Source organism: Chlorocebus sabaeus, chromosome 17 (assembly GCF_047675955.1).
Source record: "Chlorocebus sabaeus isolate Y175 chromosome 17, mChlSab1.0.hap1, whole genome shotgun sequence".
NCBI lineage: Eukaryota > Metazoa > Chordata > Mammalia > Primates > Cercopithecidae > Chlorocebus > Chlorocebus sabaeus.
This window is the reverse complement of record NC_132920.1, coordinates 4,155,550-4,227,638: the sequence shown is the minus strand read 5'-3', so window position 1 is coordinate 4,227,638 and position 72,089 is coordinate 4,155,550. Positions and strand designations below refer to the sequence as shown.

The 72,089-nt window shown below is 41.7% G+C and overlaps 1 pseudogene; it reads left to right on the top strand.

The window, feature by feature from the left end:
- Positions 1–29,796: 29,796 nt before the first annotated feature.
- LOC103222255 (large ribosomal subunit protein uL16-like) lies at positions 29,797–30,533 on the top strand (annotated as a pseudogene).
- Positions 30,534–72,089: the final 41,556 nt, after the last annotated feature.

Below are 72,089 nucleotides of genomic sequence, written 5' to 3'. Positions count from 1 at the left end.
GACAGGTCCCAGAGCCTCTCCAGCCTCTGTGGGAAGAAGGATCATCTGATGCCTCTGTAATAAAGTTGCTGAAGGAGTGGAGGCAGCTTTGACGTTATCAGTGGAACCCACCAGTGCAGACTGCTTCATCCAAGGGCACCTGAGGCAGCAGATCTGAGGCTTAGGGACGTCAGGAGCTGAAGCCTGGCTGGAGAGATGGTGCGCACAAGGCACCCCTACATTCCCCAACAGGAGCCTGAAAAAGGTAAGCGGCAGTCAACATAGGTTTCACAGCCAAAAGTGGAGGATTTTATGCAGCAGGCCAGTTCTCTGAAAGCCCACTTGTGAAAGAATACGTTCTTAGATACCCACTCTACCTACTTATGAAAAGCCTGTTTGAAGGAAGAGGCTTTCTGGCCATACTCGGTGAATTTAAATATATTTGCCAGACCGGGCGCAGAGGCTCAAGCCTGTAATCCCAGCACTTTGGGAGGCCGAGGTGGGCAGACCACAAGGTCATGAGATTGAAACCATCCTGGCTAACACGGTGAAACCCTGTCTCTACTAAAAATAAAAAAATTAGCCAGGCATGGTAGTGCATGCCTGTAGTCCCAGCTACTCAGGAGGCTGAGCAGGAGAATCGTTTGAACCCAGGAGGCAGAGGTGCAGTAAGCTGAGATTGCTGTACTGCACTCCAGCCTGGGTGACACAGCAAGACTCAGTCTCAAAACATAAATAAAATAAAATAAAATATAAATAAATATATATATCCACCTTGTGCAATATTTCAATGCTTAGCATGGGAAGTTTTTAATTTTTAACTGATTTCTTTCTAGTCCTTGGTAAAACCATTTTCTGTCTTGCCTACATTTTCGCTTTTTAAAACCCTTTCTCCAGTTTTACTAAAGTGACTGATTTAACCCCCAAAAAAGTTTGTTTTTGTTTTTTATAAAATTCCTAGCAATAGATTTGGAATGGCAGAGGGAAGGGAAGACTAAGAGACAGAGGAGGAGGAGTCTGAGGGTCAAAGAGGGGCAGTTTGGTCACCAGCCTCCAATGAGTTCTACCTTTGGATTTCCCCTTCCTTGTGTCATCCTCTTCCATGCTGGATAGGAATGACTTGTGTAACCAAGAGGCCAATGCAGAAATAACACAGCAGTTTCCCCCTTGCTCTCTCTTGGACCACTTGCACTGGGATAGCAAGACGCCATGTTGGGAGGACACTCAAGCAGTCCTAGGGAGAGGAGCACACGGCAAGGAGCTGAGGCCTCCTGCCCACAGCCAATGAGTAGCCATATGGGGGGTAGACGTTCCAGCTCCAGTCTCAAATGACAAATCACCTTAACTGTGACCTTATAAGAGACTTCAAGCCAGAACCATCCAACTAATCTGCCCCTGAACTCCTGACCCACAGAAATCATGGGAGGTAATAAATATGTATTGTTCTTTCAAGCCATTAAATTTGGGGATAATTGGTTCTGTAGGCAGACAGAGGAGGACTCTGAAAAGCAAAGGAGGATTTGAGAGACCCAAATCCCTGTAGTCCTGACTTTCCATGGCTCTCTTGGGCCCTGCCTATGCATCTGAATGAATTGCTATAAGTTTTATAAGCAGCTGGAAGGAATACATATTTTATAAGTTGGAAAATTTGATGAATTGGTCATTATGGAAATAGATCCTTAGATGAATTGACTTTCAGTGAATTAGTTTTCTGTGAGTAACCTACAGCTGGAATGTCTAGAGTGTTTTTATATTTTTGAATCATAAAGCCAGGGTTTTAGAAAGCATTTCAATTGAGAGAGGTTAAGGTCAGGTTGATGTGAATAAGTATCAAAGTAGTAGTAGCTGAGACAGAGGTTTGGGAGACATAATGTCATCTGTCCCCTCTGTCTCATTCTCATTACATTTATCTGGATCATTGTAAGGCAAATGTAATAAATTCCCTATCCATGGATGACAATACTTATACTTTTTTATTTTTGGTAATCTGTGATTATGTTTGGGAATAAATTTGCCTCTACAGGATGATGATAAGAATGTAATTTGCAGATAGAATAAAAAGAGAAATTGGATTCATAAATAATGTCTCCACAGATGCTTAAAAGATGAAAATTCTACTACTTTCACCAACATGTGGAAGCCCGTTTTCTTTTGCAGATACCCTGTGATTTCCAGCAAGCAAACCAGCTGCAATTGTGGTTTCCATGAAGCACAGCTGGAAAACTGCTGCCCCCACAGAGGAAGAGGAAGATGGGAAGATGGTGGTTACTGCACACCAGGCACCAGCCTCGGGGCTATGAGCTGTACAAACACTACCCACTTGATCCTCATGACCATTTTCTGAGGAGGCTGTCAATGATCTCACTTTAGACATGAGGAAATTCATGCAGACAGAGGCTGACTAAATTGCCATGGTCACACAGCTAGTAGGAACTGGAGCTGTAACTGGAACCCAGGTCTCTTGTTTCTGTGGCTCCTGGTAGCGCATGCTGGGCTTGAAGTGAGATCCGGAGTATGTTGGAAGCAACACTCTCCCTGTCCTGAAAGTCCTTATGATACCAGTGCAGAGTTGGCAGCCAGGAGCAGGGGCTTCCAGAAGCATGGCTGACCCTTGTTGGGATCTTGCTCCTGTGAGCCTTGGAATGTCTAAGGAGAAAGAGCAGCCAAATGTAGAGCTGCAGGAGCTTTGAGATACAGCTCAGTCATCATCTCTGGGAAGTCTTTCCTGGAACCACAGCCTGGGCCCTGTACCTGATTCCCAGCCCCTGTGGCTCTTTTTGCATTTGCTGCCTCCTTTCACAATTCTGTCTCCTTATGTCTTCCACTCCACACCCAAGCCCCTTGAGGGAAGGGCCGTGACTCAGTCATCCTGTGTCCTAGCCCCCAGCCTGGGTCTGCATCTGGAAGGAGCTCACTAAGTGATTATTGAGCCAAACTGAACTGTAGCAGGAGTGAGCAAAGCTAAATCATGGGTGCAGAATGGGAGCACAGAGCTGCCAGAATCCAGAGACAGCTGTAACTGTCCCAGCACAGGGGGCTTCAGGCCACGGTGAGAGCCACTGAAGGCAAGAGCCAGGTGGTGGCTCAGTTCACACTGAGTCCTGCTGAAGAAATAGGCACACCGTGTGTGTTAAAATCAGCACCCCACACACCTGTAGGAAGAGACTGAGGCACCCTGGAGGCCCGTCCCAATAATTAAAAGGCCCCCTGGGGCCTGTGGGAGCCCTAGCTGATGAAATCATGCAGGCCTCAGCCTTTAAAGTGTTTCCAGTAAAATGCTACCAGGATTTTCCTCCCTTGAATCTGGATGAAAGGGCTGTCTGTGCTACAAAACGCACAGCTGGCGTCAATATGCAGTCTCTTGCTGCCTGTTAACCAACCCACTAGCCAACAAGTGCTGCCCACTGCCAGGTGCAAGGACTTATAAAAAATAGTGCCTCCCTCCCAAGGGCTTATGACCTGGTTAAGTGGAAAGGACAGACTGAAAGAAAAGGCAATCGCGGGATAGTATTCAGTTAATTCTTCTCTCTCTCTTGTTCCCTCTCTCTCTTCCTCCCTCCTTTCTATGACTTGTCCTCTCCACACAACTCCTTTTCCATTTTCCCTCCCCTGCCTCCCCACCTTCTTTCTTGACTTCCCATCTTGCTCCCTTTCTTCCTGCCTGTCCATCTGCTTTCCTTTCTCATCTCTGGTACAAATTCTGCATATAGTCGCTCTCCCCATTTCATGACATGCTGTCTTCATCAGTTTCTGAGTTCTTTTGTTATTTGATAATATATTTTACATGCCGTCCTCATATAATCCCCTCCCCCAGAAAAGGCCCATTCAAAAGCACTTACTATACATCCTTTGGCAGGCAATGATCTCTGAAATACATATAGGCTTGTTCTATAGGTAAGTATTTTTGTAAGTACACTTTTCTTTCATTACATATACAGATCTTAATTGTACAGTTTGATGTGTTTTGACCAAGGTATATACTAGTATAACCACCACTCCAACCAAGGTACAGAACACTTTCATCTCTCCGGAAAGTCCCCCTGTGCCACCTTCCAGTCAACTCCCAGCCTCCAGAGGCACCCACTGTTCAGATTTCCACATGCATTTTGCCTGATGCTGAACTCGAACCTTACAGCCTTTTACATCTCGCTTCTTTCACTTAAGATACTGTTTTTAAGTCACCCATGTAGCTCATTCTTTTTTGTCGCAGAGCAGTATTCCGCTGTGTGAATGAACGTACTTTATCCATCAACAGTTGATGAAGTTGGGTTGGCGGTACTTTTTGGCTATCATGGGTAATGCTGCTCTGGATGTTTCTGCACAAGTCTTTATTGTGGATATGCATTTCCATTTCTTTTGGGTAAATGCCCAGGAATGGAATTGCTGATTCATTAGGAAGTCATATGTTTAACTTCATAAGAAACTGGAGAACTGCACTCCACAGTGTTCATGCTATTTCACATTGCCCCCAGTGCCATGTGAATGTTTCGTTCTTGAGGTCTAGAATATCTTACTGCAGTTTTAATTGGAAGTTCTCTGATGACTTTTGATATTGAGTATCTTTTCATATGCTTATTGGTTATTATTTCTTCTTTAAAGAAGAGTCTAGATCCTTTTCCCATTTAAAATTGCATTGATTCTGTGTTTACTGTTGATTCTTAGAAGTTCTTTACATAATTTAGATTTGTGTACAGTAAATATTTTCTCCCAGTCCATGTCTTGCCTTTACCTTTTCTTGACGGTGTCTTTTGATAAGCCAGACATTTTACATTTTCACAAAGCCTATTGTATCGGGGGGTGTTTTTGTTTGTTCATTTACGGTTAGTACTTTTTTTTGGTACTAGTCAGGAAATCTTTGCCTACGTTCTCCTAAGCTCATGAATATATTTTTCTATATTTGTTTCTAGGAGATTTATAATTCAAACTTTACGTTTAAGCCTATCACCCATGTATAACTATGTATAGTACAAATAAGGATTGAAGTTCATTTTTCTTTACATATACTTACCCAGTTATTCCAGCACCATTTGTTGAAAACACTTTCCTTCCCTCATTGAATTTCCTTGAAGCTTGTGCTCATAACTTACATAACAAGTATTGTGTTACAATTTTCATTATATTTCTTAATTTTTCACTTAACACAATGTTTATATGATCTCTCTGCAATGCTATATTCAGTCATTTGAATTCACTCATTCATTTTATCATTCCATAAATCTGCAGTGGTGAAGAAAACAGAACACGGCTTTGTTCTCATGAAATTTATAATCTAGTGAGAGATATTGGCCAAAAAATTATATACACACACCCAGGTAATGATAAGAGCTATAAAGAGAAATAAAGCAAGACAAACAGAAAGAGATTTAACGGGAGGCGCTATTTAAATAGGGCAATGGGTCAGGAAACCTTGCTCCTGGTCCTGACATTGGAGCAGAGAGCCATGGGCTCATTCAGTCTTGAGTTGAGCAATTGCTTCCAGAAGAGTTAAAAGGGCAGAGAGCCCAAAGGATGGCAGATGAAGGGGTGAAGGGCAAGAAATGAGATCAAAGACCACATCATGTACAACCCGAGAGGCCAAGGTAAGGACGCTGGATTTTGTTTTAAGAATGCTGGGAATCCACTGGAGAGTTTTGAGTGGGAGAGTGACATGATATCATTTGTGTACTTCAAGTATTTGGAAACAGAGAAGAAGGGGGTGAGGAGAATGGACATGGAAGGGCAAGTAAGGCAGGAATTGCCATGAGCAAGGTGATACAACGTGGCCTGGGCCAGGGTGAGAGTAGTGGATACATACAGAAGTGGTCACATCCTGATAGACTTTGAAAGTAGAGCTGATGGATTAAATATGAAGTGGAGGGGGAAGATGAGGACTCAAGGGTAACAATAATAAAATGTGGCACATTCAGGAAGGGACAGGTTTGAGGGAGGAATAACAAGTTTGATTTTAAAGAGTTTGAGTTTGGGAGGCCTGCTGGTGATAGAAATGGAGATGTTTAAGAGGCGATTGTATGTAGAAGCCTGGAATCCAGCGGGGAGGCTGTGCAGAATCAGAAGTTTGGGAGTCATTAGTGTGCAGATAATATTTGTGAAATCACAGAACTAAGACATCACTTACAAAGTGAGTGACCCTGGAGGAAGAGTCTGCGGACGCTGCACCGGGAAGGCTTCACTATTCTGAGGTTCGAAGCATGGGAGGACGACCCAGCCAAGGAAGTTGAGGATATAAAGGAAAAGCCAAGAGGCGGTGGGATTCCATGAGCCAGGTGGAGGGAGTGTCTGCATAGAAGCGCCTGCCCCATCGTGCTGGAAGCTCTTACCAGGTGGAGGTAAATCAGGGCAGAGAATTGCCCTTGAGATTTGTCCCTGTGGGAACATTGCTGACCTTCAAGATGTCAGGCTTGAGGAAGTGGCAGGACAGGAGATTATTTGGAGTGTGTACTGGAAAGAAAACAAATGATGAGGAAAGACTGACGGTAAATAGGTTGAGCATCTCTAGTCCAAAAATCTGAAATCTGAAATGATCCAAACTCTGAAACTTTTTGAGCACCAACATGATACCATAAGTGAAAAATTCTACGCCCGACCTCATGTGATGGGTCACAGTTGAAATGCAGACACACGACACCCAGTTTATTCCGTGTCCCCAAGGGAAAAAAGATCTTCCAGGCCCCTTCAGCTGCCAGCTATCTTTTTGGCAGACACCCGGATTCCCCACACAAGCACACTCGCAAACAGTAATAAAATAGCACTGATCCAGGCCAAACACGCTGAATGCAGGTTCCCCTCAATGCTTCACAGGAGGCCAAGACCTCTGTGCATTACTTACTCTGTGTGTGTGTGTGTATTCTCTACTCTGTCGGATAAAGATACTGTTGAAAATGTCAAAAAGGCCTGCAGATAACCCTATGGGTAACAGTGATAAGTAAAAGAGAAAGTATTTATGTTTATAGCACAGGAAGTCAAGCTGTTGGAGAAACTGGACAATGGTGCGTGAAACATCTTACAGAGGAGTACAGTGTTGGAACGACTACAATATGTGATCTGAAGAAACAGAAGGATAAAGCTAGTGCCATTCTATGCTAAAAGTGATAAGCAGAAGTTAATGAAAAGTAGAAAAACACTGGGTAAAGCTGAACATGAAGGTCTTGATCACGTATTGAAAGAGTTGATCTGTCAGCATTCCAGTGAACACATGCCAGTTAATGGTATGCTGAGTATGAAACAAGCCAAGATCTATCACAATGAACTGAAAATTGAAGGGAAGTGTGAATATTCAACAGGCTGGCTACAGAAATTTAAGAAAAGATGCGGCATTATATGTTTAAAGATCTGTGGTGATAAAGCATCTGCTGATCACAAAGTAGTAGAGAAATTCATTGACAAATTTGCCAGAATCATCACTGATGAAAATCTGATGCCAGAAACAGTCTATAACACTGACGAAACATCCTTGTTGTGGTGTTACTGCCCCAGAAAGACATTGACTCCAGCTGATAAGATAGGAATGAATGATGCCAAGGACAGAATAACAGGTCTGGGATGTGCTAATGCAGCAGGCATGCATAAGTGTAAACTTGCTGTGATGGGCAGACTTGCATTCATGCTCTTTTCAAGAAGTGAATTTCTTACGAGTCCAATTGTTATGCTAACAAAAATACATGGATCACCTGGGGCATAGTTTTTGATTCATTTCACAAACATTTTGTACCAGTGGCTTGTGCTCACTGCAGGGAAGCTGGACTGGATGATTGACTGCAAGATTTTGTTTTTCCTTCAACAACTGTTCTGCTCATCCTCCAGCTGAAATTCTCAACAAAATCACACTTATGCTGTGTCATTTCCTCCAAATGTGACATCATTAATTCAGCCATGTGACCAGAGAATCCTTAGATCAATCAAAAGTGACTACAAAAACACTTTCTTGAACAGCATGCTAGCAGCAGTGAATGGAGGCATGGTTGTGGAGGGTTTTCAAGAGGAGTGTAACATGAAGAATGCCATATATGCCATTGCCAGTGTGTGAAACACAGTGACTAAGACACAGTGGTGCATGCCTGGCACAATCTCTGATCTGTAACTATGTTTAATGATAAGAGTTAACAAGGTGGTGTCTTTGAAAGATTCTGTATGTCAAGTGAGAAAAAAAGATGTCTGACTTCCTTACATATGGTAAAAATATTCCTTCAGAGTCCATTAGTAAGCTGGAAGAAGTGGCTATCGAAGAAGATTCTAACATTGATAATGAGGCTCCAGTTATTCTTTCACTGACCAATGATGAAGTAGTAAAAATGGTTCTGAATCAAGATGATTGTGGTAATAGGGACAGTGAGGACGATGTTAATGCTGCAGAAAAAGTGCCTAGAGACAACATGGTGAAGTGGTGTGAGGGGCTTATTGAAGGACTAGGGCAGTATGCATTCATAATAGAACGTGAAGTCATGTCAGTTTATAAAATCAAAAAGAGATTTCTAAGACAAAACCCACAGATAATGAGGCAGATGACTCTGGAGGAAACATTTAGAAAAGCCACCCAGCAGAATGCCTCCTCATCCCTAGAGAACACTTCCTGGTCCCTCAATGCCTCTAATGTTTCCCTCATCTAAAAAAAAAAAATACAGTTACAGTAAACTTGTAATCCCAGCAAGGCATCATGGGTGGAGACTGAAAAGCTGCTTGCTGTTGCTGTTATTTAACAGTTATTCCAGGTGTCTGGCGATGCTACTGTGCTGCTTACACTTTATTCTCTCACTGTAATAATGGTATGTCAATAAGTGTAAGAGAATGATTGCTTATAGGCATTATATAAATTCAGAGTCAGGAATGAAGGTGATGCCAAACAACTACAGACTGTCCACAGAGATGGCCGAGATAGTCACGCCTTTGCTTTCTGATAGGTCAATGTAGACACACTTTGTTTTATGCACAAAATTATTTAAAATCATGCATAAAATTACTTTCAGGCTATAGGTACAATAAATATGCAAAATATATATGAATTTCATGTTTAAACTTGGATCCCATTCCCAATATATCATTATAAACAAATATTACAAAATTCAAAAAAAATTCAAAACCTGAAACTCATCTGGTCCCAAGCATTTTGGATAAGGCTACTCGACCTATATAAGTCTTCGAAGGAGTTTTGTGTCAAATCTACTCATTTTCCCCCTTAACGCTGGTACTTTTTAGATCTTATTTAAGAAATTTATACTTGCCTGAAAGTGACACAAGTTTTGTCTTACATTTTCTTGCACTAACTGTGAGAATGGTTTTCACAGCTAAACGTTTAATCCAGTTAATTTGTGTGTACGATATGAGGTAAGACATTTTTCCACTCATCTAGAAGATGTTTATACCTTCTGCTCTCTCCTCAAAACTTCCTCCCCCATTTCTTCCTCATACTGTGATTTCTACCTCACAGAGAAAAGGGAAGCAATATTGTGAGAATGTCCACAAACCGCAACACTGCATCCACCCGCCTACCTGCATCTGTGTCTGTCCTTGAACTCTCTCCTACTCACACAAGTGAGTTTTCCATGTTCCCACTAAGGGCAACCTCTCCAGCTGAGCCCTCAATCCCACCTTCCTTGTCTACCCAGTGCTCCCCCTCTCCTCCATTATCATTATCCATTATTTCCCTCTGCTAAATTTAACTCATTACCACAAGAACATTATCAGTTCTTCTTTAAAATCAGCAACAACCCATGTTGAGCCTCCTTCTCCCTCCTGGTACCTCACTTCTCTTCTTTTTCTGCATCAAAAGTTCTCCAAGCGTTGTCTATAGTCACTGTATCCAACTTCTATCCTTTCATTCTCCCTTGAATCATGGTTTTGCCCCAACCAAGTACACTTTGAAAGTAAAGCGGACAGAATTTGCTAATGTACATTGTTCCTTTTCAGTTCATCAATGACCTCCACATTCTTATATCCAATGGTCAATGTTCAGTCTTTATTTTCCTTAACCTGTCATTTAAAATGATTGTTCTCCCTCTCTTCCATGAAACACATTCATTCAATGTTTCACTCTCTCATTTTCCTCCCCACTCTCTGGCCATGTTGGAGAGTTCAAGGCACAATCCTTAGTTGCCTTTTCTGTCTGTATTCACTCCCTTTGGAAGGCCAGCCAGTCTCATGGGTCTAACACCATTTATTCACTCATGATTTTCTGGTATGCATCTCTAGCTTGTGCCTCTCTCCTGAATTCTAGGCTCATATATTACACTGCATTTTCACCTCATTTTGATGTTCAACAGATACCTCAAACTTAACATGTCCACAAGAAAACTTCCAATCTTTCCTTTCAAACTGGCTCTGCACAGTCTTCCCCCTAAAAGACAAGTGCGTTCTTTCTGTTGTTCAGAATAAAAATCTTGGATCCTTTCTTAACTCTTTTGTTGTTGTTGTTCTCTCAAGCTTCGCATCCTATCCATCAGGAAATTCTGTAGGCTCTACTGTCAAAATGTGTCCAGAATCGAACTACTTTTCAGTACCACCCAAGTCACAGCCATCATAATCTGTTGCCTGGATTTGCTGAAACTCTCTCTCTCAGTTTATAGGTCTTATAGCATGTTCTTTAATAAAGTTTAAAATATATTTTGCATAAAGTTTTTGTTTTACCTTCTTCTAGATTAATTCCTGGATATTTTATCATCTTGTTGCTATTGTAAATGTGTCTTGTTTCCTAGTAAATATTTTAGGTGATTATTTCTGATAAAGTGCATGTGTAAATTGACCTTGTATTCAGCTACCTTGTTGAACTCTCTAAATATGCTGATAGTTTGTTTATTGAGCCTGGTAGATTTTCTATAAAGATCATCTGGAAATAGTGATAGTTTTATCTCTTCCATTTTAATCCTCACATTTCTTTTTGGTTTTATCCTATTACATTTTCTAGTAGCAGCATTTGTTTTACATTAAAATGTAAAGCAGACAAGAAAACAAGAATTTCAGGTAAAATTAATTCTAATAATACATTTCATTTAATCCAATATATCCAAAACAATATGATTTTTCTAAGTTATTTACTCACCCTTTCTTTCTATATCTCATTGCTTCCTCATAGATTTATTTCTTTACTTTGCTGCAGTTCTTGTTTACAGAATACTTTCATTGTATGTTAAAATTATGAAGACTTGTGTAATTGAGAATATCTATTTCATCCTTATAGTAAAATTGTTTAGCTGCATATAAAATACTAAATTTGAAGTTCTTTGCCTTCATGTTTAGAATCTTTATTTGCTCCTTTCTCAAATCTATCTGACTATATGTAACTATTTTTTCTTGTTCATTTTTGATCTGATCTTTTATTTTTAATTAAATTATTCATAGTTATTTTCTACTTCATTTCAGATAATCCCAGGATCTGAAGCTTTTGGAGTCTAAATCTATTTTGGACTGTTCCCTCTGACTCTTATTCAGGGAAACCTGCTTCCTCATGATTTTTGTATACCTATATATTTTTAAATTTTGAGCTGTTATTTGGCTGAATTTATTCTGTAGGAGACCTGAAGGACCTGACTCTAGGAAGGTTTCCACCAAAGAGGATCTGTATTTGATTCTACTGGATGTCTTAGACTGGAATATTTTTAATTTAATTTTAGATTAATGTTTCTCTGACCATTCAGGAAGTATAAATTCAACACCAGATGGAAGAGGAAAGGCCCATGGTCGCAAATTCTCCGGGGATTATGACTTGGTTTTATCCCTTCTGGCTTCATGCTGGAGACAAATATGTTTCCTAAATGACTCTTTTGTCTCAGGCAAGTGGATTCTTTCATTTTTTTTAAAGCCAACAATTCACTAAGAACATGGACACTTTGAGAGATGGCTTCATAAGAAGAGGTGCAGTGGGCAGCTCCTACAACAGTTCCAAGTTCCCAGGCCTAGTTTCTACTCCCTCTTTGACAAGCTATTCAAACTCAAAGTTCTAAGATCTTGAATAACCATTTGCTCCAGGACATTCCTTCATTCACTCATCCATTCATTCAACATATATGTACTCAGCACTTACTCTGTCCCAGGCTTTGCTCCAGGGGCTGTGCTTTATCAGGAAATAAAATAATCAGAAATCCCTGCCTCACAGAGATTACATTCTAATGAGGGCAGCCTTCATTTCCAGCTTCATTGACTATACTTGTTTCAACTCTCTATTTGTTGAGGGAAACAGAAAGTACAGGCTAGACTGACTTACTTATGGATTCAGTATTATATTTTAAAACATTTAAAAATATATCAAGCATCTAGATGCTTTCTGCGGGGAGTTTTTCAGCATATCTGGTCTGAAATACTTTCAGAAACTGCCAAATTCTTTTTCCTCAAACCCAATAACTTCAGTTAGTTCTTCTCAAATTATTATTCTGCCTTCACGGTTTGAATATCCTTTCTTGGCTTCTTGAAGCTATGTAAAAGCTTATTTAATTGTTTTATCTTTTTGGTCAATTAATTCTTATTTGCCTGGTATAATTTGTTCAGTGTGTCATGTTTCTTTATGGTATTTGTGCTCTTCAAATGTGTCATTATCTTTTCCTCTGAGCTCATATTTCCTTGGTTCTGTCAAAGCTGGTAATTGCCCTCCTACCATAAATGATTAGAAAATTGGAAAACAAAATCTATTAAACAACTGTTTTCAGATATTGAACCACAGGCATCACAAGGCTATGACTCCAGTGAGAACAAAGACAAATGAAGTGAGCCCTGCAATTGTACCAGCTTACTACCTGGCAGCAGTTTCTGGACTACAGGGCAGGGAGGAAAACCCAGTAAATCCCAGCAGTCTTACCTAGTGAGGAGATAGAGATCAGAGCCTGAGAAAGCAGAAGCACCTAGAATTGGCTAGGTGGATAACTGGAGCAGAGGCAGGTACATGGAGTGAGGGCTTAAGAGAACAGAGGAGTCCCCTGGGGTCTTTGGCCAAATTGTGATCTGAGCATGCATGGAAGGAAAATCCATAACACCAGGGAAAGAATCACTGAGAAGCAATAGGTTGAAAAATTCCTGGAGTTCTCACAGGACTGGGGAGAGTTTGCAATCCCACCAATTATGAGCGACCTCATAATATAGAAGGCATTTAATAGAGAGAGTTCTTAGAAGGGCCACACCTTAGTAGTGAGACTATTAGCCTTAGAGTAAGGGCTGCTCTGGATCTACCCTTATAAGCCTAAAAAGCAAGCCTCAAAGGGATCAATCTGATCTGCAAGTAATGTAACTGCAGGAAGAACACAGTCCAACACTCTTTAAAGGAATACAACAAAATCCAGCATTCACCGACCTAAAATTCTTGCTGCTCAACATTTAAAATTTGTTTATAATTTGTATTAACTAATCTTTTCTGGAGTCATGTGATCTTGACTTAGGTCTTATTTAAATCTATTTACTAAGCCTGAATGTGATCAATATATAAGAAATTCAGAGAGATTAAGTGCTCAAATACGCAAAGTACTTGTATTCTTTTAGTATCATATATCCCAAGAGCTATGAACAACACTCAGACCAGTGTTTCCCCATGGTTTTTAAATTATTGCTCCCCTAAGGAGTATTTTAAACAATTTTTTAATAATTACTCCATTGTATAAGATTTTAATATGGCAGATATAATGTATACACTTTTATGTATTGGCTTATGTAAATGTATATCTATGCTTTAGACATTAAAAGAGTAAGATTTTTCCATCCCCTTGGGAACAATATTATTCCCATTGAAAATACATGCTCTAGACCCTCTGCAGTCAGTTATTTCAAACATTAAAAATGTCAGTCCTTTATGCTTATCTGCCTGCGTGTCCTATCTTCTAGCAACAAAAAATTAGAAGTCAAAATTTTCAAAATGCATTTCCAGTGGCATCCAAAACATGAGATATTTGACAAAAGAGGTCAAAAACCTGTACACTGAAAACTATGAAAAGTCACTGAAGAAATTAAATACCTAATTTAAATGGAGAGCTACACTGTGTTCATGCATTGGAAGACTTTAATGTTATGATATCAATTTCCCCCAAAATTGACCTACAGATTGAATATAATTTCTATCAAAATTTCAAATTTTATAAGATATAAATTAACAAACTGCTTCTAAAATTTATATGAAAGGTAAAAAATCTAGCTTGGATAGTCAAAGTGATTTTGAAAAAGAACAAAGTTGGGAGACTTACACTGCCTAATTTTAAGACTTAATACAAAGCTACAATAATCAAGACAATTTGGTCATTGTGTAAGGATAAACATATGGACTAGTGGAACAAAATAGAAAGTCTAGAAATAGACCATACGCAAAATTGCCAAGGTATTTCAATAGGGAAACAACAGGATTTTTTTTTTCAACAAATGGTGCTGTAATAACTAGCTATTCATTTACAAAAATATGAGCTTTGACACTTATCTCACACCATATAAAAATATTAATTCAAAATAGGTCAAATACCTAAATGTAAAATCTAAAACTATAAACTTTCTAGAAAAAAAATATAGGGGAAAATCTTTGTAACCTGAAGTTAGGCAGATATTTCTTAGATATGGCCCAAAAAAGTATAAACATAAAAGAAAAAACAGAAATTGAATTTCATCAAAATAAAAAACTTGAAAATGTTGAAAGATATTGTTAAGAAAATAAAAATGCATGCCACAGACTGGGAGAAAATATTTGAATAACATATACATTATGAGGTATTTATGTTTAGAATATAGAAATAATTATTGGAACTCAGAATAAGAAGACAAACAACCCAATTAAAAATATTAAAAAAAAATTTGAACAGGAATTTTACCAAATAAAATATGTGATGTCAAAAAAACACACAAAAAGATCCACAATATCATTAGTTATTAAAAAGAATGCAAGTTGAAACCATATGTTACTAATACATACTACCAAAATGTCTAAAGTTAAAAAATAAAATAAAACTGACCATACCAAGTGTTGACTAGGATATGGAGCAACTGGAACTCTCAAACATTGCTGTTGGGACTGCAAAGTGGTACAGTCACTTTAGAAAAACAGTTTAGCACTTTTTAATACAATTAAACCTATATTTTCCATATGACCCAGCAATCCTACTTCTAGGCATTTACCTAAGAAAAAGAAAATATTGTACATGAGTGTGTATAGCAGCTTTATTTGTAATAGCCAAAAACTATAAGCAGTTCTAGTGACCATCAACCGGTGAATGACTAAGCAATTTTTGGGATATTCATGGAATGTAATACCCCTCAGCAATATGAAGGAACAAACAACTGATACATTCAATGCAATGATAAATCTCAAATGCATCATACTTAGTGAAAGAAGCTAGACTACTTCTTTCACTACCATATGATTCTATTTATGTAAAATTGTAGTAAAGGCAAAACGATGGTGATAGAGAACAGATCTATCTTTCTGGGGAAAGGTACTAGGGTGGGGTATTGGTAGGGGAATTCTGTAAAGGGTCATTAGTGAACTTTCTGAACTGAAAAAATTGTTGTGTCTTGATTGTGATGGTAGTTATACTAATACACCCACTTGTCAAAACTCAACTGAACACTGAAAATAAGTAGATTTTATACACATTATAGCTCAATAAATCTGACTTTTTTTTTTTTTTTTTTTTTTTTTTTGAGACAGAGTTTCGCTCTTGTGGCCAAGGTTGGAGTGCAATGGCACGATCTCAGCTCACCACAAATTCTGCCTCCCAGGTTCAAGCGATTCTCCTGCCTCAGCCCCTTGAGTAGCTGGGATTACAGGCACCTGCCACCACACCCAGCTAATTTTTTGTATTTTTAGTAGAGATGAGGTTTCACTATGCTGGCCAGGCTGGTCTTGAACTCCTGACCTCAGGCGATCCACCTGCCTCAGCCTCCCAAAGTGCTGGGATTACAGGGATGAGCCACTGTGCCCAGCCCCTGATTTTTTTTAAAAAAAGCCATAGCCCTAAGTAAATACTTCTAATTCTAAATACATTCTGGATTTCAGAATGAGTAAAAGGGATGTGGACTTGGAAGGATCTTCTGGCTTTACAATCTGGGTTCAGCAACTCCTCCCCACTTATTTGCTACAGGTAAACCTGCTGCTAGGTAGATCTGTCTTCCAAGATCTGCTACACGGAATGCAACTGATAACACAGGAGAGGCATTCAGGATGAAGAAAAAAAGAATTCTCAGGATCCTCCTGATCCCGTCACTGTTGTTACTCTTTCACTCCTTACTCAGCCAGTCTCTGGGCCTTCCCTAATTTTTGCCTCTTGCCTTTGGCTGGCTCTAAGCTGCAGCTGCTGCTGTTTTCCTTACCATCCATTTCCCCGTAAAAGCATGAGTAGTAATATGGGTGAGGGGGAGGGCCGGAGGTGGAGAGATATAACTAGAAAGTTTTCTCAAAATCCATTCCTCAATACCAGGCTCTCTCTCACTCTATGTTTTCCACTGCACCTGGAACCACTTTATTTCGCCTTCCCAAAGGCTTCTCACGATTTTTGCACTAGATTCTGGGAACCATCAATATCTTCTGGCTTCTTGGGTAGAGATCATGGGAAAGAGCCAACAGCTGGTGCTTGTCTATAATCATTATATTTACTGAATTCCAAACTAACTTTTATCTTGAATCTTTTCCCTTGAATAAAAGTTGGAATTGGGTTATAAATAAATGCAAGAGTCAACAGCAGCTCTACTGAAGCCAAGGTGGAGCCGGGTCCCATAGTGCTACCCTACCGGGTCGGGAAAGGAAGATTCCAGCATCAGAGATTACTGAAATCAAAGAGGCAGAGACAGAGATGTTGTAATGTGCTTAGGGCAGCAAGAGCAGACCAGTCTGGAGGAAGAAGAATAAAGATAAGGTTGGAAAGCTGGGGGTGGGGTGTCAGTTCATGGGACTTTATATGACAATGGAGGAAGTTTGTTTTCTGCAGGCAGTAAGGAGCCATGGATAATTCGGATGATCCAGCAGCATTACCATCTGGTATGTTGTTTCAGGCTTAAAAGCCAACACTTCCCAATGGAAAGGCAAAGAAGCTGCTGGGGATAGGGGAGCCAGAGCACTGGGCTTTTGTCAAGAATTCTTGGCTGGTGTAATAGAAGGTAGGAAATGCTGGAAGCACAGAGCAAGAGCAGAACTTTCTAGTCCAGCCTCTGAATTTTACAGCTGAGGAAACGAGGCCAAAGACAATCAGACTGGCCAAGTGTCAAGGTGAGTTAGTGGCACACCTGGTTGTGCAGTTGGAAGTAGCCAGTGATTTTTGAAAATTCCTGTTCATGGAGGAAGGCATATAAAATGGTCAGATCATGGAAAAGACATTCCAGTTGGGTCTTTCCAACCCACTGTACAAGAACAGCTTCTCAGACAAAGTGTATTTGCCCATGGTCTTTCCAATAAATTCTCAAGTAGACATCAAGATTGAGCAGTCAACTTGGTCACTTCCTCAAGCAGGCTGCTTTTGGACTCAACGGAAAGTGCACAACCAGCCACCTAAGCACTGGAGCCCAAACCCTGGCTCAACATCTGGTCCCTGTTTCTCAATGTCAGGTTGAGTGGATTGTGCAAAGCACACATGCCTCCTACCAATTTAGCAATTGATAAATTGCTCTGGGGGGGCACTTTCAAGGAGTCCTCTTGCTCTTTGCCTTTATTCTCTGGCTATTCGGGGTTTTTTAGGTCACAAAGAGGGAATGGGACAGAGAAAAAACTTAAAAAATTATTTCTCAGTCTCAAACTGGGAGTCAAGTAACTTAACCTACTAATTGTTCTGAAAGATTTCCTTTGCTCTTTCTCCTTCAACACAACAACCTCTTATCAGAAATCATTCATTGTGGCCTGCAGAAATTACACACTAAATTCTAAGGTTGGCCACTAGTATCAAATAATAGATCATTAGTAGACTTCTATGAATTAAACATTTATAAAATAGTCCAAGAACACCATCTGGAGTGCTGCAGGTCTGCTGCGGAAACAGGTAGGGAGATGGAAGGGTCTGTGTCTTGATTCTGAGCCGGACATTTGATTGATGACTATATCGGACAGTTGACGTCTCATCTTCACTAGCAAATGTCTTCCTATGATCTACTCAATGACCTAAGATCCATGTAAAAAAATGATAATCAAAACCTCTCCTGAGCTCAAAACTTTCATGTTATTTTTTTTCAAATGTTTTGACTGATTGGAAGAATTAAAATGAAATTTACTTCAAAAACAGCAAATATGAGTGGTGTTGTGTGCACATGAACTGAATTTATTAGGTTAAAAAAAAAAGCCCAAATAAACCATCTTAAAATATGCTAATACATGTCCACACCACCCACAACACACTTTTCCCCAATGTTAAATATGAAAATACAGTGCAAATCACCCTGGAAATGTGTGGTGGAAAAAGAAGGTATGCTGTGGCTGAGATAATCAACACACACTGATTACTGTTTTTCTAAGTGCTTATGAGCCTTTTGCATTTCTTCTATATAATTCAGTATCAGAGTTAATGACGTATCATAGTTTTCTCTGATTCAGAAGCACCTCAATTCCTGAAAGTTTTTGCTCCCTTCAAGACAACTTATCTGCAGCAAAATTACCAATAAATCTCTCAGCGTGAGAAATAACAGGGCTGAATGACTTTGTGATGAATAAAGAGGGTGGTTGGCTCCTCTCCATTCATCTTGATAATCTTCATTGCTATGTAAACAGTAAGATACATTATCATGATTCATGTTCAAGTCAGTTCTCAGCTCAACACTGATTCCAGAGAAATGCTACCTAGTAAACTATTTTATTATGATTGCAAAGCAACAGTAAGAAAATGGCAAAAAAAAATGACAGCCTGAACTTGTAAGTGAATGTGTGCGTGAGAAAGAGAAATACTAAGAAAGAGTAATTAATCTCTGTGAGATTAGACACATTTAGCAGCATGTCTAATGAATGAATACTCTTCTAAACATGGTTAAACTATTCACTTTTAATTATTCTCATCAGAATCCATGTTAACCCAAGTTAGGAGATACCAGGAATAAACAGTAAATTCCACAATAAGGGTTTCAAGTCATTTCTGTTTTAACATCCCCAAACTTAGAAGTATGAAATCAATATGATTATTATAGGGGTGCTAAAAGGCTGGGGTTGGGTAGATATTCTAAAAATGTCTGAGAACTGACGGGATCATATTTCCAAACAAGTCCAGACTTCTGTCATCTGTGCCCACTTGGAAGAAAATTCTCAAAGTAAGAAAATGATTCTCAGGCAGGCACCTGGAAGAATCTGTGATTGCCAAAACATTTCCAGTGAACCACTTTCTCTCTCAGGATAGATAGCCCCGATCCATTTGCATAATGTCCTAATGCTAGAAAACTAACCAGAGTAGACAAGATCTGCCTGTCTGTTTCAAGCCAAGAGGAAGCCAGACACTCCTCCAAAGCTCTCTTTCTCCTTAGGATTGCATCAATTCCCACTGTATGGGATTATTTTTAAACGCTGGTTTAAAATATTCCATAGCCCAGCTGTTCAATATCATAACATAAGGTCAACTTTATATAGTTGCACTTCCTTGAAGAGCTAAAGTAAGGTGACCCAAAAGGCCAATTTTCCCCACCAATAAAAGTATTCATTCTTGGAAAGCTGCCATTGTGTAATGACACTTACGTTTCCTTGTTTTACTGATGTAAAATTTGAACTTTGAAATACATTTGTGGATTTACTGTTTGTAGTTCTCAGGCTTGGATCACAAGATCTCAGTGTGTCTCAATTATGTTTGCTAACAATGAACTGAGCCTAGATAAGTCAAATCCAGTGATACTTCCCAACTGCATAGAGCCCAATTTAGCCAACAAAAGTTCTTTCGAATTGTCAGAATTAGCATCTCACCTGTGAAATAGTCAAAAGAGGAGCTACTTTGGGAGGCTGAGGCAGGTGGATCACTTGAGGTCAGGAGTTCAAGACCAGCCTGGCCAACATGGTGAAACGCCATCTCTACTAAAAATACAAAAATTAGCCAGGCATGGTGGCCTGCACCTGTAATCCCAGCTACTCAGGAGACTGAGGTGGGAGAATCAATTGAATCCTGGAGGTGGAGTTGCAGTGAGTCTACATGGCACCACTGCACTCCAGCCTGGGTGACAGAGCAAGACTCGGTCTCAAAAAGCAAAAAAAAAAAAAAAAAAAAAAAGAAGAAGAAGAAAAGGAAGAGGAGCTACTGCAACATAGGATGGTGAGGAAGGGAGGGACTTAACACAGACTGAGGAGCAAGAGCAACTAGACTAGCAAGGTTCAAATCCAAGCACGCCACCTGTTGGTTTAGCTGAGGGGCTGTGCCTCAGTCTTCTCTTTCAAATGAGGAAGGAACTTCCTTCACAGTTCTGTTTTGAAGACTAGATGAGATCATACATGTGAAGCTCTTAGAAAAGGTTTTAGGCTGTGGTGAGTGTGCATGGTGTTTGGCATTAGCATCATCACGAATCAGCAGAGCTTTTTTGTTTGTTGATCCTCACAAAATTCCTGTAAAGAGAGACTCATTTTACAGATGAGGAAACTGGGACTCAGAGTGGTTAAATAACGTACTCAAGGTGATACGGTGAGAAAGAAACATCCAGGAATATTTGCTTGTTTTCTCTTTCGTGCTATTGCTCTCTAGATACTGCTTTTTACTTCTTTTTTGAGCTAACCAAAATTTTTATTTCAAGTACTTTGAATGATCCCTTTTTCTCTTTTTCCTTTTATCACATCTTCCCTTTCCCCCTTTTCCTTTCTTCCTACAAGTATATTTTTAGCATTCCCCATGGACAAAATGCCCTTTTAATCCTCACGAAATAGATATGCATTGTCATCAAAGCAAGGAAGGCCTCCGGTGCTCTTTTCTCCCAGAAGGGAAGAAGGCTCTGTGTCCTTCCCGCTTCTTTGATGTGGCCTAAGATCTCTCAACTTCACTTATCCTTGAGGTTCATTCAGTAGCCCCTAGCAAGGAGCTGTTCCTGCCCAACCAGAGATCTGAAAGTCAAGCTCATGTGCCCACAAATGGCTCCAAAATAAAGTCTCCCCTAAGACCCTCATCTAAAAGTAAGTTGTTCCCTCCCTAAAGAGTGCCTCATTTTAATGATACACAAGATCCTGACTCAGAAGCACTTTATGTTCCAGACTTTCCCAGACAATGCTGACTTCAGTATCATTTTCAAGAAAGATAATTCCTTAAATGTAAGCCTGTAAGAAAAAGTCCTGTTTCCTTCCTTATACTCACACTTAACACAAAACACTTCTGTAACCAAATGTGTGTGGGGTTTTCCCACACCAACTAGTTCCCCAATTCTCTTCAGACACCAACTGGGTGTTCAATAATTCAATTCAATTCTGACACCATCTACCTGGGATTAGCACATGGGCATTTTGTCCCACAGGTTAAGTGTTCAGTTCCTCCTGACTCCTCACCCCACTTCAGATGCCAATCACAAGCGATGGTCTCTAGGTTACCCACAACTCCTGTCTGACTTGGTTACAAATAGGAGGTTCCCATAACCTCCTCCTCAGTTTTGACCATTTACTAGAACAGTTTGCAGAAGTCAGGGAAATACTCACTTATATTCACCTACCAGTTTATTATAAAGAATATTACAAAGGATACACATACACAGCCAGATAAAGAGATGCAGAGGGCAAGGTCTGAAAGGGTCCCAAGCACAGGCACTTCTGTCTCCGTGGAGTTGAGATGCACCACCCCCAGCACATAGATGCATTCATCAATCTGGAAGCTCTCAACCCTCTACTTTAGGGATTTTTATAGACATAGAAAAATCTATGATGTAGATCTTTCATGACATAGGCATGATCAATTTTTTACTAAATCTCCAGCCCCACTCCTCTACCCAGAGGATGGAGAGTGAGGCTGAATGTTCCAAGCTTCTCATCATGGCTTGTTCTTTCTGGTGACAAACTCCATACAGGAGTCCACCAAGAGTCACCTTGTTAGAATGAAATGTGCTCCTGCCACCCAGGAAAGTTCAAAGGATTTAAGAGCTCTGTGCTGGGAACCGGGTCGGAGACCAAATATTAGGACAAAATATTCTCCTAGCACCCCTGTCACTCAGGAAATTACAAGGGTTTTAGTGGCTCTGTGTCAGGAATCAGGAGCAGGGACCAATATCTATATATTTCTTATTATGCCACAAAGCCCAAATGTAATTTTTTAAATGTACGTAATGGCTGCATTTTCTGTAGGAAAAGAAAAAAGTACAAGACAAGTATTCCCCCACCAGAAAACAGAATAACTTCCTGGCGTCATCAACACGCCACCTCCAGGGTCAGCATTGGCCCAGAAATACAACCGTTTTATATTTTCAGAAGCTTGACTTCAGTCTAGCCAAAATGACTTAAGCTCACCTGGTTTTACTATGCATGTGAATGCATGTGTACACAACATGTGATCACGTGAGTTGTCCTTCCAGCAGCAGTGAGCTGCAGAGACTGGTCTTCTAAAACAAAAGGCATGGGCAGCAGGGCTGTGGAAACGGGCTGCCTAGAAGTGCTGTGCTCACACGTGTGACTTTGAATCCCAGATGATAGCTTTCCAAGCTAATGTGATTAATGTGCCTTTGTAGGTGACGTTTCCTGCTATTTCATGTTCTCCAGTAAAAGCTGATCACACCCTGCCTTACAGCCTCCAGCAGGGTGGGGGAGTTGAAACAGGAACTCCGGCATCTCAGCTGCTGTGTAGAGGAGTGGTCCGTTCCTCAAAAAGGAATGCCACCCTTAGGGGATTTAGAGCTGTTGGTCATCCTGGTTTTCCATCATCACTCTCCCTCCCTGCCCACCACCCCAGCCCTGTGGACATCCAGCAGGAAGTAGTGGCCACGAGGCAAGCAGCTGTGGCTGGAGATCAGCCAGAAGGATGTGGGCAGAGGCGGCTCAGAACAGCCTCAGAAAAATGGAGACAGAGTTGTAGAGGACTAAATTCTAAAACTAAAGAGATGAAGGGAACTTAAAGATGGCCTATTCCAACTTTTCCTGCTTCCCTGGAAAAGAACTGAGGCCTGGCATCCAACTGACTAGTGACAGAGCAGGCTGGACTTGCTACAGACTGTCCAGTAGAGGACTAAATAATTTTTAAAAATGTAATGGGTGTCAAAGAGGAAATGAATGAAAATGCTTTTGCCAAATGGGGAGAGGAATAATGAGAGGCTTTTAAAAATAAATCTCCAAAAGATCTAGCACTAGATGGGTGGAGCTTCATCTGCCACTCTAACCAGTTAGGGTAAAAGGGTCAGCACCCAGGCTCCATCCAGAAACCTTCCGGCAAACCCAAATCGTCTAAGCCGCTGACTCTCAAACCTTCCACACAGCGCCATCACCTTGGAGATTTTAAAGAATTCAGGTACCTGGTCCCACCTCAGAGACTTTGATTTGATAGGGTTGGGTGGGCCTGGGTGTGGGGATTTCTCAGAGTTCCCCAGGTGATTCTGATGTGAGGCCAAGTTTGAGAACCGTTGTTAAAACATGAGCATTTCTCCACTTTTCTCCTCCCAGAGCTTATCCTCCTCCAACCCCCTTTATGACATTTCTTACCACCTGGCTCCTGGGGCTCCCTGGTGCATTCACAGATGTGGCCCACATCACTGTGGTTCACTTTTCTGAGCCTGATCCCTGAGTAGATCGATGGATCTGTCTCAGGAAGAGTGATCCTTGGAGAGACACATAATGACTCCCTGCAAATTATTCTCCTATTTGAAACACAGCTCAAGCCAACTATTATTGCCCTACAGGGGAGAATAAAAAGAAAGGCATGCTCACTTAGCATGTGAAATTGTCCTCTATCCTTTGACCTCCTCAGCCTGGCTGTGATATTATAAGTTGGTAGAATACCACCGCATTCCCCTTAGCCACAGAAAATAAAGGAAGGGGCTTCATCAAGAATAGCTTTAAGTGAGGGAGGGCATGACCAGGTTTGCTTTCAGGAAAATGGCTGCAGTGCGTTGGTGTGGAAGACGGATGCCACTCAGGAGACTAGAGTTAGGAAGCCCACTTTGGAGGCTAGTGGCACAGAAGGGGAGAGAAGATGGAGCCTGAGCTACAGCCACCCATGGGGGACTGACGTGAAACACTTGCCTGTAATAAATCCTGTGCATTGGTAATAGAGTTGGGGGAGGGAATGGATTTGTTGATGTAAGAATTTAGGGAAATTTGAGTGTCTACATAAAATGACTGAGAATATTATGATCCAGGAAAGGTGAAGAACCACTCATCTAAGAAAACCGACACAGAAAAGAACCACTAACTGGCAGGGAGAATAGCCTTAGATTCTGTGTGATGTTCTACACCTTCTTTTTAAATCCCCCAGCTAGTGATCTGGAACTTTATGTATAACTCTAGCACCTGCCAACAAACTCTAAGGTTAGCCTATGCAAGAAAATGAGGAGAAAGAGTGAAATAACTGTGTTTAATGTTTTCTGGTTTGACACTCCACATGGGGCTTGTGACCTTAGCTAAATGAAAGACTTGGATGACTGTGAAGGGGACAAACATGAAGTTGACCCTGACCCCTGCTTATAGTTCCTTAAAGTCTTTGTAGTAATGATTTTATTAAATAAATAGCTTTGCAAAGCCTGTACAATTATTGTTGTCATAATCATTAATGTAAATTTATCAAATGGTAGAAACTACTGCAGCTTGCTTGGTTACTTAAAAGGCATAGGAAATTTGTGGGAAATGCCAAAATCCTGAAATGGTTTTTCATTACAACTCAAGAGAACAATGAGGATATTGTTGTCAGATAGCTCAATGAGGCAAATAAAGTATAGAAAGAAGAATTCCTGTTCTTTTAAAAATAACACTTTTTCTGATTGTAAAAATAACCCATAGCCATTGTAAAAGCTGTAAAAATGTAAAAACAGCAAAAACAAGTAAATAAATGCCAACCATATCCCAACAGCCATACATAATTATTATAAACATTTTGATGTGTTTTTCATCTTTCTTATAAAAATATTTTTTTGTATAATTGCAGTAATATTATATTGTATATAACATTTTTGTTCCCTAAGATTTTTTTTCACTTAGTATTATAATTAAGATCTTTCCTACCATTATTAAATATTTTTCAAAAACATGATTATAATAGCCATTCTTCCTTCTTTATAAGTGCTCCTTCAGTAGGTATATTGTGATGAGTATAAAATATGTTTCTTACATTCTCAGGATATAGCATTAGTTTTATGTTTAAATGCAATCATAGGAACTGGGCCTTTCTATTGCCTTCTTGTCTCTTTCATGTAGATCTCTCAGCAGAAGCTCTCTTAAATGACCTTTGCTTAGCTGACTCTCCAGATTAATTGACTGACCTTCTATTTATTCTATTTGTTCATGACCATGCTGAATCCCTATAGTCCAGTAGTCTACTGTGACACACTGACATACTTTTGCTCCTCCTGTTCGATTTATATGCTTACCAAGAGTTGATTGGGTTTGTTCCCAACCTGTTTCTGTCACCTGTACATATTATAATGATTACACAATTTAATTATATGCTTCACCAGCCCATAAAATCTCAGGGTGAAAAGAGTGTAATTTCCATGAACATAAAGTAGAATCCTTCAGAAAGTCTGTAAAGAAAAGTCACAAGATATTTTTATTTAAAAATAATTGTTCACAAAAATCAATCATTTCTATACACTAGCAATTATAATTTGAAACTGAATGTTAAAAAACAACCCTTATGATTGTTCACAGGATCTATATGCTGAAAACTACGAAACATAGATGAAAGAAATCAAAGATCTAGATAAAAGCAGAGATACACAATGTTCATTGATTGGAAAACTCAACATAATAAGGATGAAAATTTTCCCCAAATACATCTATAAATTTACTGCAATTCCAATAAAAAGTTCAGCCATATATGTACACAAGATGATTCTAAATTCAGGTGAAAAGGAAAATGAATTAGGATAGGTAAAATAATTTTTGAAAAAAAAGAATAAAGTTGGATTAATAGCACTACTAAAGTAATCAAGACAGTATAACAGAACTTTTGATTTCAAAATGACAGAGGAAAAGCAAGCTGGTTTCACTCTCTCCTCAAAAAACAAAAACAAATACACGGTACTGAGATAATCGCCAGCAATATCCCAGAACTCAAATATCAGAATGAGACAGTTCCCAGGGCAACAGAGCAGTGAAATTACTCGGAACAGATAGTAAAAAGACTTCCATATCCATGACACCCCTCCCTCCAAGTCTGCCTGGCACAGCACCAAGTGTGAGAAAAATTTCTCCCTGACTCACAGTTTCTACAATGGAAAAAGTGAGACCGAGGTGGACAACCAGCTTCTTTATCAACTTGGGCTCCCTAGGACAACAGTCCCTGTCTTAACCCATGGGGAAGCATCAGGAGTGCCTGAAAGGAAAAATAACCCTGATTACAGCCAGTGACAAAGGTGGGGGTATTACCATTCCAAGGCCTGGAAGCTCTGCTATGTAACTAGGCCAAAGGAGATGCCAAATTAGAGTGACTGTCCAGCAGCACCACACTGTGGAAGGTTTGTTCCCCAAGTTCCCTGGGCATAAAGTCCTAGCCAACCTTCCCACACTACCAGGATGTCCCCTTTGAGATTTCTCCCATTTGGAATGGGCAGCACTCTGGTTGTTTACTACAACTGAGGCAACCCTGGGCTTAAGGCACCATCTAGTGCCAAAAAAGAGGCAACAACATAATTGCGGGGAAAAAAGACAATCTACAATTAAATTACAAAGAATTTCTAGGAAAACTTATCCAATAAAATTCAAAATAACCCACGCAGAGAAGACTGAAATAAACAATCTTTCAATGCAAAGATGTAAATGTACATCTATAAAAAACAACAGCAAATGGGGAACTATGACCTCCCCAAATGAACAAAACAATAAACCAGTAACTGACCCTAATGAAACTGCAATATGTATGCTCTCAGACCAAAAAATGAAAATAGCAGTTTTAAGAATACTCAGAAATGTCTAAGATAACACAGAAAAGCAATTGAGAAATTTATCAGAGAAATCTAACAAAAAGATTGAAAAATTAAAGAATCAAACAGAAATCATGGAACTGAGAAATACATTTGCTGAACTAAAAAATGCAACAGAGGTTCTCAATAGCAGAATGGATCAAGCAGAGGAAAGAATCAGTGAGGCTGAAGATAGGCTATTTGAAAATACAGAGAAAACAAAAAAAATGAAAAGAAACAAAGATCATCTACAAGATATAAAAAGTTACCTTAAAAAACCCAAATCTAAGAATTACAGGTGATCAAAAGAGAATTGAGTAAGAACAAGGGATAGGTTTATTCAAAGGCATAATAACAGAAAACTTTTAACACTTAAGGAAAAAATAAATATCCAGGTACAGAAAGGTCAGAAAACACCAAACAGATTCAACTCAAATGAGACTAACCCTAGAATAAAGTAATCAAATGTTCAAGAATAAAAGATAAGTAGAGACTCTTAAAAAGCAACAAAAGAAAAGAAGCAAATAACATATAAAGGAGCTCCAATTGATCAGCCAACAGATCTTTCAAAGGAAATCCTACAGGCCAGGAGGGAGGAGAATGACATTTTCAAACTTCTAAAAGAAAAAAAAGACTGTCATCCAAGAATACTATATCCAGCAGAACTATCCTTCTAATATGAAGGAGAGAAGTCTTTCCCAAACAACAAAAGCTGTGAGAATTTGTTACCAGATCCATCTGACAAAAAATGCTAAAGAGAGCTCTTCAAACTGAAAGAAAAAAATACTAACATGCTAAAACAAAACAAAAACAATAACAAAACATGTAAATGTATAAAATCCACTGGTAAAATTAAGCACATAACAAACCCAGGATACTCTAATACTATAATTGTTTGTGCAATCTACTCATAACTTTAGTAAGAAATCTATTAAAAACACTAATACCTACATCAACCCACTAAAAGATAGGCAATACAAAAATATGTAAATAGGAGAGTATACAATTAAATGTGGAGAAGATGGAGTTAAAGTATGGAATATTTTTTAAATTTGTTATTCCTTTCTTCCCCTTGTGATCTAAAATAAGTTGTTATCTCTTCAAAATAATTTGTTATATCTATAAAATGTTTCTTTGTAAGTCTCCTGGTAACTACAAAGCAAAAACATGTAACTGATTCACTAAAAATAAAAAACAAATTAAAGTATACAACCAGAGAAATTCACTTAACCACAAAGGAAGATGGTAAGACAGAAAGAAAGGAAGAGTTACAAAACAATAGCAACAAAATGGCAGTAGTAAGCTTACTTATCAGTAAGAATTCTGGATATAAATAGACTCAGGCCTCAAATTAGAAGGCATATAGTGACTGAATGAATAAAGAAACAAGACCCAAATATATGCTGCCTGCAAGAAACCCATCAAGAAACATCACCTATAAACACAAGCATACACTGAAAGTGAAAGGGTGGGAAAATATATCTCACATAAATGGAAACCAAAAAAGAGCAGGAATAGCTATCCTTATAGTAAATAAAATAGATTACAAATCAAAGACTGCAAAAAAAAAAAAAAAAAAAGGACAAAGAAAGGCTCTATATAATGACAAAGGCGTCAATTAAGCAAGAGGACTTAACAATTCTAAGTATTTACGCATCCAACACTGGAGCTTTCAAAAATATAAAGCAAATATTATTAGATCTAAAGGGAGGGATAGACTGTAATACAATAAAGAGGAAACTTCAACATCTAACTCCCAGCATTGGACAGATGATCTAGACAGAAAATCAATAAAGAAATATTGAATTTAAACTACATACTAAACCAAATAGGCCTAGCTGACATTTATAGAACATTTTGCCCAACTTCTGCCGAATGCACATTCTTTTTATTAGCATATGTAACATTCTCCAGAATTGACCATACCTTCAGTCACAAAAGAAGTCTCAACAATTTTTTTTTAATTCAAATCATATCAAGTATTTTTTCTGACCAAAAGGAATAAGACTAGAAATCTATAACAAAAGGAAACTTGAAAACTACACAAACATGCGGAAATTAAACAATAGGCTCCTGAATGAACAATGGGTCAATGAAAAAGTTAAGATGAAAATTTAAAAATTTCTTTAAAACAATGAAAATTGAAACACAACATACCAAAACCTATGGGGCCCAGCCAAAGCAGCATTAACAGGGAAGTTTATAGTAATAAATGCCTACCTCGAGAGGCGGAGGTTGCGGTGAAGCAAGATTACGCCATTGCACTCCAGCCTGGGCAACAAGAGTGAAACTCCAATAAATAAATAAATGCCTACCTCAAAAAAGTAGAAAAATTTCAAATGAACAACCTAACAATGCACTCAATGAACTAGAAAGGCAAGAGCAAACCAAACACAAAATTAGTAGGAGAAAAGAAATAGTGGCTGGGGACAGTGGCTTATGCCTATAATCCCAGCACTTTGGGAATCCGAGGTGGCTGGATCACCCAAAGTCAGGAGTTTGAGACCATCCTGGCCAACATGGTGAAACCCTGTCTCTACTAAAAATACAAAAATTAGCTGGGTGGTGGTGTGTAGCTGTAGTCCCAGCTGCTTGGGAGGCTGAGGCAGGAGAATTGTTTGAACCCAGGAGGTGGAGGTTGCAATGAGCTGAGATCATGGCACTGCACTCCAGCCTGGGTGACAGAGTGAGACTCCATGTCGGGGGTAAGAAAAAAGAAGAGAAAAGAAGTAGTAAAGATCAGGGAAGAAATAAAATTGGGACAAAAAAACACAAAATATAAAACAAAAAGTTGGTGTTTTGAAAAGGTAAACAGAATTAACAAAGTGTTAGCTAGACTAACTGAGAAACAGGAGAAAATGTGCACATCAAATCAGAAATTAAAACTGATGCTCTTTCCCTTCGGCACACCACTGAAGATCCTGGTGTCACCATGGGCCGCCGCCCCGCCCGTTGTTACCAGTATTGTAAGAACAAGCCGTACCCAAAATCTGGCTTCTGCCGAGGTGTCCCTGATGCCAAGATTCACATCTTTGACCTGGGGCGGAAGAAGGCAAAAGTGGATGAGTTTCCGCTCTGTGGCCACATGGTGTCAGATGAATATGAGCAGCTGTCCTCTGAAGCCCTGGAGGCTGCCTGAATTTGTGCCAATAAGTACATGGTAAAAAGTTGTGGCAAGGATGGCTTCCATATCCGGGTGCAGCTCCACCCCTTCCACATCATCCGCATCAACAAGATGTTGTCCTGTGCTAGGGCTGACGGGCTCCAAACAGGCATGCGAGGTGCTTTTGGAAAGCCCCAGGGCACTGTGGCCAGGGTTCACATTGGCCAAGTTATCATGTCCATCAACACCAAGCTGCAGAACAAGGAGCATGTGATTGAGGCCCTGCGCAGGGCCAAGTTCAAGTTTCCTGGCCGCCAGAAGATCCACATCTCAAAGAAGTGGGGCTTCACCAAGTTCAATGCTGATGAAGTTGAAGACATGGTGGCTGAAAAGCGGCTCATCCCAGATGGCTGTGGGGTCAAGTACATCCCCATTCGTGGTCCTCTGGACAAATGGCGGGCCCTGCACTCATGAGGGCTTCCAATATGCTGCCTCCACTTAATACTCACCAATAAATTCTACTTCCTGTCCAAAAAAAAAAAAAAAAAACACTGATACCACAGATCCAACTGATACCACAGAAACACAAAGCATCTTCCAAACTTTTAAAGAAGAACTAATTCCAATTCTTCCCAAACTATTCCAAAAAGTTGAAGAGGAGGTATTTTTTTTTCAAAACTCATTTTATAAAACCAGCATTACCTTGATACCAAAACTAGACAAGGACACAATGAAAAAGAAAACTACTATCCAATATCACTGATGAGCATAGATGCAAAGATTCTCAACAAAATACTAGCAAAAAAATCCAATAACACATTAAAGAGATCATTCACCATAATCAAGCAGGAATTCATCCCAGGAATGCAAGGATGGCCCAACATATGCAAATCAATTATTGAAATATATCACATTAATGGAACCAAGAAAAATCATATGCCAATTTCAGTAGGTGCTGAAAAAGCATTGGATAAAGTTCATCATCCTTTTATAATAAAAACTCTCAACAAACTGGTTATAGAAGAAACATATCTCAAAATAATAAAGGTTGTAGATGATAAGCCTGTAGCCAACATTGTACTGAATGGGGAAAACATCAAAAGACTTTTCTTAAAGATCTGGAAAAAGATAAGAAAGCCCACTTTCACCACGTTTATTAAACACAACACTAAAAGTCTTGACCAGAGCAATTAGGCAAGAGGAAAAAAGTAAAGTGCATTCAAGTTAGAGAAAAAAGAAGTCAAATCATCCCATTCACAGATAATTTATGATCTTATACTTAGATAAACCAAAAGACTACCAAACAATTGTTTTGCATTTATTTCTGCATCCTCTATTCTTTACCATTGGTCTACATGTCTGTTTTTATTTCATTACTGTGCTGTTTCAGTTAGTATAACTTTGTAGTGTATTTTGAAGTCAGGTAGTGTGATACCTCCAGCTTTGCTCTTTTTGCTCAGATTGCTTTGGTTACCTGGAGTATTTTGTGGTTCTAAACAAATTTTAGAATTGTTTTTTCTGTTTTTGTGATGAATATCATTGGCATTTTGATAGGGATTGAATGTACAGAATTGAATCTGTACATTGTTTTGGGTAGCCTGGTAATTATAGCAATATTAATTATTTCAATCCATGAACATGGTATGTCCTTCTATTTTGTTTTATTGTGTTCAATTTTGCTCATCAATATTTTATTGTTTCTCTTATGGAGATCTTTCACTACTGTGGTTACATTTATTTCTCAGTATTTTTTTCTTTGCTATTGTAAATTGGATTGCTTTCTTGATTTATTTTTCAGCTAGTTCACTGTTGATGTATAGAATCACTACTAATTTGCAGCAGAGAGGTGGATCTCGATTTTCTAAAAATTTCTTTAGCCAGTCCATATATATATATATATATTTTAATTTATTTATTATTATTAAACTTCAAGTTGTAGGGTACATGTGCACAATGTGCAGGTTTGCTACATATGTATACTTGTGCCATGTTGGTGTGCTGCACCCATCAACTCGTCATTTACATCAGGTATAACTTCCAATGCAATCCCTCCCCCCTCCCCCCTCCCCATGATAGGCCCCGGTGTGTGATGTTCCCCTTCCCGAGTCCAAGTGATCTCATTGTTCAGTTCCCACCTATGAGTGAGAACATGCGGTGTTTGGTTTTCTGTTCTTGTGATAGTTTGCTAAGAATGATGGTTTCCAGCTGCATCCATGTCCCTACAAAGGACACAAACTCATCCTTTTTTATGGCTGCATAGTATTCCATGGTGTATATGTGCCACATTTTCTTAATCCAATCTGTCACTGATGGACATTTGGGTTGATTCCAAGTCTTTGCTATTGTGAATAGTGCTGCAATAAACATACGTGTGCATGTGTCCTTATAGCAGCATAATTTATAATCCTTTGGGTATATACCCAGTAATGGGATGGCTGGGTCATATGGTACATCTAGTTCTAGATCCTTGAGGAATCGCCATACTGTTTTCCATAATGGTTGAACTAGTTTACAATCCCACCAACAGTGTAAAAGTGTTCCTATTTCTCCACATCCTCTCCAGCACCTGTTGTTTCCTGACTTTTGAATGATCGCCATTCTAACTGGTGTGAGATGGTATCTCATTGTGGTTTTGATTTGCATTTCTCTGATGGCCAGTGATGATGAGCATTTTTTCATGTGTCTGTTGGCTGTATGAATGTCTTCTTTTGAGAAATGTCTGTTCATATCCTTTGCCCACTTTTTGATGGGGTTGTTTGTTTTTTTCTTGTAAATTTGTTTGAGTTCTTTGTAGGTTCTGGATATTAGCCCTTTGTCAGATGAGTAGATTGCAAAAATTTTCTCCCATTCTGTAGGTTGCCTGCTCACTCTGATGGTAGTTTCTTTTGCTGTGCAGAAGCTCTTTAGTTTGATGAGATCCCATTTGTCAATTTTGGCTTTTGCTGCCGTTGCTTTTGGTGTTTTAGACATGAAGTCTTTGCCCATGCCTATGTCCTGAATGGTACTACCAGTCTATATATTTTAATTGAAGAATGTGTTCTATTTAGATTAAAGGTTATTACTGATAGGTGAGAACTTACTCTGTTATTTGTATTTTGATGCCTTCGCATATTTTTTGTTTCTTTCTTCCTCTGTTATTGTTTATTTTTGTGGTTTGGTGGTTTTCTGTAGTGATGCATTTTAACTACTTTTTCTTTCTTCTTTATGTGTCTGTTCTGCTAGTGAGTTTTACACGTTCGTGTGTTTTCATGATGGTAGATACCATTCTTTTGCTTCCAGATATAGGTCTCCCTAGTGTTTCTTGTAAGGCCAGTATAGTGGTAATGAACTCCATTTTTGTTTTCTGGAAAAGACTTTATTTCTCCCTTCATTTTTGAAGGATAGTTTTTCTGGGTGTGGAATTGTTGGTTGCAAGTCTTTTTCTCTTTCAGCACTTTGATTATATCATGCCATTCTCTCTCTGCCTGTAACGTTTCTGCTGAGAAATCTGTTAGTCTAATGGCCATTTCTTTATATGTGACTTGATGCATTTCTCTTTCTGTTTTTTGGAATTTTTCTTTGTCTTTAACTTTTGACAATTTTACTATAATGTGCCCCAGGGTGAAAGTTTTTCAATTGAATATATTTAGAAACTTTTAAACTTCATGAACCTGGATGCTCATTTAACTCCCAAGATTTGAGATTCTTTTCAGATATTGTTTTATCAAATAGGCTTTTTATGTTCTTTCTTATCTCTTCTCCTTCTTAAACTATCATAATGTGAACATTTGTTTGCTTTATGGTGTCCCAGAAGTCCTGTAGACTTTTTTTTCTTCTTTGTCTGCCTTGGTTACTTCAAAAGACCTGTCTTCACTTTTAGAAATTCTTTTTTTCTGCTTTATCTAGTCTTAGCTCTTAATTTCATTGTTTATTTCCCTCATGAAATCCTTCAGCTCCAAGATTTCTGTTTGGTATTTTATATCTACCTTTGTTGAATTTCTTATTTCATTAATTTTCCTGATTTCCTTGAATTGTATATCTGTATTTTCCTGTATCTCACTGAGTTCCCTTAAGGTTATTATTTTTGATTATTAATACTTCTCTGGCATTTTGTACATTTTCATTTCTTTAGGCCTCTGTTCCTAAATAATAATTATGCTTCTTTGAAGTATCCTGTTTCCTCGCTTTTTCGTGTTTATTGTATCCCTATGTTGATATCCACTCAACTAGTGGAATAGTTACCTCTTTCAGTTTTATAAAATAGCTTTCATAAAGACTTTTATTCCTGTAGATGGATCCTAGGTTATTGGCTGGGTAAGGTACACTGGTTTTGGTTCTGGAAAGACAGGGTAGTGCAATGTTCATGCAGTTTCTTCAGCTATAATTTATGTTAGTGATGCTTGCGAGTGCCCCAGTGACCTAGGCTATAGGAGTTTGTGGTGGCAGTGTTGTGGCTTAGCCAGCGATGGGCTTACCAAATTGCTTCATAGGCAAGGGGCATGCATGTGCACACGGTGGCTGGACTGCTGGGTTGTTTTTCCAGCTAGGGGTGCAGTGCACGGTATGGTGTGTTGGCTGACTTGAGAACTGGCTCACTGGGGGCGGGGCCACCAGGCTATGTCTCCAGCTGCAGGGATGGGCATGTGGTGGCTCCATGACTTGGGGACATTTTCTCAAGGGGCGGGTCAATTTGGCTGTTTCTCCAGCCAGGGGCACAGTGGTCAACCGATTTTGACAAAGGTCCAAAGGCAAAGAAATGGAGGAAGGATAGTTTCTCCACAAATGTGTTTGAAACAATTGGACCTCCACTTTTTTTGGAAATCCCTTTTTTTCTTACCACACCTTTCCCTCAAGCCTCTTTGCAAGTCCCACATAAATTATTTTTTGCTTATAAACAGCATGTCCCTAGAGAGGAGCAATGGTAGCAACCTGCCTCATATGCAGCCAATAAGGGAGTACCTTGTCTGCAGAATTTAAAAATAATAACGACATTAAGAGATAATACGCTTTTTAAATCACTGTTACAGCAACTCTAAACAATGCCACTGATGATATGCACCTCTCTCAAGAACATCTTTTTATGGGAGTCTAAGTTCTAATCACTTCTGTTGAGTTTAGTAATGTACATGTGAGCTTTAAATTAGCACATTTCTATTACTTATCCTTGAATAGACATTTTATTGCACATTGAAGTCGATTTGGAGAATTCTTGATTATTATAGTCAGCCCGCAGCAGACACAGATTTAGCTACACACATTCCTCTTCAAAGTAAATTCATAAAGGTATGGACACTAGATTTAAATTAACCAAGAATAGCACAGTAATTGTAAAAATGAAGAAACAGAAATTGGGTTACTTCTATTCTGTCGTTATATACAACCACTTGGAGTTTCCATTTGCCTCTGAAATTTCTGGAATGTATTGTGAAATGGAATGTTTATGATTCATTGCCAAATTTATTCTCACATTTAAAATATTTTCTATCTCTGCATATACCTGCTGTTTTATGTGAAATAAACTTTTCAAAAACAAAGTGGATAAATATTATTCCTTCATGAGTGAAGATGGATTGATGACTCTTTCTAGTACTGCTATTTTGATGAAGTCAATGACAAATTTGTAGACGCTAAGGCTCTGAAACAGAAACTGTAATGTGATTATCTATTACTGTAATAGACTAATATGCAAGTATATGGTTTTTTTGTTTAAATAATTTAAACATGCTAATCTACTAATAGTTCCTGTTTGTACTATAATATTTATTTTATTTTAATTTTTAATCAGCATAATTATACAAAATTCAGTAGAAGAAAAACTTTACTGTCTATGTTTCTTTTCTGGCCATTATTATTCATTTCATTTCTTGATTATTAATGAAAATTATTTTAGTTGTGTTGGGGAAAGAGGTGTTAAAAATTATCTGCTTTGGGTATTAAATGGGCCACTTATGCTATTTCTTATTAAACTCGTATTGCGATATAGACCTCAGTCTTTTTTCTACTTTTTTTGTAGGGGAAGCACTGATTTTCAGATTGATCTGGAGCTGTATGTGCACATCTGGCCCTGAGTGGTGAGCTTCCCCCACACTTTCCCTACTCACACTTCTACCAAGGCGGCCGGCTCGTTTCAGCTCCTCTCCACCAGGATGAATTCTCCTTTCTTTGCCCCTGCTGGGATGTGATATACACCTAAACCCGTGGCCACATCTGTCTATCTTGCCACCGGCATCAGACAAAGGTCCCTTTGCCTTCACAGCCCCATCATCCTACCTCTTAATTTTTTCAAGTCTACTCTTATAAACTGACAACTCGTTGTAGATTTATTTGCATTTCTCTGATTAGTAACAGTTTTAAACATGTTTTACACTTGCTAGCCCCTTGGGATTCCTGTTGTGTAAATTGCCTGTTTGTGTCCTTTGTCTATCTTTCCTTTCTGCGATTGTCATCTTCTACTTGTTGACTCAAAGGCACTAGTGATTCCAGACACTGATTCCTCATTTTAGAAATTGCAAATATCTTCTCTCCTGCTGTCATCTTCTTTGATCATGATATCCTTCTTTAAATAGAAATTCTGTCCACACACTTAGTCACTAATGAAGCAGTGTCTTTAGGTGCTCACTGTCGTTGCTGCCAAGACTGGACAGATTGAGTTATTTGATCCAGGAATATCTCTTCCTATACAGTATATTACAATTACTTCTAGTGCTCATTCATTTGATCTCTTTTCTGTATTTTTTACTTTCCCTCCTCAATTCTTTATTCAATAAAATATTTTTGAGCACATATTATGTACAATCAGTATACTAGTCATTGGGATGTAAGAGTATACAAATAGGCATAGTCACTATGCTGGAGGAATGGGAAAAGAGAGACCAAATAAATAAATAAAGAGAAAAATACATTTATGCTCCAAAACTTGTGAAGCAACCAAGATATCCTTCAGTAGGTGAATGGACAAATAAACTCTGGTACATCCAGACAATGGAATATTATTCAGCACTGAAAAGTAATGACATGACCCATCAGGCTGTGAAGACATTGAGGAAACTTAAATGTGTACTGCTAAGTGAACGAAGCCAATCTGAAAAGACTGCATACCTGATGATTTCAACTTCACGACACTCAAAAAGGCAAAGCTATAGAGACAGTAAAAAGATGAGTGGTTGTGGTTGCCAAGGGTTGGAGGAAGAAGGGAAGCATAGGTAGAGCACAGAGGGTTTTTAGGGCAGTGAAAACACTCTGTATGATACCAAAATGATGGATACTTGTCGTTATATATTTATCCACACCCATAGAATGAACACCAAGAATGAAGCCTAAGATAAACCAAAAACTTTGTGTGATGAGGGTATGCCAACGTAGGGTCATCAGTGGTAACAAATGTGCCACTCTGGTGGAGGATGTTGATATGGAGGAGGCTGTGCATGTGTCAGGGAAGGGGGAATATAGGAAATCTCTGTACCTTCCTCTTAATTTTTCTGTGAACCCAAAATGGATCTAAAATATACAGTAAATTATATATAACATATATATAATTGTATATGTATAAAATTCATCCGTTGATGATAAGTGTTATGAAAACAAATTATACATGGAAGGTGATAACGAGTGATGGGAATGCTTTTCGAGCTGGTCCAGAAGCCCTCTCTAAAGAAGTGCATTTGAGCAAAGCTAAAGGAAGCCAGCGAATAAGCTATGATGAGAGTATCAAGGGAAGAGCCTTCAGGCAGAAGGAACAGCACGTGCAAAGACCCTGAGGCAAGAGCAAGCCTTGTGTGTGTTGCAGGAACAGCAAGAAGGTCTGTGCAGCTGGGGGCAAGTACATGAGAGAAAGAGTGGCAGAAAATAAACTGGAGGAGTAGGTGGGAGCCAGATCACGCAGGAGTGAAAATGCAGGCATTAGTGAGGACTCTAGATTTCATTCTTCACCTGATTGGCACAGACATTCTTTCTTAAGTTAACACCTTAAGCTCAATCTTTTCTTTCTTTTTTAAAAAACTTTTATTTTAGGTTTGGGGTACATGCGCAGGTTTGCTACATAGGGAAACTTGCGTCATGGTGGTTTGTTGTACAGATTATTTTATCACCCAGGTATTAAGCCTAGTACTCAATAGTTATTGTTTCTATTCCTCTCTCTCCTCTTAAAACAGACCCCATGTCTATTGTTCCCTTCTTTGTGTTCACGAGTTCTCATCATTTAGCTCCCACTTATAAGTGAGAACATGTGGTATTTGATTTTCTGCTCCTGAATTAAGGTGCTAAGGATAGTGGCCTCCAGCTCCATCCATGTTCCTGCAAAAGACACGATCTTGTTCTTTTTATGACTGCATAGTTGTCCGTGGTTTATATTACCACGTTTTCTTTATCCATTCTGTCACTGATAGGCATTTAGGTTGATTCCCTGTCTTTGTTATTGTAAATGGTGTTGCAATGAACATTCTTGTGCACGTATCTTTATAGTAGAGTGATTTATATTCCTCTGGAAAAAAAAACTTCAATATCACTGATCATTAGAGAAATGCAAATCAAAACTACAATGAGATACCATGTTACACCAGTCAGAATGGCTACTATTAGAAAGTGGAAAACAAACAAACAATGGAGGCTGGCAAGGTTGCAGAGAAAAGGGAATACTTACACACTGTTGGTAGGAGTGTGAATTAGTGCAACCATTGTGGAAAGCAGTGTTACAATTCCTCAAAGAGCTAAAAGCAGAACTAACATTCAACCTAGCAATCTTTCCTTTCAAGATGATTGTATTTCAGCTCTGATTCATTACATACCTATTTTATGGTTTAAAATGAGAGACAGTCTTAATTTATCATCCTTCCAGATCATCCCCTCCACATCAACCACCAGTTAAGTGATGCTGGGAAGCTTAAAAAGATAAAAATATGTGCAAGTGATATATTAGCCCCTGTATAAATATAGAGCATGATCATCATTGGAATTGCACACATTGACACCAAGAAGCCAGGAAGATTTTTATTTTTAATTAGCAGAGATAAATCATTTGTAGTCAACTGAGAGTTCAATAGCTCTTTTCAGTAAGAGTTTGGAGAAATTAATCCTTTGAAATCTGTGATAATTTTTTATAAAAATAAAAAAAATAAAGATTTTCTTAGCCCTAGCATTGCCATTTCCTGAGTAATTTAGTGCAATATGCTATTGGTTCAAAAGTGTTTTCAATTAAGAAAGACAAAACTTCCTATCGCAGATTAATCAAAATTCACTTTAAGTGACTTGAATTAGCAACAGGAAATGAAGCTTCATCAACTTGAAAATTAAACTAAGCAACATTCGGTTTATTATTTGGAAGTGCAAGTCAAATGAAAATTTAATAGAAATTTTTAAATAAACAGCATGTGGTTTAAATTTCCTATTGCAAACTTCAATAACAAGTATGGAATCAGAGTATATATCAGGGATCGGGGTTCAGAAGACATCTCCAAAAACATCCTTCAGTCCCCCCACCTCATGTGAGGCAGACATGCAGACAAGTCATGACTTGGACCAAAGGGGAACATGATTTGCTATTTCCCCCATGAAGGCTATCTTTCAGTAGCTTGCACCCACCTCTGTACGTGGAGCACCTTTTCATTCAGTTCATCTAGTTCTCCCCTACTGGTCTTCCAATCTCAGCTCACTGTCATCTCCTCAGAAAAGACTCCCCCTGACCTCTCAGACCACAGTGCCAGAGTCCCTCTGTTTGTGGGGCTTGATGCAAGTGGCATTTGCAAGGCAGAGTTCATGTCATCTGTTCACACTGATCTCTAGTTCATGGCACCAAGTAAATGCTCAATGAATATTTGTCAAATGAATGAAGGATGTGAGGAATTTGTGAAATCGCCATGAAGGCAATTGCTGTTGAAGTACTTGAACTAGCAGATGGATGCAAAGATCCAAAAATGTACTATCTGGGAATTCTAGCTTTACTGTGATTAAAGATGGGATCTTCAGTTTTTTTCCTGATGACCACATGCTTTTGGTTTTCCCCAAGTTTTTGGAGCCAGGGTTTGGTGCTATCAGTGACAGGTAAAAGTTGCCTTGGGATGGCTCCTCCCTTTCTGATAAAAATTCCCAAAAGCCAACGAGAGGGGGCTCCCAATTCACGGCATGTGGACATCAACTGGGCCAAGCTTTGAGGTCAACTGTGGGGTGGCCCTGAGGGCCTGGTTCCCATTTACTTCTACATTTGTCAGATGTTTCACTTACTGATTTTGCCATTTCCAATCAAGGGAATCTAAACATAAAGAAGAGATGAGGGAGATAGGATAAGAGGGAAATGAGGGGAAAAAGAAAATATTTCAAAAGGAGTAATATAATGGAATGTAGTTCTTCTCTAAAATATTTTCTTTAGACTATCTGATATACAGCCAACTTCTCACCTGTTTTCTTTGTGTATTTACCTCTGCCCAAAGAAATTCAACTTAGAACTATTGCGCTCTCAAATGCTTCCAAATGTTATTGTGATAAATTATTGTAAATTCCTCAATAATTTAAAAAAAAAGCTTTATGTGTATGATAATAAAGAGAACTCTAAAGCCAACCAGAGATAATAAAATTTAACATCACAGCCAGGGTCCAGCAGAGACTCTTGGGGCTGGAAGTTTTCTATCTGCTCCCAGTAGTTTCCCAACTGTGGTCCATAGAACATCAGTGTCAACATCAATGAGGAGCTTTTAAAATGAGAATTTCTGGAAATTGCCACTGGGGATTACACATTGCCCAGATAATTATTAGAAACTCCCTGGTTTGGGCCAGGAGCGGTGGCTCACGCCTGTAATCCCAGCACTTTGGGAGGCCAAGGCGGGTGGATCATGAGGTCAGGAGTTCAAGACCAGCCTGGCCAAAATGGTGAAAGCCCATCTCTACTAAAAATACAAAAATTAGCCAGGTGTGGTGGCATGCACCTGTAATACCAGCTACTCAGGAGGCTGAGGCAGAGAATTGCTTAAATCTGGGAGGCTTTAAGCCTGAGAGTTTGCAGTGAGCCGAGATTACACCACTGCACTCCAGCCTGGGCAACAGAGTGAGACTCTGTCTAAAAAGAAGGAAGGAAGGAAGGAAGGAAGGAAGGAAGGAAGGAAGGAAGGAAGGAAGGAAGGAAGGAAGGAAGGAAGGAGGGAGGGAGGGAGGGAGGGAGGGAGGGAGGGAGGGAAGGAGGGAAGAAAAGAAAGGAAGAAAGAAAAAAGAAAGAAAGAAAGAAAGAAAAGAAAGAAAAGAAAGAAAGAAAGAAAGAAAGAAAGAAAGAAAGAAAGAAAGAAAGAAAGAAAGAAAGAAAGAAAGAAAGAAAGAGAGAAAGAAAGAAACTCTCTGGTTTGAGAACCACTGGCCTCACCTGGCCCTCGTGTCTTATAGATGGGGAAGATTAGGCACATCTGGGGATGACACAGCTGGTGAGAAGCAGGGAACAGCCTGACTCTGACCAGGACCTTTCTCTGCGATCACCATCAGACCCAGAGCTTTCGGTGAGGTCTGCTAGTGATAAAAATAAAGCCACACTTCCTACAGACCTGCAGTAGAGCTGCTTGCTGCCCACACCATTCTGCAATCCGTGGATTAAATGTCTTGACTGTCGGAACTGGCTACAATACCAAAGGCTGGGGTCGCAGCACGTCTCCAGCTGGCGGTGATTGGTGGGCTTTGAAAATGTGCTCCAGCAAGTGTTCCTGCTCCAGCTTTTATGGCCCAGGACACTCCAGGTGGGGTGCAGTGGGGGACACAGTGGCAGAGGGGCAACTCACTTCAATGGAGCTTGAAGCACTAGGACTGCGGGAAGACTGTGGGCACAATAGCCTTTGGGTAGCAATTTCCCCATGTGTTCAAAATGACCTCCGCCTCACCATATGAGCTGAGAATGTTTTTTCAGATTTACTGCAAAATTTCACAGCCAGCCCGGAATGTCACTAGTGTTTTTGAAGTTCAGGCCCTGCTATGTCTTCGGAACACACAGTCCTCACAGAGGTCAAGGAAAACCACCCAGGAATGAAAAGCTGCGTGATCGATACAGGCAGTAGAAATCCCATTGCCCTTTGGAAAGCAATTTATTTTTCTCTCCAGCACTGAGAGCTATGTTCACTGAACATGAAGTCCTAAGTAGGAAGTAACACTTTTTCACTGTGGGGCTCAAGGAGAAGGAAATAGTTATTACTCAGAATAACTTTCCCATCTTAAACAAGAGCTTAACTGTAAAGAATGAACTGGAGAAGTCTCTCCTCTGGGAGCTGAGCTATTCATAACTCTAGGAAGCACAGTACGCACCCTGCAAAGGTCACTGTGGTCCCCTCCTCCTCTTCATCACCAGTGGAGTTGGTACAGCAAACAGTCCCTGGGTGGGGGCTGATTTATTTCAGTTGAGATAAGGTTACAAGTGGGCTAAAGGCCTTCTGGAAACCAGTGAGTAAGCCCATATGGGCGAATGTGGGCAGGGGCTACTCTGTCCAGGGCAAACTCTGAATAGCTCAATGCCACATCCAGGCCAAGCATTGCTCACTTTCTTTCTGAGAATGGAGGATTCCTGGGTCAGATACAGCCCTTGCCCCTCTCGACCAGGTGACTGGACCTGGAGGCTGGTGGACAGGGGGCACTTGAGCCAAAGTTGTGGGATTAGTATTCTCACCTTGGTCAATGCACGCCTCTCCCTGGCACCTTCTCTCCACTACCTCCCAAAGCAAAACACTCCGGGCACCCGCATTGTGTCCCTTTGCCCACATTTCCAGTTCCAGGACCTCAATTTTTAAAAATTTTATTTTTGTGTTAAAAGCACTTATTAAGATCCCAGAGTGACTTTTTAAAAAGACAAAGGTTGACAACATCTTGGTAGACTTCACTGATACCGTGACACCGGTTTAAACAAGAATGCCTCCCAACTTGCTCTAAAACATGCTTTCTGAACCAGGGTCACAGGAGGAAAAACCCCCAAAATGCTCCCTTTTAATAGTGCTTACCAGTTCTAACCCCGTCCCAACACCATAATGACCCATGAGGCATGACATGGACTGGGGGGACATTATGACGAAGAGAGATGAGAGGTGTCACTGAGTCATGCAGCCTTCCCTGTTTGGGAGAGGAATATTCTTGGATCTCCTCTCCTACCTTATTCTTGGGAGCAGTTTCCCTCACGAGGCCCTCCAGCCACAGGCTGTGGTGGAATTTGAACCTTATCAGACACGGTATCAGTGTTATCATGGGAGCCCAAGAAGTCATGTTAAAAGTGAAGAGATCAGATGATTAATGCAATTAAGGCAAGATGTTCTAGGACAAAGGGCAATGCGTGTAGTAGCTCTGTTTAAGAAAACGCAGTGGCCTGGAAAAACAATACAGAGGAAATAGTCACTCAAAGGGTTTCACCACCACTGAAGCATAGAGCTCAGAAAATTCTAACTCTTCTGATGAGTGTGGGCAACGGTTGGTTATTCTTCCTGCCAACTTGCTGGTAACAGTTACAACCCTCCCAAGAAGGGCTTTGGATGCCCTGAAGCCTCAAAAGGCTATGGTGATGACAGGCTGGGGTGGGTTTGCCTGCTTGGGCCTGCAAATACCCCACCATGGTCTGACCTAGGCCTTCCTGGGCTCCTGTGATCAGCACAGTGACTGCCTGGGGTCAGAGGGAGTTTCTGCCTCTCCATTCTTCCCAACCAATTCAATGACTGTGTATTAGGTTCTATTCACTGAGGTTCCCTACAGTTTGTCAGGGAAGTCATCTCTACCCCAGGCCAAGTTTTCTCCAAAGTATCCTACATAACCTGGCTTCAATATCTGTCCAAACCTGTTGACACATTCTACTTTGTTAAAATCCCAGGACAGGAAAGTGCAAACATCCGTCACTGTAGTGTTGACTCCAGCTAGATGAGGACATGCTCTGACAGGATGTGACCATTGCTTAGAAGCTTAGATTCCCTGCTTCTGCAGTCCCCTGTCACCACAGCTCATGCTGGATCCCATCCTGGTTCGAGATCCCATCCTGCCTGTAGTTTTCAAAAGGGGAATAAGCTAGATCCTACTAAGCGCATGAGGCTATCCTTTTTGGGTGCAAAGCCCTGTGCAAATCAACCCAAGGACCCAACCTCCTCTGTCCTATCCCAACCTCTTTATCCCTGGGAGATCAGGTTAAGATAGTGTATTAGTCAGGATTCTTCAGAGGGACGGAGTCAATAAGACACATATGTATGAAAGGGAATTTATTAGGGAGAATTGGCTCACATGATCACAAAAAGGAAGTCCCACCACCAGGTAGGCCATCTGCAAGCAAGAGAGAAAAAGAGGCCAGTAGTGTGCCGCATTACAAGTCCGAAAGCCTCAACACCAGAGAAGCTGACAGTGCAACCTCCAGTCCAAGGTTAAAGACCCAACGTCCCCCAGGAGGCTACTGGTGCAAGTCCCACAGTCCAAAGTCCAAAGAACCTGGGGTTCAGATGCCCAAGGAGGGCAGGAGAAAATATACCTACTACTCCAGAGAGCATTGAAAAGAAAACCAAGCAAGCTGAATTTCCCTTTCTCCTGGTTGCTTTGTTCAAGATGTGTTTGCCAGCAGATTGCATGGTGCCCGTCCACACTGAGGGCAGGTCTTCCTCTCTCGGTCACTGACTCACGCATCAATCTCCTCTGGAAACATCCTCGCGAACACACACAGAAACAATGCTTCACCAGCCATCCAGGCATCCCTCAGTTCAGTCAACACCTAAAATTAACCACAATCGATGGACATCCAGAGTTTAGGAAGAATAGAAAATGACTCCTTCATCTTTAGGTGGTGTGTGAATGGCCTTGAATGCAAACCTCAAATGTAACAAGGAAGAATGTTCTTGCTCTTTCTATTGCATAACAGTACACATATAAAAGGGCTTTTGTATTTTTCTGTTGAGTTTAGTATCATTTAAATGCTCTACAGTATGGTTACACAGTAAGTGGCAGAATCAGGACTCAAATCCGGATCTTTTCCTTCCAAGGCCCTTGCTGACAGAAAGACTGAGTTTTTAAAATTAAGTAGGTCCAAATAGCTGGGCCAAATCTCATACTTTGAAAAAGAGGACAAGCATTTGTGTAGAGGAGCACTTTGGATGCCTACCCTGGGACAGTGCAGTAGGGTGAGAAGATAAATAGAAATTTTTCACCATAAATTTCTATTGTTCTTCAGGCCCAAGGATCTGGGGATTTCTAGGACAATGCAGTTTTGAATATCAGAAGTCTGCCTCATTCCTCCAGGGCTCAAGTCTGAAATATATTCAAGACCTCACCAATAATCGCTAATCAAGGAAATCATATCCGCAAAGAGAAGCATTTTATCTGACAAATAGTCTCCCCCCTTTCTTTTAACACAGAAATGGAAAATAGATTGAATCCTGAATCTCTTGAATCCTGAATAGCCCTATTTCAAGGAATACCCTACTATTTATGATAATCCTATGGCAAACACAATGCTGCTTAAATGAAATGCATTTACCCTGGGGCCACTCAGTGAAATTGTCTTACGGAGTCCACTTTAGTGGTTGAGGGATGGCCCTTCAATAATGCATTATTTAAGCTAAATGGATTTTAAAGGCCCTATTAAACTCTTGATAATTTTTTTTTTTAATTGAAGGTAGTGATGGTGAAATGGATATTTGAAGTGACCTAGAAATTGTGAGGCAGGAAAAATAATGATGGAACACACTGATACGCTCTTTTGTTTCTGGAGCTGTTACAACCTAAGCATAAATGGGACCATTGAGAGGGGTCTAATTATTTTTCCCCTTGGAGAAAAAAACAGCAGCTATAATGCAAACAGTGACACCTGAATCAAGACATTCCATTTTTGTTTAGTTCTAGCTTCTCACAGTCAAGTTAAAAAAAAATAATAAACTACTATCTGAGATTAGAAGGCTCAAAATAGTAAGGGTAGAATAGGGTCCCAAATACACGGCTTTCATCATTTTTAATGTGAATTTCCCTCCATTTTATTTCACATTTTCTCATCTTATTAATACAATAGCATGGGTATAATTTGGCCTCTAGTTGATGGGTCAGAGTTCTTATCCAGAGAAGTGTACCGGTTAGCGGTGGAATGTATCTGAGTCACACGACACACGAGTATGTTACCAGCGGCAAATCCATACAGATCTGCAGCAACCTCAGTTCTTGCCTCCCCAGAAGAAAGAATTCAGCCAAGGGGCCCAAGGCAGAAGGAGAGACCAAGGCAAGTTTTAGAACAAGAGTGAACATTTATTTAAAAAGTTTTAGAGCAGGAATGAAAGGAAGTAAAATACACTTGCAAGAGGGCCACCAGGTGACTTGAGAGATCAAGTGTGTGGTTTGACCTTTTGACTTGAGGTTTTATATGTTGGCCTACGTCTGGGGTCTTGGGTTACTTCTCCCCTGATGCCTTCCTTGGGGTGGGCTCTCTGTGTGCGCAGTGGCCTGCTAGCCCTCGGGAGGGAAGCACGCGCAGTGTGTTTACTGGGGCTGTGCGTGTGCTCGCTCGAGGCATTCTGCGCTTACCAGTCTAGCATTTCTAGAGGAAGGTAACGTACTAGTTAAACTCCACCATTTTGCCTCTTAGTGCACATGCTTGAGCCCACTTGCCCAACTCCGGAGATCTTGCAGGGAAGCGGCCCATCACCAGTTTCAGGTGTTTTCTATCTACTGGGAGCCCGCTTTTTCCTGCTACCAGCTGCAACCAATTATTATTAAAGAGACAGTTAACAACCACCTGACCACCACCAGATGGCCGCTTGACATTCCTGGTGTGCATGTGTTGGGAGGAGCCCTCTCCTGCCTGAGAGCTGCTGTGCTCTGAGAGCTGCTTGCATTTTACATTTTCCCAGTTTGAGCTAAGCATGGGTCTAGACCTCATTCTCTCTTCTTACTCTGTGTGGTGCATTTGCTCCTAAATGCAAACGCTGAGCTCAAAAAGCGCCCAGTAGAAGAGTTCCCACACAGGGGAAAGAGCATTCCTTACTGAATTTCTGCCTCATTTGTTTTATTCTTACGTCTTTAGACTGTCCTTAAACATAAATTACTGGCAAGCAACAAATAGCGATTGTGTGGCACACCATATGCTTTCCGCATGTCAATAAAACCAGCCACTCAAGGGTCTCATTTCTATGTCACCTGTCTGTCCCAGCTGTAGATAGCTATAGGTACAAGTGTGGACCTTTATCATTGTCTCCCCTTTCCCCGTGCAGCCCTTCCTCCAGTTTCTCTAACAGTAACCTGTGTACTTCTCCTTCATAGACTCTTCCAGCTGTGACTGTCTGTAATAATTTGTTTAAAAGCCACCTCCTCAGCTAAACCGTAGGCCCCAGGAGGGCTGGAATGACATTTACCACTGTATCCGCAGGTTAAGCACACTGTGCAGGATCTATAATCAGTTGTTTTAGTTCATATTTGTTGAATGAATATAGAATGATGGGAGCCCCCAGAGCAGGCTGTATCATCCAGGTCAGGACCTGACCAACTGCGCTGCCATTGCTCTCACTGTCTAACTGCTGCTTCCGGGCTGTGTTCCACACATCACTCCAGTTGCATTGCTTGGGCTCCAGGATGACGTACTTCTTCCATTTTTGTCACGTACTTCTTTGCTTCTCCAGGCTCTGAGCATTCTCGGGACTCTAGGGGACGGTGGTTGTCATGAATTAAACAGTGTTTCTCTCTATGCCACTACACACCTGGCTGCTAAATCCCACTTATGAACCAAGCTCAAATTTCCATCCTCAGGGCTCCTGGGCCTAAGGTAAATCACAAGGTGTGCTTAGACCCCTGCTTTCACCATTTCAAATGTAAATTTACCTCAGCTTTATTTCATGTTTTCCCATCTTATTAATAAAATAGCATGGATGTAATTAAGCCTTTCATTGATGGGTCACAGTTCTTATCCAGAGAAGTGCACTGAATTGCCAGATACAATGATGGCTTCTTCGGAGGTAAATGGGGAGAGAGTCAGGGCAGTGGGGGCAGGGACGAAAATGGGGAGGATTGATTCCAGGAGTCCCCTCTGATACCAGAATCCACAGATACTCAAGCCCTTGATATAAAATGCCATAGTATTTGCACATAACCGATGTATATCCTTCCATATACTTTAAATCATCTGTAGATTACTATAGTACTAATACAATGTAAATGCTATGTAACTAGTTGCTATATTGTGTCATTTTTATCTGTATTATTTTTTATAGTTGCATTGGTCTTTCATTTTTTTTTTTCCAATATTTTTGAGCCATGGTTGATTGAATCCATGGATGCAAAATGTATGGGTGTGTAGGGCTGATTGTATCTCTGAAGCAAGCCTCTCAGACTCCAGTGGCATCAGCCTCACCTGGAGGGTTTGTTACAACACGAATTGCGAGGCTTTACCCCAGAGTTTCTGGTTCAGCAGGATTGGGGTGAGGCTGGTGGATTTGCATTTCTATCCTGTTTCCAGGCAGTGCAAAGCTGATGCTGCTAGTCCAGGAACCCCACTTTGAGAACCCCTGCTCTCACTTGACCCCAAAAGCCCTGTGTTGAAGTCCAAGCTCTGTCTCCACCAAGTTCACTCTACTACATTTATAAATCATTTATCCTATTTCAGAGCATTTGAATGCCTTACCCTCTACTCTGCTTTTCCCGGCTATCAGCTAAGTGGCTTGGAAGCTGAAGTGACCCTTTCAGGCCCGCAGGATCTGATTCATCAGCTTGAATGCGTCCTTTATTTTATACATTTACAAGTCCAAGACTGGCAGGGCACTGAAAGCCCCAGCTCACCCGTGAGTGTAGCCTGTGGCCTCAGAGATTGCGTGCTGCTGCCTAAGAAGCCTTGTAGCCATGGAGTCAGCACTGTCAGCATTTGGTGCAGGGTCAGGCAGCCTAATTTCTAGAGAAACCCTCACTCTCATTTAAGGAGCCCATCACCGTAAAATGCAAACTTCCCCAGGAGCCTGAATGTTAGCTGGGACCTGAGAAGAAGTCCAAGAATATGGCCCAGGCCCCTCTGGGACTGTGAAGAAGGCCATTTGTAATACAGCTGGTGCAGGAGGCGAGGCCACTTGGGTGCTCAAATAAATTCCCTTTCTCTGTTTTGTAGCAACCCTCCAAGACGACATCCCCTGACACCCTAAGTGATGTGAGTTGGCTGAGCGACACCCACTGGAGGTAAGCCAGATTGGACCAGCATCAGCCATGCCTTGCAGAAGGGGTGAGGGCGTGAGGGCAAGGGGAGGGCAGCCTAGAGCAAATAATTCCTTCCAGAAGAAATGATGGGGTGTAGCAGTCCCCCTACCCCTGCCCCTCACCGCTGTATGTGAGAAGGACTGTGCTGCTATTCTTTGCACTGGGCTAAGTAGCAAGGTGGCAGGGCTGGCTTTGGATGCATCCGCTGGTGTTAGGATGCAGAGAGATGGTCCATGCATTGGTGCCCACCAGCCTGAAGGGCCAGAGTGGAGGACCTGTCTCACCTACCACAGGATGTGGCCCCAGAGGCTGCCTGCAGAGGTGGGGCAACCCGCAGAGAGTGGATCCCAAGGCCGGGGTCTAAAGGCATCTCAGAAGTGGGCCCCAGAAGGAGGGGTCGTGTTGCCCAAGTCTTGTGTAGGGCAGCAGCTGGCCATACAAGAATCACTGAGAAACAATCCCGCCCCTGATCGCTAAGTGAACGACTTTGAACAGCTGCCAAGCCCAGAGAACATCAAAGCAGAACACGCAGCCCAGGCCTGGAAGACTCTGTCCCTCCCTACAAGGGCTAGAACCTGGATCGCTACTGGTGCAGTCTCTGGGGGCAAGGTGAGGGAGGGAGGAATCCCCCATCTTCCGTCTTCATGCAGACTTGGGAGCTGGGGTAACATTCACCTCCAATTAAGTTTGGAGTAATATACATTAGATTGAACATTTTGTTTTATGAAATGAGACTATTCCTGTGGCTAGAGAGCCAGAAAAGGCTTGAGACACACAGAGTTTATCCAGGTCCCAGGAAAGAACTAGCCCAGACAGGACTACCAGGACCCAGGGAGAACAGGGTCCGGTTCCCTGAGGACAGAGGACAAGTGTCTTCCTACACTGGGAGCATTTATCTATTTATAAGGGTTTCTTTCCCAATTTAGGGAGAGATATTTTTCATTTTGATCATTGAAGCTTGCATTCATTATACATTTTACTACATGCCAAGAACCTTGCTAATCATTTAAATGTACATTTTCTAATTTCAAGCATCCCTAGGAGATACAACCATCTACTATACGGACAAGGCATCTGAGGCAGTTATTCAGTTACTTGCACAGGTTAAGAGTGGTGCAGCTGGGATTAGAACCCAGGCAGTGGGATGTCCAAACCTGGGTTTTGAATCCTCTGCAACAGTGGTTCTCAAACAGGGCACTTCAGCCCCTCAGGGGTCATTCAGCAATGTCTGGAGACATTTTTGGTTGTCAGAACTTGGGGTGGAGGGTGCTATTGGCTTGTACTGGGTGGAGACCAGGGATGCATACCCTACAAAGTACAGAACAGCCTCCTAGAAGAAAGGCTTCCCCAGATGTCCACACTGCCCAGGCTTAAAAATTGTGCTCTGCTGCCTTCCTTTTATTGATTATTTATTTATTTATTTATTTATTTATTTATTTATTTTGAGAAAGGGTCTTGCTCTGTCACCCAGGCTGGAGTGGAGTGGCACGATCTCGGCTCACTGCAGCCTCGACCTCCCAAGTTCAAGTGATTGCTTGTGCCTCAGCCTCCCAAGTAGCTGGAATTACAATCATGCACCACCATGCCCGGCTAATTTTTGTATTTTCAGTAGAGACAGGGTTTTGCCATGTTGGCCAGGCTGGTCTCAAACTCCTGACCTCAAGTGATCCACCCTGTGGTCCTCCTAAAGTGCTGGGATTACAGGCATGAGCCACTATGCCTGGCCAATTTTTCAAATGGAAATAGTTTTGGTTTTCTGAATATAAACATAATACATCATTATAAAAAAATAAGTCCATATGGAAAAATACACATTAGAAAATGAAAATGACCTGTAATCTCACTCACCAGAGACACTTGTGGTTAATGTTTGTTTACATATGTTCAGGTGTTTTCCTCCCTGGACATGCACACATACACAGATTTTTCTTTCATGCAGTCTTTCTTTATGTTTGTCCTTTTCCAAAAATGGAATCATGTTGTAGGTGTTGATCCTTAAGCCTACGTTTACTTAACCATACGTCATACTTCACAATGCATACCGTAGACTTCTTTCCCGGTCAGTAAACACATGTCAGTGGTCACTGGTTCTCAGGGAGGCCATCCTGCCCCCTATCAAGGGTAGGTTGGAAATGTGTGGGAGATTTTCTGGTTGTGGGGGCTTTTCGGGTTCCTGGCATTTAGTGGGTGAGGTCTCAGGGAAGTCAGTCTCTCCTTTGACAATTACCCCACATAATTTTGAAATATCACACCGGACATTCATGTGGTTGAAAATTCCTGCCTACAATAATCTGAGCCAAGACATAAACTTCATTTTAATTTAGACACGACTGATTTTGGCATGTTTTTAACATGCAACATGTTTTTCAGGCATGTTGAGGGATGCTGAGGGAGGATTGTACCTTGCTTTGTTGGAAAATCCCATCCGCAATTGCCACGCAGCGGGATCCTGAGATCTGAGCTCCCAACGCACACGTTTGAAGGGTCAGCTTTCCTGGCTGGGACCTTCCTGGTGGTTTTACACAGGGCAAACTTCACGCACTCGGCATCTCCTCGTGTATGCATGCCTGTGCATTCCCACGCTGAAACGTTTCATTCTAGATTCCTCTTCTTTTATTTCTCCTTTATATTACAGTGAAGGCAATGTATTGATTTTTTAAAACTTATGTGCGTGTCATTGGGCCATTGTATTGATTTTTTTAAAAATCATATATATAGGTTATATTATCTATGAATTTCATTTCAGAATAGTAAAAGGGGCATTACAAGCACCTATAAAAAGGAGGCATTGATCAGCTTGGGTGTGCGGACGCTGAGAACCACCGATCCGCCTCACCACATTTAACTCAGCCCCACCCCCACGCTCACGGGCATCACGGTTTATTTGGTAAATCTATCACTGATGCATATTGAGGTGTGTGGGTTTATATAAGCAATACTCTGATGAACAGACATGTTTATAAATATACTCTCTAGGCACTCACTGAATTAATTCCTTAGGAAAAAACTTCATAGGAGTAGAATTGCTGAGTCAAAGAGCATGCACATTTTCCATTTTGGTGTAGTTTTTCCAAGTGATCTTTTTACTAACGTATGAGTCACACCCGTGTGAGACTCGGCGAGGGGAAGATGAGGTCAGGCAGCAGGCACTGCAGGTGCTGGCTCCTGGGGTGGGGGACTGCGGAGGTCTCCTGCGTGGAGCCGGAGGTAGGGGACAGTAGTTCTCTGCTTCAACAGAGCCGTGCCTCGTTGTAGTTCGTGTCCTTCCTGACCCAGTGGCCCCTGTGGAGTTAGCGAGGATCCTTTCATACATTTCTTTCCAGCATAAACTATAAACAGGCATGAGTGGATTCTGTTAATTGCAACAAATACAGTCGGTGTCACTGAGTGACAGAGATGCATTCTGAGAAATGCATTGTTGGGTGATTTTGTCGGTGGAATGTACCAGGGAATGTACTTACCTACACACCTAGGCTGTATGTAGATCCTATGGCTCCTAGACTACAAACTGTGCAGCAGGCTACTGTGCTGAATACTGTAGGCAATTGTGACACAGTGGGATGTCTTTGTGTATCTAAACATGTTGGGACATAGAGAAGGTACAGAAAAAAATACAGTATAAATGGTAAAAAGTGGTCCACCTGTATAGGGCTCTTACAAGGAATGGAGCTTGCAGGATGGAGGTTGCTGTGGGTGAGTCAGTGAGTGAGGAGTGAATGTGAACACTTGGTGGTACATTAGCGTGCGCTACTGCAGACTTTATACACATTGGACACTGAGGCTACACTCAATGTCTTTTAAAAAATGGTTCCGTCTTCAATGAGTTCACCTTAGCTTACTGGAACTTTTTTACTTTATAAACTTTTTACCTTTTTAAAACTTTCTGACTCTTTTGTAATAATACTTGGCTTAAAACACCAACACAGCCAGGTGCAGTGTCCCACGCCTGTAATCTCAGCACTTTGGGAGGCTGAGGTGGGAAGACTGCGTGATCCCAGGAGTTATAGACCAGCCTGAGCAACATAGCAAGTCCCTGTCTCTACAAAAAATAAAAAAGTTTAGGTCAGAAATAGCGGCTCATGCCTGTAAATCTCAGCACTTTGGGAGGCTGAGGCAGGTGGATCACTTGAAGTCAGGAGTTTGAGACCAGTCTGACCAGCATGGTTAAACCCTGTATCTACTAAAAATACCAAACAATTAGCTGGGCGTGATGGCACCCACCTGTAATCCCAGCTACTCAGGAGGCTGAGGCAGGAGAATCACTTGAACCCAGGAGGCAGAGGTTGCAGTGACCTGAGATCGCACCATTGCACTCCAGCCTGGGTGACAGATCAAGACTCTGTCTCAAAATAAATTAAATAAATAAATAAATAAATTTTAGCCAGGTGTGGTGGCATGCACTTTTGGCCCTAGCTACTCAGGAGGCTGAGGCAGGAAGATTGCTTCAGTCCAGGAGTTTGAGGCTGCAGTAAGCTATGTTGCAACCACTGTGCTTTAGCCTGGAAGACAGAGCAAGACCCTGTAAAAAAGAAAAAATCAAAAGAAAAACACGCAAACACATTGCGTAACTACCCAAAAATGTTTTCTTTCTTTATATCCTTATTCTATATGATTTCTTCTATTTAACTGTTTTATTTTTATTTTTTTACTTAAAATTTAGTTTTGGTTAAAAAGTAAAACACAAACACACATTAGCCTAGGCCCACACAATGTCAGAATCATCCACATCACTGTCTTCCACCTCCGCCCCACTGGAAGGTTTTCAGGGGCAGTAACATACATGGAGCTGTCATCTCCTATGACAACAATGTCTTCTTCCGGAATCCCTCCTGAAGGACCTGCCTGAGGCTGTTTTACAATTAACTTTTTATAGATGGAAAGAATATCCTCCAAAATAATGATTAAAAAGTATAGACTAGTAAATACACAAACCAGTGACGGTAATTTATTATCATGATCAAGCATTATGTGCTGTACATAATTGCATGTCCTCTACTTGTATGCGACTGTCAGCACAGGAGTTTGTTCACACAAGCATCGCCACACACACGCAAGTAATGCGCTATGACATGAGGATGGCTACAACATCACTTGGTGATAAGAGGTTTTCAGCTCCATTACGATCTTGTGGGCCCACCATTGTTTATGCAATCCATCATTGCCCAAAACATTGTTATGCAGTGCATGACTGTATTCCCGACTGATGCAGAAACTTAGCTCAGTTTCAAGTGACTTCAGTCTGTCATAGTGCTGTTTTTCACTTGGACTTTGTTATGTGTTGGATTGAGTCCCCCCACAAATTTCTGTGTTGAAGCCCTTACCCCTGGTATCTCAGAATGTGACCTTATTTGGAAAGAGGGTTGTTGCAGATGCGAATTAGTGAAGGTGGGGTCATACTGGGATACAGTAGGCCTCTCATCCAATATGACTGGTGTCCTTATAAAAAAGGGACATTTGCACGCAGACACGCACACAAGGAGAACGCCATGTGACGATGAAGACAGAGGTCAGGAGGATGTTTCTGCTAGCCAAGGAACATCAAATCTTGCCAGCAATCCGCCAGAAGCTACCAGAGCAGCACAAAACAGATTCTCCCTCCCAGCCCTCAGAAGAACCAACTCTGCCAACACCTTGACTTTGGACCTTAAGACAATCAGTTTCTGTTGTTAAGCCCCAGCTTGTAGTATTTTTTTTTTTTTTTTTTTGAGATTTTTTTTTTTTTTTGAGTTTTGCTCTTGTTGCCCAGGCCGGAGTGCAGTGGTGTGATCTCAGCTCACTGCAACCTCTGCCTCCCAGGTTCAAGTGATTCTCCTGTCTTAGCCTCCCGAGGAGCTGGGGCTGCAGACACACACCACTACGCCAGGCTAATTTTTGTATTTTTAGTAGAGATGGGGTTTCACCATGTTGGCCAGGCTGGTGTCAAACCATGCTGGCCAGGCAGGTCTCGAACGCCTGACCTCAGGCGATTCACCTACCTCGGCCTCTCAAAGTGCTGGGATTACAGGCGTGAGCCACTGCACCTGGCCTGTATTACTTTCTTATTGCAGCCCTAACAACTAGTACAGACTTCTAAGCTTCAATTCCTGAATGTATTAAGACCTGACAGCAGAAGTGCCATCACTGCCCAGTAGAATTGTTGAATGTTGAAACTTGAGGCCATCTCAGGTGTCATCTTGTCCACCCACCAACTCTGACATACAGAGAATTAAAATCCAAACAGGGCATGTGACTATCCAAAATCAAACAGCTGGTTGGCAGCAGGGCCAGGTCTAAAACCCTGATCTTTCAGGTCCTTCCCGACATCCCTCCTGCTGTGATGAGAACTAAAAGGGCAGCAAAGCTCCATAGGTAGGTCTGGGCAGAAAATGCCCTGTGAGGCTTATAACTACTATGTCATTATATCCCATCAAAATCACCTGGGGAGTCTTTAAAAGAAGAGTGTGGGCCTCGTCCCAGGACTCACTGAATCACATTTCTGAGAGTGTGATCTGAAAATCTGCATATTTTAAAATTTCAACTGATTCGAAAATTCTTGCACGCCACCTTCTCTATGGCTGCAAATGAGAGGGGGTGGGCCTGGCTGGGGGGCAAACAGCCTGGGTTGGGTGCTGCCAACTGTGTGACCTTGGGCACACTAGTGAATTTCTCTAAGTCTCAGCTTCCTCATATATAAAAGGAAAGGACAGTGATGCCATTTATTGCCTCGTTAGGCTGTATAGAATCAAAATAGAAAATTCAGGGACAGCACACAGCAGGTGCCTGGCACGTAGTAAACACTCATTAGAATTCAGCTATTATTATATTGTTATTCATAAAGAAGTGGGCATGACATTTACGATGCCTCATCTTCAGGCCCCACCACTCGCAGATGTCCGGGGCTGTGCTTTGCCTGTGTTTTCCTCCTCTAACAAGGTCATAGGCTCATGCTAGTTGCCTGGATATCTTTCTCCATCTCCCCAAATCCTACTTACCCTTCCAGGACAAGTGTCACCTTCTCTTGACACCTTCCTTTGTCCCCAAAGTCAAGTGCTGGCTTCCTCCCTGTGTCCCCAGCCCCTTGTCCAAACATCCTCTTGACCTCGTTCCCAATCTGATCGATGGCAGGGTAGTGGTTCTGTGTCTCAGCCCTCACTAGTCTGTAGTCCGGTACTGAGTGCTGCGGCTCAGAGGAGGTGCTCAGAAACGTTAACTAAATCGGATTAAAATGCATGCTCATTCCATTCCAAACAATGCCCTGCTAGACTTCTCTGTTGGCGGACAGACAGCATTCCAAATGACTCTGTTTCGTCGACACCCCCTTTTATAGGAGCACAAGGGAGGAACAGGCAAAGTGCTCAGGTCAAAGGTGGCACTTACCCTCAAATGTAATTCCTAGGGACTGTCACAAAGATTCTGGGTCATGGGTTTCCAAAAGATGCTTCTTTCAAGGTGCAATGGACAGCTCGTGGTGATTTCCATGGAATCTGCACCGCAGATGCTAACTCTAATACAGAGTGATGCGCGTCAATTCCCCAAAGAAAAGAGCGGTAGTTAAGGAATAAAAACATCACTGTGCGCAGACGCGATATTAATCACGGCCACTGCTCCACAAGAACGCTGCTTCGTAGGACACTATCTGTGCCTACGTTTCTTACCATGGAAGTTTCAGGGTATTAGGTCAGGCGAGATGAAAGAGGGAGACAGAGAGAGAGAAATTGATTAATGGTGTACTGCTGAGTTATTTTTCTCTTAAATATCTTCTCCTTTTCATCTGTTATAACATCCTGACCTGAAGGAAATTTCTAATGCCCTCTCCTCTTAATGAGATGTGGCTGCACAGGCTTGAGGTAGATGCTGTCAATCAGGTGGACCACTGTGAACAAAACTAAAGGCAGCTCCCCGGGTTGAGGTGATGGGCAAGAAGGATGACACCAGATGATTAAAATCCCCCAAAAATCTCCGGCCTCCTATTTACCTAACTTTTGACTGCTCTCCTCCTTCCTGGGTTTACCAGAGCCGCTAAGGATTTGTCCTGCCTTCCTGGGTTTACCAGAGCCGCTAATGATTTGTCCTGCCTTCCTGGGTTTACCAGAGCCGCTAAGGATTTGGCAAATGCTTAGGCACTCCATGACTTGGAGTTTCTCTGTCACTGTGCAGCAAACTAGTAACTCCTGGAGAGAAAGGGGGTTTTCATTTCTTTCTAGAGGGCCTATTCCTCTTAAAACCCACTGTCTAAACTTTGTCTCCTCCTGTCCTTCTTTTCACTGTAGGTTATCTATTCATTAATAATTACCTCCTCCTCCTCTGCAGTGCATCTTAAATTCATTCCTTTCTCTCTCTGCCCAAAGGAAAATATCTGCACTTTAGCCTAGAACCTCATTCTCTCATCTTGGAACCCTGCAACCTCCTTCCTGGTTACAGACAACCTCAGCCACAAATCTTCACGCAGACACCAACAAACTCTTCATCCTGACGGTCAAAGCTCTCCTGGTCCTGACCCCTCAGGCCTTGTTAAATATTGCCTGCTCTTTCTCCTTTATCTATTATCCATCTATCTATCTATCTATCTATCTATCTATCTATCTATCTACCTACCTACCTACCTACCTATCATGTATGTGTCATTTGTCAATATATACCTATCATTTATCACTTATCTCATCTATCATTTATCACCTATTTATCATACGCATCTGTCATCTGTCTATAATACATATCTATCAATCATATGCATCTGTCTATCAATCATTACCCTCTAATCCTGTCCACTTTACCTGAATCAGGACCTTATTCTCTCTGCCCCTGGAACAGCATGGTGGCCTCAAGACTTCTTAAATGGGGGCTTAGGGCTCCAAAGGCAAGTTATCCCTAGAAAACCAAAGAAGGGCTTGCCTTTTATGACGGAGCCTCATAAGTCACACATTACCATCACCATCATAGCCACAGCCCATCCAAATTCAAGAGGAGGGAATACAGAGCACAGCTCTCATTCGAAGGAGTGCCAACGTCATGTTGTAGTAAGAGTGTGGGTTAGGAGGTATCACGGAAACCATCTTTGGGAAACACAGCATGCCACACCTCACTGCCTAGGTTAGGTAACTTAACTGCATAATGACATTTCAGTCTATGACAGACCAAATATACAATGGTGGTCTTATAAGATTATAGTGGAGCTGTCCTATACAGTGTACCATTTTTAATCTTTTAAATTATTTCTTTACTGTACTTTTCTATGATGAAATATGTTTAGATAAACAAATCCCTTACCATTGGTGTTACAATTGCCTACGGTATTGAGTACATTAACCTGCTGTCCAGATTTGTAGGCAAGGAACAATAGGCCATACCTTAAAGTCTGGGTGTATAGGAGGCTACACCATCTCCGTTTGTGTAAATATGCTCTATGATGGTCAGACGATGATGAAATTGACTAATGATGCATTTCTCAGAACAGATCCCTGCCGTGAAGGAACACGTAACTGTACTACCTGAACCAGTCATTGAATTCAAGAAAATAAATAATTTGTCAATTGCATATTAATTTAATCTGCAGCACAAATCAAGTAAACTTTTATTAGGCTTCCTATTTAAAATGTTAAAACTCCTGTTAGAATTTGTATAAGAGAAAAGATCGTCTGCAAGATCAAAACAGACAGGGAGAGGCTAGGGATGACCATTTAAGGACTTGAAATCATAAGTGGAAGTAGGATTTGTCTTGGGAAAGAAATGCCTCTAGGAACCATCCAAGCAGTTTTCCAACTTTTCCATAGTCTGGCTCCCTCTCCAGATTCTTTAACCACCCTTATTCTTACCTTTATTCCCCTATTCTTTTAATTTCTTAAACTCTGCAATCCAGGCATATCAATTTTTTGTAGTTTCTTAAACTTGCTGGAAACTCAGTCTCCTCAAGACCTTTGCACATGCTGCTCCCAACCACCTAAAAACATTTCTATTCCTAATTCAGGGCTAGCTTAGGTATTATCTTCTCCAGGAGGCCTACTAAGACACACTTCTCTTTCCTGCCATCAGAAAATATCCCATCTTTTGGGCTCTTCCTGGTTACTTGTCTATCTCCTCTACTAAGCTATTAGCTCTATGAAGGCAGAGACAAAATCCATCTATATGATGGTGACCTGACAGTGCCTGGCACATAGCAAGTCCTCAAAGAATATGCTGCACATTCTGTCACTGCCCCATCCATAGCCCCTTGTGCTTATCCCTTTAGTAGAAGCAGGTCCGACTTCCAAGTGCCAGCCCCTTCATTCCCTTGCCCTAGGGCTTTCTCTGTCCACCAAAGCCTTCTTTGCCTATTTCAGGATCAAGGCATAAGTTCCAGGAAATTCATGCTCCGTAGGAGGAGCCTCAACCAGTGTATAAATACCCCAGCTTCCTCACCCCTTGGTGAGATAACTCCGAGGCATGTATTCTACACTGGATCTTAAAGTTTCCCAGTATGATTAAGCTCCCGCAATGGTAGCAGACTCAACAATGCACCCTTTATTGACCACCTTCCTTTCTGTCTTCACTTCCAGAGTGCCAATAAACTCCTTGCTCTTGAATCCTTGACTCAGCATCTGCTTCCCTGAGAACCCACTCTAGGACAGAATGTTTGCTGAATCAATGAGTGAGCCTCTGTCCCCGTCCCTGACGCCCACTCAGCACACCACAGCTGGTGCATGAAAACTGATTGCTAGTAGCCATACGTGTTCTGAGAAGCGGAGAGCACATACACAACAGGAAATTTCAAATCTTCATTTCTGTCTCTACTGGCATTTGTCATTGAGACACATGCAAAGAAACGTTATTTTATTTAAGTGCAGTGTTGAAGATTGGCACTGAATAAGATGATTAAATCAGTAAGTAGCATGGCACCTGTGACTGTAATTAGCTCTAGCAATAGAGACCAAGACTGGCTAGATTATTTGCCAGAGAAATAATATTACTTGGTTTTCATCTGCCTGGCAACAGACTGGCATTGTATAATCCTTCTCCCATCCTGCTGCACTAATGGAGACTGAGAGCCACTCCAAGTGGGTCACCAAACAGTGGACTGGATGAAAATGTTGAATGCAGGAACGAAATTCAGTCTTTTTCTTTTTTTCCCTCCACTACAAATCACTATCTGTAATTTGGAGAGGGAATTTGCAGTGGATTCTACATGGCTGTAGGGTCAGAGAGGGTACCTCCTCTTTTATTCCCCTGACACACTTCATCCTTTAATTCTCCATTTTTTCTTAGCAGGGGAAGAATATTGCACTGGTTCTTCGGGAGATGAATACTAGAGATACTCGAAAAGTATGCCGCTTAATCCCGAAAGGGGTCCTTTAAGGTCGGAAAATCAATGGTCCAAGATTTGAAGTTCTCCTTGGGCCAAAACCCAGCTCCATCTCAAAGGGTGAGGGCAGAAGGGAGAAGAAGGCCTACAAAAAATGGTATTTGTACTTCCCTCCCATTCTCAAAAGAAAGTGATCTTAATTAAACATGAGTGATTCTTGACAGGGTAAAGAAATCTTAAGAAACTAAGAACTCAAAGAGTTGAAGAAGAGAGAGCAGTCTTGCCATACTCAGAGTGTGTGCCTGAGTGTACCTGCATGCACATGGGTGGGGAGTGGAGGGACAGGTTTCCCGCTTTACTTGAATCTGGCCCCTCCTCTCTTAGGCTGACTGACATGTCTCCCTGCTTCCATTCCTTTCCTTTCAAATTTAATCACCTCACCATTTTACCAGCCCAGATCTTACCACTGGACTCTCCCAACAAGTGATAAGTGTGTCCCTGTTGCCCCCAGGGGGTGTGCTGAGACCCCCTGCAGAGCCCAGGCAGGATCCCAGGAAGCCTGAGGGAATGGCAGGGACTGAGACAAAGGACAAGCTGGTGCCTAATTTCCAGAAGGCAGCTGCAACCTGGAGCCAGCTTATGGGAGGGTGGTGAGTCCAGTGACATCAAACCCTCCAATTTTTCCAAGAGATGCCAGAAAGGCACTGACTTTTAAAACTTTATAAGAATTAAACAAAACAAGTCTGTAGGGTTAAAAAAAAAAAAATCATCTCATGGCCACCAGCTTGCAAGCTCCAGCCTACAAGATAAAGCTTAAGTCTTTAAGCAGGACCTCCAAAGTCCTTTATGGTCTTGTCTGCTCCTGTTGTAGTTCCAGAACTACTTCTCAACCCTTTGTTCCCAAAGCCCCAACCCACACCTCTCCCTGAGTGTCAGCTCAAGCTACTATGTAGGATTGAAAACGGCAGCATAGACTTGGCCTGACGTGGAGTTCACTTTTCAGAGAGCAAACTCGCTATTTATGCTTAGAATGCTTATTTAAGTAGCTTTGAAGGGTTGAGGAGATTATGGGAGGGCACCAAACCCCCGACTCCCGTTTCCTCTAACGCGAATGTTCTTCTATGCTCTTGGCCACCTTGCAAAATTGTATCTGTTCTTCAAAACGCAGATTGGGCGTCCCTGGAGACTTTACTGACTCCAGAAAGAATCACTCTCCTTCCCCCTCCCCGCTCCATCCCCCCTCCCCCCTCCCCCCTCGCCCTCACCTCTCCCCCCCTCGCCCTCTCCTCTCCCCCCCCCACCCCCCACCCCCGCACCTTGCATACATTTTTCACTATTACATGTGTGGTAATGCGCTGTATTATTACTCCCACGTCTGCTCCCCTGCGGACTGTGAACTGCCGAGTTTGAGGACGGTGTCTCATCCTCAGGGCTTGGTGCCCAGAGCCCTCCCTCTGCTTCTGTATTCCGACGTGGAGTCATCTCTCACACTTCCGCGAACACACCAGACATCCAATAGCTGCTTGTTGCAATGAAACCAAAAGGAGAACTGAGAATTCACGTCGCCAGGCTCCTGATTCACAACTTCCTTGTAGAACGCACCTCGCCCGCCACCTGCCTAACCCACTTACGTAACCCAGTTCGGCGTTTCCTGGGTCTCACTGGGCCTGCGAGGCTGTGCGGCGGCCCCACCTGCTGCGGGGCTGGGGGACTGCCGCGGGGGAGCAGGGGGACCGCAGAGCGCAATGACGCAGAGCCGTGTCTGGCCAGACTGGGAGGGGGAACAGCGCTGTCAGACCGCCTGGGTGCAGCACCTGGGCTGTGAGAAAGGCGAGAAGGGAAGGATGAGCCATCTCACCGCGCTTGCGGAGGACGCGGCGCTGGAGCGTGGGCAGGGTCTGCGGCGTGCAGGCAGCGGGACTGGCGCAGCTTCCTCAGAACCACCTGGGTTTCTGGGGAGGAGGAGTCCCGGGAAAGACCTTGCATGGGTGGATGAAACCATCTTCTATTTCTGGTGGACGCCAAGGGCAGTGTTCGGAGACGCCCAGGCATGTGGGCAGGGGAGGGTGGCTGCAACGCCTTCGGCACCTGGGGTTCTTGCACCAGCTGGGCCATACCAGGGACGGAGACACAGATGGTCCTTCGTCTCCCAGTGCCTGTCCAGGTGAACGTACGAGGCAGCGATTCTGCCCCTGCTTTCGATCTACCTCCTGGACTCGAATGGAGTCACACACGTCCATGGGAAGAAAAGGGGTTGCCCCAAACAGTGTTCCCTGGAACCACAGGCCCAGGCAAATTTCCACTGAGGCAGTGAGAAGTGTTTGGAAAATAAATGCACCCTTTACCAGAAAAAGGACCTCGTCGTCTTTGACATTTTGAAACCCTGAGGGAAATGTCTTTTTGGTGCCGGGACTTACCTTGCATTATTTCAGTTAATTTCACACCACCTCCTGGGGTAGGTACCATTTAAAATCATCAGAGACCTCACGTTTGCCCCCAGAGCAGGCACCAGCTGCTGCTGGTGAGATCCACACACGGTCCCCCACCCCCTTTCCCCCACGCCAGTTTTCTTTTGGTGGGCTTGCATTAATCCAAGCTTCTATGTGGTGACCTGGGAGAGAGGAGCAGGCTAGGTGACTGGGAGAAGGTGGTGATGGGATGCTATCTTTCCCCCCTCTAAGAGCTTCCGCTGGTTGAAGTCTGGCCAGGAATACAAGGGTCTGATGCTGACAGGATTCTTCAAGTATGAGTCAAGGACTCCAGGGCTGAGCAGAGTTGCTTGCTGCATTTGGAGTGGAGGAGACTATTCTTGTCTGCATTGAAACAGCCCTGCTGTGGGGCCCGTAGAACAGGGAGCTTTGAATGAATCCCAAAACAACAACCTTGCCTGGTTTTGGCAATGCAATGACAAGCACTCCTTGTGGCCCTGCAGAAGCAAGCGGGGTGGAGGTGGGGAACAGGTGCAGGAGAGTCAACGGGAGTGATGTGATGGAGCAGATCACTGCAGCTAACAGACTGGCTCTGCAGGCAGAAGACACTCTTTTGAGACTCAGAACAAATAGGGGACACTCTGAAGAGGGTTTCTGGAAGCCAGGCTGGGGAGAGTATAACTTTGGTAACTCTAATTTGTCATTAAAAGTGAGTGTGTCTTATATTACAAACACAGGCCCATGAGGTCACCTGGTCACCTGGGATCACACCACTGTAATAAAGATGAAAAAACAGATTCAGAGGAATTAAGTACTTTTTCAAAATTCCACACCAAGACAAGGGAATGCAGGAAAAGCAGTTGGGATGGGAAACAAGCTCTTGCTAATTCCTAAGGAGAGCACAGTAGTGGGGGAACTACAGTCTTTCATTCTCATCACAGATCTATCTGTTCTTCTGTGGCAAGTAAGGTAATTTCTTGAATGTTAGTTTTTTGCCTTGACTTCTTCAACTTTTTTTTTTTTTTTTGAGATGAAGTTTCACTTTTGTTACTAAGGCTGGACTGCAATGGCACGATCTCAGCTCACTGCAACCTCTGCCTCCTGGGTTCAAGTGATTCTCCTGCCTCAGCCTCCCAAATAGCTGGGATTACAGGTGTGTGCCACCACGCCCAGGTAATTTTTGTATTTTTAGTAGAGACGGGGTTTCACCATGTTAGCCAGGCTAGTCACGAACTCCTGACCTCAGGTGATCCACCCGCCTCGGCCTCCAAAACTGCTGGGATTATAGACATGAGCCACCATGCCCACCTGACTTCTTCATCTTTCAGTGAAATTCATGTAGTACCTACCCCTAATTACCATAGTAAAATGGAATTGTTAAGGTCTAATAAGGAAATATAGTTGAGCTCATCTTGTACAAACAAGATAATTTACAGACAAGGTGAAGCATTCCATTTTTTAATGTAGCTGGAGTAAATAGGAGTGACTTACATTGCAGAGAAACTAAACTGTTGCAAATGGAAGTTGAGTGACTTGAAATTTGTGATTTGTCTTGTTTTTTAAGAACAACACTCTGGAAGACAATAACGTTAACATGGCAATACTCCTTGAGTTGATCTACAGATTCAACACAATCCTTATGAAAATTCCTGCTGCCTCTTTTGTCTAAATTGACAAACTGATCATAAAATTTATGTAGAAATACAAGAGACCCGGTATAGCCAAAACAATCTTGAAATAAAAACCAAGTTGAAAGACACAAGCTTTCCAATTTCAAAATGTATGACAAATCTACATGAATCAAGACAGTACAGTACTGCCATAAGGATAGACATGTATTGAGAGTCCAGAAATAAAATCATATATTTATAGTTAATTGGTTTTTGACAAGGGTTCCAAGGCAATCCAATGAAGAAAGAATAGTCTTTCAAACAAATGGTGTTGGAATAACTGGATATCTACATGGAAAAGAAGGAAGTTGGACCTGTACCTCACGCCACATACAAAATTAGCTCAAAATGAATCAGAGATTTAAGTGAAAGTGCTAAGACTGTGATACTCTAAAAAGAACACAGGAGTAAATCTGTGTGACCTTGGATTAAGCAATGATTTCTTAGACATAACACCAAAAGCGTTAAGCAAAAAAAGAAAAAGAAAGATAAATCAAAATTATGGATTTTATAGATGAAGTCAGAAATAGACTTCATCAACATTAAAAACTCTTTTGTGACAAAGGGCACTATCACAAAAGTGACAAGACAGCCCACAGAATAGGAGAAAATATTTGCAAATTATATATATGATAAGCATCTAGTATTTAGAATATATAAAGAGTTCTTATAATGTCATCATAAAAAGACAAAGAACAAAAATTTTGTAAACAACCGATTTGAGTAGACAGAAATTACATACAAAGAAGATATACAAATGGCCAGTATGCAAAGAAAAGATGTTCAGCATCACTAGTAATTAGGAAAATGAACATCAAAACCACAATGAGGTACCACTTCGCACCTACCAGGATACCTATAATAAAAAAGATAGACAAATAAGTGGCAGAGAGAGCGTGGAGATACTGGAACTCTCACACACTGCTGGTGAAAATGTAAAATGTTTCCCTCTGGAAAACAATTTTGCTATTCTAAAGTAAATTAGACAGTAATTCTGTTCCTAGATACATGCCGAAGAGAACTGAAAAGATACATCCACATAATAACCTGTACACAAAGGTTCACAGAGGCATTATTCACGATAGTCAAAAAGTGAAAACAACTCAAATGTCTATCGATTGATGAATGGATAAACAAAATGTGATCTATTCGTACAATTGAATATTATTCAGCCATGAGAAGAATGAAAAACCAATATATACAACATGGATGAACCTTGAGGACATTATGCTAAATAAAATAAGCCAGACTCCAAAAGCCACATGTTATAGATTCCATTTATATGAAGTCTGGAAAGGCAAATCCACAGAGACAGAAAGTAGATTAGTGGTTGCCAATGGCTGGAGGAGGGGAGCATGGGAAGTGACAATTAACGGGGTTGGTGTTTCTTTCTGGAGTAAAAAAAATGTTCTGAAATTAGTGGTGATGGCTGCAAAACTTTGTGATTACGTTAAAAACTGCCAAATTTTACACGTTTAAAAGGCAAATTTTAAGGAATATTAATTACATCTCAGTAAAAAAAATGCTCAGGTGTAGAAGAGAGGAAGGAAAGAAGGATGGAAAGAAGGAGGGAAGAAAAGAAGGAAGGAAGGAAGGAAGGAAGGAAGGAAGGAAGGAAGGAAGGAAGGAAGGAAGGAAGGAAGGAAGGAAGGAAGGAAGGAAAGAGGGAAGGGAGGGAGACAGAGAGAGAGGAAGAGAGGGAGGGAGGGAAGAAGGAAGGAAGGAAGGAAGGAAGGAAGGAAGGAAGGAAGGAAGGAAGGAAGGAAGGAAGGAAGGGAGGGAAATAGAGAAAGAGAGAGAGAATAACACTTTTAGAAGTGTGTTGTCTGTCCCGACAGTGCAACCCAGACTCTTCCAAGAAAAAAGGGGGGCATGTCCCCCACAGAGAACGAGAAGGGTGGTCTCCATTGTCTCACGTATTAGGGTTTTTCACTCAGACTAAACCAATAGGATGGATGGACAGATGATACATAATGAGAGAGGATTCATTAGGAAAAACAGCTCATGTGATTCTGGAGGCTGAGAAGTCCCACGAAGAGCCAACTGTAAGTCGGAGGCCCAGGGAAGTCAATAGTGTGGCTCAGACCAACACTAAGGCCTGAGAACCCTGTGGGGTACGTGCAAGTTCCAGAGCTGAAGGCCAAAGAACCTGGAGTGCTGGTGTCCAAGGGTAGGAGGAGAAGGGTGTCCCAGCTCCAGAAGAAGGGAAAATTTGCCCCTCCTCTGCCTTTTTGTTCTATCAGGACTCTCAGCAGATTGGCGGGTGCCCGCCCACATCAGGTGAGGGCGGATCTTCCTTACTCAGTCCTCTGATTCAAATGTCAATCTCTTCTGGAAACACCCTCACAGACTTACCAAGAAATAATGCTTTGCCAGCTATCTGGGTACCTCATAATCTAGGCAAGTCGACACCTAAAATGAACCATCACATTACTTATGCTCAGGCAGTTCAGACACCTGTACCTAGAGCTAGTGCAAAGAAACTCCTGTCCGGGCTTCAAGAATCTCCGCTATCAAACATGGGACTCCTCGTAGCTCACATTTGACCTTCCCATGCTGCTATATTCTGGAAACCAGGTCGTACCTAAGAAATGTAATAGGTTTCTACATGTTACCCAGATCCAAAACCTGAATGACCTTAAAGAATTCAAATTGCAAAGGAAGCAATCCACAGTTTACAGATATGTTCACTGCAGCACTCCTTATAAAACTGAAAACCTAGAAACAACCTAACTAACTAACAACAGGGAAAATCATGGTACATCCTTACAATGGAATAGTGTAGAACTCAAAGTCATGACTGTAAGAGCTGTTAGTGATATGGGAATTGCTATGATCATGACAAGCAGAACATAAAATGTAAGCTACCAAATCATAGTGTATGATGTTCTCAACTATGGCAAAAAACATATATATATACTTACCTTAAGAAATACAAGAATTTTCAGCAGCCTCCACTAAAAAAAAAGAAAAAAGGAATATGAGGATTCAGCCAGAGGCGAGAGATGTTTAAAAAGAAAGAAAGAAGAAAGAAATACGGGAAGACATATGCCATAATATTGTTAATGATCATCTTTAGTGGGTGGATGTTTTTACTCTTTTCACAATAAAATTTTCTTCTCAAAATTTCCACAATAGGCATGTAATCCTTTTGTTATCAGGAAAAAAAGGAATCATATGGGAGGGAAATTCCAGGTAGCAAAGTAGAAGAAATGTAACAGAACGTCAAATATGCCACTAGGGATGAGCTGGAAGAGCTAATTGACCTCCTGGCCGGCACTGCCGCATCCCATCAGAGAAGCAAAAGTGTGAGGAATGGTGTCTGCTTGGACATGCACAGGGTCCCTCACGGGGCTTGAGGAATGACTTGTGGGTTCAGGCCTCCTTCTCGTTGGGGAGCCTCACTGAGCATTGACCAGGACCAAGCATACCATGGATCTAGGGGGCTGCCAGCAGGTGCAACCAGGTGGATTAACCAGATTGGTAATGAAGACTTGTAGAATTTTTTTCTTTTCTTTTCTTTTTTTTTTTTTTTTTTTTTTTTTTTTTTTTTTTTTCTGAGACAGAGTCTTGCTCTATCGCCCAGGCTGGAGTGCAGTGGCGCGATCTCAGCTCACTGCAAGCTCCACCTCCCAGGTTCACACCATTCTCCTGCCTCAGCCTCCCGAGTAGCTGGGACTACAGGCACCCACCACCACGCCCGGCTAATTTTTTGTATTTTTAGTAGAGACGGGGTTTCACCATGTTAGCCAGGATGGCCTTGATCTCCTGACCTTGTGATCCGCCTGCCTCAACCTCCCAAAGTGCTGGGATTACAGGCGTGAGTTACTGCGCCCGGCAAGGACTTATAGAATTTCTAAAACCATTTCCTATACATTATTTCTTTTCACCTTTATGACACCTAAGATAAGGATCAATTTTTACCTCCATGATATAGACAAGGAAAATGTGCCTGTATCAGTGAAGCTAATTCTAGATGCAGTAATACATAAATCTCAAATTATCAGGGGCTCAGCACAATAAAAGTGTATTCCCTGCTAACACACAGGCACACCCACAGACCACTTCTGGCACGGTGGCTTTTCATGTGGTGTTTCAGGACCCAGGCCCCTTCTCTCTGTGGCTCTGTCCTTCTCTAGTCATCAGCACCTTCTCTCTCCAGCAGGTAGGGGAAGAGCTGAAGTCGGGGAGCACGTGGACGTGTCAACGGCCAGGTCTGGGCACAGCAGACGTGCCTCCCATGGACATCCCATTGGCCAGAGTCAGTCGTGGGGGCGTTCCTGGTTTCTCTCCTGTGCCCAGTGGAAAAGTAAATGATTTGACGATGAACAAGCCATCTCTGCCAGAGTCCCAGCGTGTAAGGCATTGGTTGAAGGCCACACAGCTAATAAGAGACAAAGCAAAGACTCAAAATCAGGGCTATGGTGTCCTCGTCTTCTACCTGGTCATCCTGCCCTCTTGCAGGTCCCTGGAGTCTCTCCCTTCAGTGATGTTCAATAGACCCTGGCTATGAGCATCCACTCAGGGCCTTGATGCCAGCATGACCACTGAAAGGGGTAAAAAAAAGTCTAATGAAAACAATGATTTTAAATACAAACCCATCAATAATTCTTGTACAATATTTTTCCCTAGGTTTTATTCTTCCTTGATTAACTCCTGCAACTCCCCATCAAACATAACACCAGTTGTAACACAATTCCTTTCTGTGCTTTTGATCTGTGTTGCCATATAGAGGTTGTGTTTGCAAGAGTGACCTTTCAAAGGCTCCTGCCCTGCTTCTGAGGGCCCCTCCTAGCCAGCGGGATCTGCTGCCACTGGTTGGAGGGTGGTGCTGGATATTCTGCCTTGTGTTCTGAATGGTAATTGTTTCCAGGAATGTTTGCAAAAAAAAAAAAAAAAAAAAAAACAGAGAGAGAAAGAAAGAAGAAAGAAAAAGCTAAGTATAAATATGAACTGGGCTGACTAATCATCACCATTAACCAAAAGATTTATCATCCCAACATGGCTTAAAGAAATACAGATACCTGGATATGCCTATTTACTTATAAACATTTATTTAAATAAATGAGCAGAGATCCAATTAATATCATCTAGACATTTCAAACACATTTTCTTATCTGACCACCACATGAACCCTGCTGAGACAGTTTTCCTTTCCTTGTTATGTCAATGCTGGCTGGCGATATTGGATGGTGAGTAAGTGGGTTGGTGTTTATCTTCTTGGCAACCTCTTGCTGCTGGAAACCTTTTGCTCCCTGAACCTGCTTCTTGTCTGCAGAATGAAGAAAGAGCAAAAATTAGTAATAATAATAATAATAATAATAATACAACACCTACTTCTTAGCATCTGTAAGAGAATTGAATGGGATAATAGATTTACAGTATCTGGGACATGATCAGAGTGACTATTTCAGTTACAATTAATGAAATGGAGACTCAGATGGGTAATTTTTTCAAAGCCAGATAGCCAGTGAGTGGTAAGGGTGAGATTTGAACCCAGGTCCATCTAAGTCTAATGCCTGAACTCTTTTTACCTGCTGCTGACTCTTTCTACTAGGAAACTAGTTCGCAGGGAACTAGCTCCTAGTTCGCGGGAAGCATCCTTTCCACTTAATTCGTAAAACATCTCAATCACTGTGTAATCAAACTCTATGACTTTTCAGCATTGCTCTTCATTCCAGCTTCTTGAACTGAAAGCTGAGCTCATGTATGTGCAATCTTTCTCACCTGGGATGAAGGCTCATCTGGAATTACTGGAGTTTCTGGAGCCATCTCTGAAAAATGCAGCAAAAATGGATCAGGGTCTCCACCCATCTCAGCCCGCTGAGCTCGTGGTGAGGGCTGGAGGACAGCAGCAGAGGGAAAGAGCATGCCATCTGGAGCCACAGACCCCCAGCACCAGCTCAACCACGGAACAGCCGTTTATCCCCTCTGAGTCTCAGTTTCCTGAACTGTGAAATGGAGACACCTATAACACACCTGTTTGCCTCACAAGGTTGAGAGCATTGGTTGAAGTCAAGCCGCTAAAAGCACACTGCAAACTGTAAAGTTCTATATGATTTGTTTTTACCAACCAAACCACAATCCATTGCCAGACCATTCTTCAAATAAGAGACAGATTTCTGGCCGGGCGCGGTGGCTCATGCCTGTAATCCCAGCACTTTGGGAGGCTGAGGCGGGCAGATCACCTGAGGTCAGGAGTTCAAGACCAGCCTGGCCAACATGGTGAAACCTCGTCTCTATTAAAAATACAAAAATTAGCTAGGTGTGGTGGCGGGCGCCTGTAATCCCAGCTACTTGGGAGGCTGAGGCAGGAGAATTGCTTGAACCCAGGAGGCAAATCTTGCAGTGAGCCGAGATCACGCCATTACACTCCACCCTGGGGTGATGGAGTGAGGCTTCATCTCAAAAAAATAAAAAATAAAATAAAAAAATAAAAAAGAATGAAAAAAAGAGAGACAGATTTCTTTCCCTTAGCCATAATCATGACTAATATATTCCAGGATGTTTTGCATTTTCCTAGGCTTCAAACAAAACTAAACCCAAACAAGAATGTTGAAGCGGTCCTTAATTCTACAGCTCTTGTGGAGTATCTCCTGTGCGAGGCCCTGGGCTGAGCGCGCTGTGGAAGGCAAATATGACTAAGACTTAGCTCCCTGCTTGAGGAGCTCATGGCCTGGTGGGAGAGTTCAGACAACTACATGAAGTGTGTCATACCAGAAGAGGGGAACAAATAAAGTGTTAGAAAAGTGTAAGGAGGCAGAGCTTACTGTTAGTTTAGTGAACTCAAGAAAAGCTTTTTGGAGGAGAGAATATTTGAATTGAGCCTTAAAAGTTGACTAATATTTGGGCAAGTAAAAATAACCACTTGAAAGCCAAGCCAGGTGTAATCCCAGCTACTCAGAAGGCTGAGCTGGGAGGATCACTTGAGCCCAGGTGTAATCACAGCAACTTAGAAGGCTGAGATGGGAGGATCACTTGAGCTCATGTGTAATCCCAGCTACTCAGAAGGCTGAGCTGGGAGGATCACTTGAGCCCAGGTGTAATCACAGCAACTTAGAAGGCTGAGATGGGAGGATCACTTGAGCTCATGTGTAATCCCAGCTACTCAGAAGGCTGAGCTGGGAGGATCACTTGAGCCCAGGTGTAATCACAACTACTCAGAAGGCTGAGATGGGAGGATCACTTGAGCCCAGGTGTAATCCCAGCTACTCAGAAGGCTGAGCTGGGAGGATCACTTGAGCCCAGGTGTAATCCCAGCTACTCAGAAGGCTGAGCTGGGAGGATCACTTGAGCCCAGGTGTAATCCCAGCTACTCAGAAGGCTGAGCTGGGAGGATCACTTGAGCCCAGGAGTTCAAGGCCAGTCTGGGCAACAAAGCGAGACTCCACTTCTAGGAAAAAGAAAGAGAGAACCACGTAAGCAAAGGTTTGGGGCAGAAAAACGTAGGCTATGTAGGCAAACAGGAGACAGACTTGGACTTGACTGACTCAAAGGGCACATAAAGAAGAGGCTGGGAAGCAGAGACACATAAGTGGGAATTGAAAGCCAGCGCCATGGCTTGTTTTTTGAAAAGGAAATAGAAAATTGATCCAGCAAGAGATTGCAGAATGATCTGGAGCAGAGGGAGACCCAAGGCAGACAAC